Genomic DNA, 72,089 nt, shown 5'->3' with positions numbered 1-72,089 from the left:
TAAATTGTGGTTAGAAATTAAAAGTTTATTGTTTATAAGTTATTATTAGGATTTCTTTATGGATACAATTGACTACAGCAAGCTGTTGCTAGAATATTCTATTAATTTTAATTGCCATTAAAATGTGTAGAGGAGTACCAAATCTCAAAGAAAATGGCATTCATTAATTAGAAATTAGAAAATTAATAAAATAAAATTATAAAATATAAATTTTATCTACTCTTTTAAGGGTAACATCCTCAGGCAACAACTTATGTTCATAGAAAATTTTTATTTTTTTTATCTTTAGTATCAGCCACAGAAAGTGGTACAGTATTTTTTACACTCTGTATGTACTTTTTAAATTTGTAATATACACTCAGATGCAAAAAGCGCAACGGATAATTTTTTCGTTAAGTTTAAATTGCTATATTTTTTTACTTTTAGCCCTATTTTCATGATTTTTTTTAGCAAACTTTATATAAATATATGAACTTTAATTCGTAAACTCAGTTTTTTATGAACTTTAGTATTTGGCATATTATACAGGTTTAATTATTGATGGTTTGTTTTTTACCCTAACTCTAAAACACACTGTACCATAATTTTGTTAGTAACTTTTCGTAAAACAATATTTTTCGATCAGAACCATGTCTTCTGAGTATTTTCTTTTTTGACTCATGTCAACACATGCCTTGATTAATTTTTAAGAGCGAAATGAACTTGTTACCACGAATTTGCAATTTATTCAACTATCACTATTTGGTGATTATTGTCGTAATATCATATCGACATTGACTAGAACTCTATGTTAAAATTGAAAAAGCAAATACAGGCTTGGTTTTAATAAATATTAGCAACACTAATAGAACTAACTACTATATAAAAAAATAACTCTAATAACTAAATGTACACACAAACAAAAAATGTGTAAAAATACTCTAATAAAATACATTGTATTGTGTCCTCCAGCTGCTATACCTGTCTCTAGACGTCGCGCGTCGCGTCGATTGAGATCGTTAATGAGGCTTCAAATATATTGTGTTATTCCAATTTTTCTTCAAGGACCAAGCGAATAATCATAATTTCGGCCATCTTTAATAAGACCAATGACTTTTGCATAATCTTCGACATTAAAAACCATATTCAATCGTACACAACAATAATAACCAAAGCCACCTCGCCATTATGAAGAATAATATCAAAAAGTAACGATAATTGAAAAAATTGCAAAATATTTGTGGCAAGTTCATTTTGCTCTAAAAAAATAACCAAGGCATGTGTTGGCATGAGTCAAAAAACAAAATATTCAGGAGACATGGTTCTGACCGAAAAATAATTCAGAAAATTATTGCACAAGGTATTTTAAAGATAGGGTAAAAAACAACTCTGATTGATTAACCCTGTATAATAAGATGGATCGTAAATCTCAAAATTTTAAAATTTTTAAAACATCGACTTGGAATACCTACGAAAAGTTGCCTTTTGGTAATGTTGATAAAAAAGTGTTACTACAACTTTTTAATAAAATCACATCTTCCAAACCAAAACCAGCCCTTAAAACCAAACCAGCCCTTAAAAACTGAAAAAAAAATTTTTTGAAAGATCGATTTGGAATATCTACCAAAAGTTACCTTTAGTAATGATGATAAAAAAGTTTATTTAAATATTTTTGATTAAATCACTTCTTCTGCCCTCTACCGGCTGTTAAAAATTGAAAAAAAGTTTGATAACAGCGCATGCAAATGCGAATTTTTTGACCAATGTTCTTGCGAACGAAAAATGAACAGGTTTTTTTGATAGATCAGAGGTGGCTTAGAAAATTGGTTATTATAGGAAAATTGATATAATGGAAACCCCAAAGCTGATAAACAAGGCCAGCAGAAGAGAAAAAGATATGCACCGCAAAGAACTACAATAATCCATCCAACATGAAAGCAACATAAATTTATCAAGTAAGCGAAAGTCATCGACAGATATAGAAATTGATCATGAATTGCCTTCCACTTCCTATGACAGTATCAAGAGAAAAATCCAGTGTACAAAAATTTTTGTCAAACTTCCTACCCTCGCTAAAGTTTGTCACCGCTATGGACCCTCAGATAGATCTGCAGAAGCAGTGGCAACGGCAGTGCTACACGACCTTGGAATTGTCACCAAAGACGATTTTTGGGTTACACAGTTCCCAGTTCTGTATCGGCTCTAAGCATTTGTCAAAGTATTGTGAACTTCTTCGAAAGTAATGAATATAACCTAGAAGAACTAGTAGCAGTAGGATGTGATGGAACCGTGGAGAATACAGGAAAAAAGATGGGACAATTTCTCAATTAGAATTAAAATTAGGACGCTCTTTAAAAAGATTGGTCTGCCACAAATCCCACAAATTAATTTTGACGCAGATGACTGTGTTGATTTAATTGATTGACTAAAAAAAGAAATAACTTGTCCCCCATTGTTCCTTTGGAAGTAGATGATTTGAAAAATATGATTTTTAGCTCTTCTGAAACAATCATCGCCATCGCTGCATTTCCCTGTCACACTCAATCAGTAGAGAGATGCATAAAACTTGTAACCGGCGCATCTTTATCAGTTGCAGGCATACAAAAGAGAGACAGTTTTATATATAAAGAGAAAAATAGATTCGCGCAAACTTATGCCACGATTTGAGTCAAAAAAGACTACAATCAATAAGTGAGCAAAAATAAATGGATGAGGGAGGGTGGGATGGAACTCGCCGAGCAATTACCTCCCCCTGGTGAGTTCTGGGTTGTTTAACAATACTGAATACATAAAATATTGTTAAACAAGCGAAAAACTGCTCTAAGTGCTCTGCTCGACACATTTTTAACTCTTTGTGTAAAAGTGTGTAAATATTTGGGTATTTATAGAAAAATTGTTTGACCTTGGTACATAGGGTACACTGAGTAGGGGGGTTAAAATGTCATATTTCAATAAGATTATATTATTTCTAACTACAAAAGTAACTTATTACCTGAAATTTTGGCTAAAAATCAAAATTTTATATTTTTGTATTTTTTACTTTTTTTGAAGCCCGGTAGAGGGCAAAAGATGAAAAAAAATTGAAAAACTTTAAATAGATATTAGTTTTATAATACCAATTGGCAACTTTTGCGCAGTATTCCAAAAAGATTTTCAAAACTTCGATTTTTCGATCCACCCTACTGTATAATAAGTCAAATATTATTAAAGTTTATAACTGAGTTTACGAATGAAAGTTGATATATTTATATATACTTTGCTAAAAAATTAAGGAAATAGAGCTAACAATAAAAAAAAATAACATTTTAAACTAGACCAAAAAAATTCCGTTGAGTTTTTTGCATCTGTGTAAAAATCTGTGTTTATGCTGAGTTTAAAAAAATCTGTCATACTTCGATATTTTGTCATCCACCCAAAATACGACATTAACCATAACACTGCAAGCAAGAACCGTTTGGTTTTAACTGATCAATAATTTTTTTATCTACCATTCAATTTATCAATGAAGCAATTTGGACAGGGTCATACTACCGATCAAAAATCACTTTCATTTTCAATTAAAATCTGAAAAAAAATATTTTAAAATAAATAGTGCGAGCCTGATTTAAATAATAATTTATTGATTTTATACTGCCAACTGAATATTTTAAGTTAAATTATAAAAGATCCACATGAATGGTAATTCAATTTCGTAGAGTCCCTCTTTATTTCCTTTTAAAGAAAATATTTTTGAGGTGTATTTTCCTTCAATGAATATATATAAAAAGCCTCCCTCTCCTAATTTCTTTAGATCTAAATAAATTGCATTAAATAATTGCGTTTCTCGTTTTTTCTTTCATTTGTATCTCATTTCTTCATTTTTTTTTCTGAAAGTAGACTTGTTAAAGGATAAACATGACAGCCTCTTTATTTAGCCACTTTGATCTACCTTTCTTGCTTTAGACTTAAGGTTCCGGCGCACATATATACCGTATATTTTAAGAGGATCCCTGAAAATCAAAGATCTTAAAGTCTTTGAAATACCCTTTTAACCCTGTTTGAATTTATTTTTCATATTTCTAATTCGGTTAATGCACGTAGCTGATGTAAAAAGATTGGATTCTATATTTATTTTCGGTTAAATCCGGAGATGTTAGGAAACATCTGGATTTAATATTTTACTCAAATATTTTTGGGAAGTGTATTTATAAATATGTTACGGTTTACATTTATTATAACATAATATTGACTACCGATTTGCTTAATACCTAGCCCTTAATATACAGGGTGGTCCGAATTGTATTCGGTAAACTTCGGCAGCATATTCTGCAGAGAAAAATAAGTAAAACAGTTCTTATAAATGTATGTCCTAGAATGGCTTTGTTTCCGGAGATACAGGGTCTAGAAATTTGATTTTTATTTCGATTTTTTCCAAACAATTTCTGAGCTAACGCCAATATTTGGATGAAAAATTTGATTTCGATATCAATATGACTTCTACTTGTAGGGGGAGCCACTTACATCTTTTTAACTGATTTGAACAGTAATAACTTTTTGTACCTGTATAAATTAAAAATTACTCTACTAAAAAAAATTACTCTACTAAGTGAAAAAATATACACCTTCGTATTTTTGAAGTGAAACTTCTTTACGCGCTAAGGGAGTAAAAATTCAAGGCCGCTACATGACACGGCCTTGACACACGAGCTAGCCAGAAAAAGAAGTGGTAATTCAATGAGGAAGTTGAGATGGGTCTTTGGAGCGTCGTAATTCACATAGCTATGAAAGCTGAAACTCGGAATGTAGATGCGGCTCGAAGTGCTCTCTCTTTTTATGATATTTTGAGGACGTTTCGTGCACTCCGAAACTTCATCATCAATGCATTAAATAATAAAATCGTCTGATTTAAATGAAACTTTGTACGTTGTGTAAACTGGTTACGAAAGCAGCCTGTGGCTCCGTGGGTGAAGCGGTCGCTTCGGGAGCGAGGACAAAGGTAGAACATTTTTAATTTTTTACAGCTGTTTTTATTTTTTTTGCAGCTGTCGGCAATAGCAATAAAAATACGCCGTAAGCGTATTTTGATTGCCTTGGGTATTTTTTTTGTTTAGATTGCACGCGAAACGGGTACGTCTTGCGTTCTGGTATTTTTAATAATTTTTTTAGAAAAGCTGATTTTTTTTTAATTTATTTATCAATATCTCCGAAGCTATCCTAACATATCTACTAATATCTTAGGATTGCTAGATAGCTAGAAATGCAATAATATACAGGGTCTTCCGTTTAAAAAAATATCCTGCCGATCCACTCACACTTTTTTGAGCCACTCTGTAGAAGTTAATACAATTTCCAGAAATACATCCTATTACATACTTTAGGTTTGCATTTTTACAAAATTCACAAGTTTTTTTTTATTCTAGGAGCTACAGATAGCCGACGAATTTTTGCCGGATCATGTACAGGGTGGGTCAAATTCGACGCTTTTAAATGGAAACACCCTTTTCTATAGGAGATAGACGAAAACTAATATCAGTGTCGGGAGCTCAATTTTCATCAAAAAACATGATGGTGAAAACCGCACATCAATATCTGTTACCGTTTCGGAGTTACGGGGTGTTTTTCAAAAATGTGCATTTTTAACAAATCGCTGTAACTTTTTTGCTATCGAAAATTTTGTATTTCTATAAAAACATTTCCGAAGCACCTTTTTACCTAGAATTTAATGGTTTAAGTATAATTTTTTTAAAATTAATAATTTAAGAGTTATCAACAGAAAAATTGATTTTTTATTTGGGACACCCTCTATATTTTTAATTAACTGAAAAGAATTTAAAATTACCCTTCCAAAAATATAGCACACTTGATATTTTGTTATAATCCCCTTCGAAATACAGAATTTTTAACAGTTCGCCACTTTTAACTAGTAGGCTTTGGACCCTGTATTGATGATATGCGTTTAATGGAACTCGAAAACATATTTTTCCAGCAAGACGACGCACCGCCTCTGATCGCTGAAGATATCAGCAAATTTTTGCATCCAATTTCTAGAATAATTGAATAGCCAATCAAGATTCCAGCCGTTGGCCGTCGAGGCCGCCTGACTTAGTGCCCATGGATCTAATCCTATCGATATATTTGCGGAAAAATAAAGGTTCCTTATTCTTCCGTATAATCTAGACAAGAATTAGAAATACTTAACAGTTATGAGAGGGTATTTTTCACCCCCACTGAGTTAATGAATTCCGCGAGAAATGTTCAAAAACTGCCCCGTCTGTCCATAACAGAAGACGGTCGATATGTCGAACACCTATAGCAAAATCTCATGTCTTGGTTTGCTAATTATTTTTCTTGTTATTAGATATAGGTTAAATCTGTTAATGTTGATTAAATATATTTTAAATAGTTATAAAATTCTGCATCTCTCATAGCAAATATTATTTTCGTTTTAATTGATGCTCATAGCTAGATTTTTTTGCATTACAGCCGGTGCCGTTCAAAGCCTACTCATTTAAAGCGGGCGAATCTTTATATACTCTATATCTCGAAGAGGAATCGAGCAAAATATCCAGTGTGTTTTATTTTTGGAAAGGTAATTTTAAATTATTTTCAATAAATTAAAAATACACAGGGTGTCCCATATAAAAAATCTAATTACCTGTTGATAATTCGTAAATTATTAATTTTAAAAAAATTATATTTAAACCATTAAATTCTACGTAAAAAGGTGCTTTGGAAATGTTTTCATAAAAATACAGAATTTTCCATAACAAAAAAGTTACAGCGATTTGTTAAAAGTGCATATTTTTGAAAAACATCCGTAACTCCGAAACGGTAACAGATATCGATATGCGGTTTCCACCATCATGTTTTTGACAAAAATTGAGCTCTAGACACCGATATTAGTTTTCGCCTATCTCCTATAGAAAAGGGTGTTTCCATTTAAAAGCGTCGAATTTGACCCACCCTGTACACAGTCTTTATATTAATAACAACACATTCTTCCGATTAAACACTTCATATTGAACTCTCATTACTATACTTTTAATTTGGGCGGAGTATGCCATCGAAAACTAAACCAATAACCTGTAATAAAATGTAAATTATAATTTAAAGGTTTTTTTCTAATAAAATAACATTTTAGAAACAAAAAAAACATTAATAGCATAATCTGATAGGCATTTACTTGTTATATGAGTGCTTTTTTAGGTACCTAGTGCACTTTGTATTTCTCGAGTTATCGAGGTGTTGAGTTTTCTTCTCTTCTCGACTAAAGACAAATTCCTTGAGAATTCTCGAGCAGAAACCCTATTATATGATAGCCTCTAAAAGAAAAATAAAAGAGGCTTTTTTGATACAATCTAATAAAAATAAATGTATTGCCGCGTAGGTGTTAGTAACGTATGGCAATCGCTTCTTTGATTTTAAAGAACATAACATACGTAAAAATTAAAAACAAATTAAAAATAATCATACAGAAAGTTTGAGGCTTTTTGGTTTTACCTAGTAATTGTTAATTTTGAAGTTTAACTTGATATTTCGATATAATGTCATTTTAACAGAACGCCAACGGTTTTTGTAGACTATTAGCCCAAAAAATATACCTAGCTAGAAAAAGAATGGACTCTGCCATACTGAAAAATGGTCCTACAGAAGTGGCGCCAGCTATTGAGTAGGGCTTGTTTTAAATGGATCGAAGCGCGGGCTTTTTAAATGAGCGTAATTATTGAATTTTGCTCTAAAATAATTAAATTTGATTATTAAATCTTATTTTTTACACAAATTCAACAATACTAATAACAAGTATCGTTGTGATGTGTAAAAAATAAGATTTAACAGTATAATTTATACAATTATTAAATAAAATTAAAGCCAAACATGTGTAAATATTATTTATTATTTAAAGTTTTTATTTATAAGTCAAATATTTAAACATCGTTTATTATAATAAAACAAGACCAACGTAATACGCCCAAAGTTTTGTAAATGGAGTAAATATAAATAGGTACTTAAATGATAGCAAAAATAAAAGACTTACATTATATTTTTAGGGCCACAAACAAAAGGAATTGTCTAATAAAAACACATATAACAAATTATAGTTTGAAAAACGTTTTGATATCATTTTTGATAATATTATGATTAGAGCTATGACAACGACAATATTTTTTGAGAATTTGACAATAGTATGACAATGGCCGTTGGAAACTATGGAAACTACAAAAAAAATCTGATTGAACGTCATCTGGCAATAACTAGTAGCAACTTCTTAACCTAAAAATTAATCGCACTACCACCTAGCGCCCGAGGCTGGAACTACTTTATTTGAAATTTCCGTGGAAACAGTGGAACCGCTTTTGCTAGTTCACTTTCCGGCCCCTGTATTAAAAAAAACTACACAAAACAACTTCTCGAATTGTTGCATTTAAATATTTTAAATAGTTTTTTTCTTTATTCTTAGTATTTTTTTGCTTTGGACGACGGAAAGAGATAAACGTTCCGAAACGTTAAGCATTTTTTTGTTTGTTAGGCAAATTTGTTAATCTGTAAACCTAACTGCTGACAAGTAGTTTCCATTTTCTTGCAGTGGCGAAATACCCATATACGATTTTTTTAAAGAAATGATGTTTTTTTAAATGTGAATTAGAAAAATCAGTATAATCATTATTTGATACTAATATTTATAAAAAAATTTTAATTTTTTTCGTAAATGAAAAAACAGATTTTTATTTGAGTTGTGTAAATTTTAAAATTGAAAAAAAAATTAAAATAATATTATCAAATCAATTTGATTATAATTAGCTCCAAGCGATGTTGAAAAAAATATTGATACAAAACGAAATATCAAATTCGTTCAGATAAAATATACGAAACAGAATCCATGCTTGTAGGATAATGGAAAATGTCTAAAGTAAATAAAAAATCTCGTTTTCTTCTAATATTTTAAACATAATAAATAAGAAAAATTTTAAAGAATACCAATAAACAACATTATTCGAAAAAAAAACAAAAAAAACTCGGTCTTTGTGCGCCCGAATGCCTGTTCAATAAAGAAAGAGGAATAATAAACATAAAAGGAATATTACAAAAAAACAAAATGCTGTTGATTTAACTCGGCAGTGTTTCATTTTTATCTGGATCGAATCAACGAACAGTTTATTCGCTCGAAGCGCATTCGTTTAACGTCACTCCATTTGTTTCGATTATACATTATGTTTTTTTCTCTCATATTGTATAAATTTTTAATTTAGAACGAGGAAATAAATCTTCTGTAGGAGCAAGCTTGTTTCATTATACTCATTTAAAGAGCTGTCAGTTTTAAAAGTATTATCCATTTTATTTAGAGAAAATTCTGTCAAGCTAGAGACTGAAAACATGTAAAAAAAGAAACTAAATTACTTTATGTTGTATTCTTGCTTTTCTTAAACTCCTAGAAAACTTAAAAGTTTTGTAAATTTTGATGCCGTATTAACTTTATTCATCTTCCTGGGAGATAGAGGTCGAGCTGTCTTTCAATCTTTTAGGTCGATTTCCTGTCGGTTGTCGGCTGCTTGTTTTCTGTTTTTAGTCATATATGCCAGCCTGTTCAGGTTCATCGTCTCTACAAGTTCTTGCCAATATTCCCTCTTTCTTTCACATCTAACTATATCTCCCACCTTGCACGTTGATCTTGTCTCGCTATTTCTCACCTTGTCGCTAAATATTATGTCATTTCAGCGGTGGTCCTTAGAGATTTTTTCAATCTGTGCTGATCTTAAATTGCACTTTCTTTTATTTTTACCAACTTGAGTCTCGATACTATACGTTACCACTGATCGGACACAGGTTTTGTATATTTTTAATTTTCTTCTAATGTGCGCATATTTGTTTTGCAGAAGAGAGTTATCCTTATACAGGGTTGTTCACCACATACGACACGGAGTATTGTAGCTAAACGATTAGATTTTTACAAATTGTAAGTTTTGGGTTCGTTGAAGGACTATTAGAGTTACAATTTAAAAATAATTTTACAAGATACAGATGTCCCAAATAAGTAAAAAATATTATAGTTGTATTTTTTTAATTGAACACCCTGTATATTATTCCACTTTTAGATTCTACGATTCAAATAAGGGTAAATTTGATTAAGGTTTATCACACTTAAACCTTACCGTTTTTGAAATATTTTCAATTTTGTAAAATTGCACTAAAAAATTTAAGGTTTCATTTCTTTAAGGGTATTAAAGGTTTTAATACTAAATATTTACCGAAAATTATTTATTGATCAGATATTGTGTTGCAATAATAAAAATTATACTACCTTATACAGAGTGTTCAAAAATTTATATTAAATAATTACTAGCTTTAAACGGCAATAACTTGTTTAATTTAAACGGAACACCCTGTATATTTTACGTGAATCAGATGCATAATTTAATTTTTTATCAAATTGTATTGTAGCATTTTTTACCTATATCTTCAAGTTTTCGTAGAAAATGCATTTTATTATAATTTAGACTTCATTTATCACTATACCCATGGAATATTGACATTTTAGATTTTTTAAAGCAACATATGTACAAAATGTACAGGTGGTAAAAATAATAATACTGCAAGCCCATTTATTTACAAAAAGAAAACTATTTAAATCTTTCTAAAAGAATATACCAATTATTACTAATTATTAATATACCACCATTATTTCCGCCCAAAAATTAGTTAATTACATACTTAATTGTTTTAATTAATGAATAAATAAATGTGGATTTGACTCAGAAATCAATACAATAATAAGTTATAAAAATGAAAATCTTCTGTTGTTATAAATAAGCATTCGTCAAAATATGAAATAAAATTTATTAGGTGTTACTTTTTACCACAGTTTTTTAGTATTTGGTGCAATTATTATTAATCAACGTAAACAGTCAATATATGTAGTTTGAGTACTGGGATCATATTTAGTTTTTTTTTATCTTTTAATGAAATAAGCGAACTATATCGACAATATTAGTATCTGTGCTTTTTGAAAATTTGTTACATCTTTAAAAGTAATCTAAAATGTCAATATTCCATGGGTATAGTGATAAATAAGGTCTAAATTATTAGAAAATGCATTTTTTACGAAAACTTGAAGAGATATGTAAAAATGGTATAATACAATTTGATAAACAATTAAATTGTGCGTCTGATTCTCCTAAAATATATAGGGGGTTCCATTTAAATTAAACAATTTATTGCCGTTTAAAGCTAGTAATTATTTAATATAAATTTTTAGACACTCTGTATAAGGTAGTATTTTGTTTATTATTGCAACACAATATCTGATCAATAAATAAACTTCAGTAAATATTTAGTATTAAAAATTTCGATAACCTTGGAGAAATGAAGTCTTAAAATTTTTACTGCAATTTTATAAAATTGAAAATATTTCAAAAACGGTAAGGTTTAAGCATGATAAACCTTAATCAAATTTAACTTTATTTCAATCGTAGAATCTAAAAATAAAATAATATACAGGGTGTTCCATTTAAAAAAATACAACTATAATATTTTTTACTTATTTAGGACACTGTATCTTGTAAAGGTATTTTTAAATTGTAGCTCTAATAGTCCTTCAACGAACCCAAAACTTACAATTTGTAAAAATCTAACCATTTAGCTACAATACTCCGTGTCGTATGTGGTGAACAACCCTGTATATTAAGTAATCTGATGCTAAAATAATGTGAATATTTTAAAATTTTACAAGCATTTTACATTTTTAATAAATATAAATAGAGGTGATGACACTTCTCCTATACTTTTCTTCCTACTGCTTTGGTTTCTGACAATTTTTTGCTACGATCAGTTTATAATGTCACGTTAGTGTCATTGTCTCCTTCTCATAATTGTACAATAATAAAAAAAAACAAGATTCGATGTGCTAATTCGACGTTTAATGACTGTATTTACATTAAGTAGTTATTTAAATTTGTAGTTTAGTTATAAGTAGTTATTAAAAATTGTGAATTTCTAAGAATGCAACAAATATTTATTGGTTTAAGTGCGTGTACACATTTAATGTTTAAGGTTTAAAGAATATTACGTTCTTGGTACACAAAATCACGACTTGGAAAGTAAATATTATATATTTATACAATTCAACATGACAGAAGCATTTTCTTATTAAGCATGATGTTTTACTTCAAAATTTTACACTAGAGCTGTAATGGAGCCATACTTTGTAAATTAAAACAAATTTATGTAACGTTCAATGTGTAAAAATATGTAATGTTGTAATATAGAGTGGTGAATATAATTTCAATTCGGTTATAATTGTCGATGTAAATAATAATTAAAGGTGTATCACATCATATGAAGTTATGAAAATTAATAACAATCATTTTGAAATTGTATGATGAATAAGTGAACGCAAAAAATATTTTTTTATATTTTTAATTATTTTATCCAATAGCCACTACTTATACAGACATTACTCACATGTATACATGTATATAAAATGAATAATAACACACGCGTGAGTTTTTGAAGTTATAACAAACTGGTGTGTTATGAATTCCCTATCATATACGCCACGAGACTTTTCTGGCAGTATTTGTGCTGTAGCCGCCTCTGCCTGGTTAATAATTTCTTGCGGAAGATCTTCGTGAATCTTTTTCTTTAAAATCTGACTTGCTGGTTGATAATTCACTATTTTATCGTTAAAAAATCGCGATTTGTCTAAATGACGTCTTAATGTCAGTGCTATTTATTATTTGCAAAAAACAAAACGTACATCTCTGTATATTGCATAGTAACATAAACGCACCCTGATAATTTATTAATTCGCAACAATGAAAATAGAACTGGTAGATCCATTTAAATCAATTATTCTTTAGAGATTGGACATGAAATAGTTGTGCTGTTGGATAAAATTTTGTATGACACTCGCATGTTATAACATATAAGTGAGTTATTACAGTCACTTTCTTACAGCTATATTTCGTATAATTTTAAACATAGCGTGTATAAAATATTGTTTCTGTTTTCGTATAATTTTTGTATTTTTTTTTATTAAGAATGAATATATTGAAATGGGACTGAGGAATTTTAACTAGTATAACACCTAATCACATACGATAATTCGTTCTCTAAAACTGAATTACTGGTGGCGGCGGCGGCCGGTACTTTTGTTCTGCGTTAAAATTTAGAAAATCTCTTAATACATTTTTGGTGATATATTTATTAGTTTATTACAATTTAAAATGTTTCCTTTTTATATAAATCTGTATTTTATTAAAAAATAGATAGATAGATAGATAGATAGATAATAGTTTATTCATTCCAGTAAAAGAAATTACAAATAATGTTCATATGAACGTGGAACCCGTCTAAACAAAGAAAAACAAAATATAATATGCTATTGACTATGGGCAGAAAAAACTAACATAATTTCCTTAAATCTAGATATATCTTAGAAATATACAAATACATTTTTTTTAATATTTAAATTAAAATCCACTTCCGACGGCTAGAGCCGCCTTTGAGCTATCTAAGAAAAAATCCTGCACTGAGTAAAACGCTTTATTTACTAAATACCCCCTTAAAGCGGACTTTAGTTTGTTTCTTGGCAAGTTTCTAATAGCCATGGGAAAAGAATTGTAAATTTTTACAGCATTAAATTTTACATTTTGTTGAATAAAGGTATAATTACATTTTTCTGATTTTAGATTTTTGTACAATCTTGTATCATGATTATGATCTCTATTGCATTGTAAAAATAAATCTTTGTTATCACTTACAAATAACACTGATTCCATGACATAAATACTAATAACAGTTAGGATATTTTTTGAGATAAATACACCTTTGCAGCTATCTTTCGAATGCATTCCATACATAGTTCGTATCAGCCTTTTTTGTAGTATCAATATCCTACTAATATCAGAAGAATTTCCCCAAAAGATAATTCCATATTTCAAGCGTGAATGTATATATGCATAATATGCACTCAATGCTGCTGTCTCGTTTATTTGGTCACGTATAACTTTCATTGCATAACAATATCTAGCAATATTTTTTGCTAAAAAATCTATGTGACATTTCCAGTCTAGTTTTTTGTCGATGTGTAAGCCCAGAAGCACTACCTCGTCTTTAGAAGTTAGATTGTGCCCTTTATATGGTATAGATATTTTATCGTTCGACCGGTTTGCAAACAGAAGAGTCTGTGTTTTTTGAATATTTAAAGTTAGATCATATGCATTGAAATATTCTGTTAGCGTATTAATATTATCGATCACTCTTTTCAATAATATTTCTTTGTCAGATTCGCTAAAAATCAGAGCAGTATCATCCGCGTACATGACCATATACTCAGATGAAATAGTGGGAAGTTCATTCGTGTATAGTATATACAATAATGGTCCTAAAACCGATCCTTGTGGAACACCCTTTTTTATTGAAATTTCATTTGAGTACAACACTTTTCCATCCTTATCCACATCAAATACGCATTGTATTCGGTTTTCCAAATATGATTCTACCAGTTGACGAGCAATACCTCGTATACCAAAATTTTCTAACTTATTACATAGTTTTTTATGATTAACGGAATCAAATGCTTTGGATAAGTCTAATAGTAAAGCCATGGTGACCTTATTGTTATTCAGTGAGGTTAATACTTTCGAAAGGGATTGATAAATAGCACGAATGGTAGATTTGTTTTTTCTAAAGCCATTTTGCAGATCGGATAATAGACTGTTATTTTCAATAAAAGTTATAAATCTCTCATATATGATTTTCTCAATGACCTTATTGATGTTAGAAAGGATAGAAATAGGTCTGTAATTTTTTTCATCTGATTTACTCCCTTTTTTATGAACTGCCCTAATTTGAGCAATTTTTAGTTGTTCAGGATAAGTCCCTGTTAGAAACATTAAATTTATTATGTGCACTATTGGCTTAGAAATGATATTTGCATTTTCTTTTAATATACTTGTAGGTATTTGATCTATTCCGACAGATTTCTTATTTTTTAAATGAGCGATAATTTTTTCAACTTCCAATTCGGTAGTCGGTTGCAAAAATATTGAGTTCTGGCATACTTGAGTATTATTTAAGTTAGACTCTGGAGATGTGTTAACATCAATGTCTAGATTAGCGAAATATTCATTAAGTTGATTAAGTATTAAAATAGGACTATCATATTTTTGCGCAAAATTGTCAATTACAGAATGTTCTTTCTTATTCCCTGAAATTTTATTTACAAGCGTCCAGACAGCTTTACTTTTATCGTCTGATTGTATTATTAAATCATTATTATATTTCTTTTTAGCTTCTAGAATGACTTTTTTTAAGATGCTACTATAATTTTTATAAACAGAGCTGTCAATAATACCATTTTTCATTTTATAATATAAATTTCTTTTTGTTTTGCTGGATATCTTTATGCCTGTACTTATCCAGTTTTTAGATTTATTATTAATATTTATTTTTTTATATGGAAAAATCACATTTATAAAGTGGTTTAATGTATAAGCAAAATTGTTATAAGATGTATTAACATCATTAATACTTGTTACATTGTCCCAATCAACTAGTTCGAGATTTTGCTTGAAATATTTTAGTTTATGTTTTGAGAAAATTCTTCTAGTAACAAAATTTGACATATTTTTTATATCCTTATTAACAGTGAAATAGATAAATTGAGCATAGTGATCTGATAAATTTGTATGCAATACTCCTGTGTTGTAATCCGTATAATTAATAAAAATATTATCTATTAATGTTGATGATTCTTTTATTACTCTTGTAGGATCAAAAATAGTTTGATGAAGATCGTAACCCAATAGTAAATCCACAAAAGTATCAGTCTGGTTATTTTTATTAAACAAATTTAAGTTAAAATCACCCATCAACAATAGTCGATACGTTTTATACTTGTTTTTCACATAATCTAGAATATCATTTAATGAGTCAATAAATACCTGGAATGATGATATTCCAGTCCTATATACACAAATAACTACTAACTTTAGATGAACTGCCCCGGCACAAGCACATTCAATGTTTCCTTCTACGCTTTTTTGTACCTCTCTGGTTTCCTCTTCTAGATAAAGATTTTTCTCTGCTAGGATGATTGCACCACCGTGTATCATATCTTTTCTTGCGTATGTCGAGCATACACTGTAATTTTCCAAGTTAACAAATGTGCTTTCGCCCGGCTTTAGCCAGTGCTCTGTAAGGCATATTATTTGTGGTTTATGTTTCATGCTGTTTATATAAATCTCTAATTCTAGTATTTTGTTTCTCAGACATTGTATGTTTTGATGAAAAATATATACGGCTGAAGGTGGATGAGTAACTGTTAAAATTGATCTTGGTTTTGGTTCGATTCTTTCCTCACACGATGTAGGAAAAAACGAAAAAAATCTACTTTTATGTCCTTTGGCCAAAAGTTTGGCTGTTTCAGCTCATTTTCAAGCTCTTTTCTTACACCAACTTTAAATGCTGTTTGATAACTACTACTTATCTGTAGTTGTGTAACTTCGGTATCAGCTTCTGGATGGCGACTATCGACATACATTTTTATGTATTAATACAAAATATCATGTTAAGGGGTATGTAATATTTCAAGTGACCTATTTTGTGAAAAAGCCCTATATGTTTCTAAGCAATACCAGAAAAAAATGCTGAAAAAAGCTGACATTTTCGAGTATATAAAATTGGTGTAATGCCAGTTCTCTGCACCCCATTTCGAATCCCGTTACAAGCTTTTATTTCCCAAGGGCTTCTTTAAAAACTCTAAGTAAGTGTAAACCTTTTTTTCTCAACATTGCCCAAATACAGGCAGATAGAATTAAGCGGATTAGGAATACCGAAGAGAGTGTTTCTTTTTTATTAAATTTTTGATCTCGGTTTATTTTTTTATGTCACGGAAAATATATCGGCGAAAATTGAGAACGACACTTAAAAAAGGGAGAGAATCAAAACACGAGCCTACGCCCTTTAAGAGCTTTTTCAGACAAAATAAACTGTATCAGAATATAAACCGGCAATAGGGATAATGTTATATCGGCTTACTGTGTTACAAAATACCAAAAAAGTTTTTTTTTTTGATATCCTTTTTTAACTTTAAAATATTAATCAATACAGGAATAATTAATAATTTTAAGTTTTTAGAGCAGTTTCTTAGATTTCTGTATGTCTATCTATCTGTCCATCTGTCCGTCCGTCTATCCGTCCGTCCGTTTCGTGAACTAGGTCTTTAGTTCACATTAGTTCCCGACTAACATTGACATCCCTGTTGCTTGCTCATTTGTTTCGTTATAAGTCAGAACTATTCATGGTATGATCTGTATAATTTTTATAATGTACGTAATATTACGAGACGTGTAACTGCGTTTATATTGAAAACATATAGGTAATGTTTTTGCAGATAAGAATAAAAAATTAAAATGAAACTAAAAGCAGAGTTTAGAAAACTATATCATAAATCAATTGGAGCAAATAATAAAATGCTTAATACTGACACATGTAGGTGAAGCTAAATGATAAATAGAATGTAAAGAATGTTTTCTCTTAATTAAAATTGCATTTTTCGTCACTTTAAGTCCTTTAGTTTTCTCTAAAAAGTCAGAATATATATTTCTTTATATCAGATATTTCTTAATTTCAGGGATCTAAAGTGAAACATTCGTTAGTTCCTTTCGCTCCGCGACCGATAACATACGGTTACATCCAATCATCGAGCTACAATCGCATATTATTACATCTCGGTCACCGTCTCGGTCCTCGGAATAGGCCCCGAAGAACTAGTCTTTTAAAAAACCGGGATCTAGTTCCTTTCGTTCCGGAATGCGAATAGTTCACTGGAACTAGTTCGTTCACGAACTACACACCTCTACTTATTAAGTAGTAAAGGATCTCACTTTTTAGGATAGATTTTTTTCAAATTCTATCGAAAATTTACTTTCGGGAAATATAGTCCTTAACCTGGTTTAGATTCTTTATATATACCATATTGAGAAAATGAACTAATATTTTGTTTTCTTTACAGGTATGATAGTGTGATTGTTTGATGGTTACAGCTTATTGAAGGATAGTGGTATGTAATAATTGTATTTTTTTTTAATTTTTTTTGGATAAGAGTGTGCACGAATGCACTAGTGTCAAGTAATATTTTGTACACTTTCTTATCAAAATAAAACACTAAATCACCACAATACGCCAAAACACTTTTACTTTTACAGTAGACTTTTCAGAATTTGAAAGCATCAGAATTAATAAATGTAAAGATAGTATGAACAGAGACAACGGTCCAATTCCTTCAAGTTCTTTGTTCCTACTACTCTAGTGGCGGAAATCTAACTGTTAGCTCGGTGGGCTCTGACTCGGTTGGCTAGATCTGGCCACTCGGTACCCACTGAACGAGTATATAAACGCTCAAATTGTACTTTTTAGGCTAAGAACATAGTGGAGCGACGAGGATAGCGGCGAGCAAGCAGCGCGATACCACGTCGATCAAGCCTCGAGGTGTTAAAACATAGTAGAGCGGCGAGGAATAGCGAAATACTTGTGCAAATTTATTATTTTCATTTGCTTATTGATAATTTAAAATGTTAACAGTGGTTAAAATTCTAGGCAGTAGTGGCGGAAACACTTGGTTGATACGACAGAACCAACAAACCAGAAGATGTTGTGTACATGAAATTTTCAAAAACCGGAGAGAGTGTGGCAAGTTTATAACCTTTAAAAAAATTTGTTGCCACTTCATCTCGTAACTTATCTAAAACGTACCGGTTATGGTGATTACTATCTTGATTAAAATCTGTCTTACAAATACTAAATCTATTAATTTTTGGGAATCCATCATTTTCTACAGAGCGACGAAAACAAAATTATTTGAATCGATCTCGCCGCTCGAGCAGATCGCTTTACTATGTTCGCACGTATTTGCCTTCACAGGTATGGTTTGGTTTGCTCGCCGCTAACCTCGTCGCTCCACTATGTTTTTAGCCTTAGATTAGCTTTAATCATCTGCCGATGATACTAACATGGTTAGCGAAACGCGCGTCCAGTGTAAAAGTAAAAGTGTTTTGGTGTATTGTGGTGATTCAGTGTTTTATTTTGCTGTGTAACACCAAAGGTTCCAACTGTAATATACTTTCTTAGTATTAGTACACAACAGTCTGTCTAAACTAGGTTTGTATTTTTTCTATTTCCATTGTTGTAAAACTAACAGGCATATCACATTCTTTGCGTGTAATCTTTACTTACATCAGCAACACATTTCTTTATACTTGATTGAATTTAAAATAATACTTTTATATTTCTAACTACAGTTGTTATCAGTTGATTTTTGTTGTATACATATACTATCTTTATGTTTAACAAACATGAAATTAGACAAATTACAAATATGGTTAATTGACCAACATTTTCTTTGGAAAAGCATTATTCAAGATAGAAGCAACGCAAGACATACTTAGTTAGAAAATGTTCCCGAAAGGGCATTGAATCCCTAAGAGGTTTTTAAACGGTTCATTAAAACTTGGTAAATTATTAATTAAAATAACAGAAGAAACTTCGAAATTAGTGCTGTTAATTTAAAGTAGGGGCATCGGAAATTTTCAGGCTGCATTGTTATGTGATTCGACTTAACAAAGTTTTCTTATTCAGTTACAACTTAATTTAGATTTTTTTTTAAATAATCGATTTTAAAATTTTCTTTAAACATGTTATTTACGAAAATCTGATATTTTTATAAAAGAACACCTGTTCTTTTTTATTCCTTTTAACATAATTGTGTTTAACCACACTTTTCAATATGTAGGTCAGTTCTCAAATGATATACACGCTCTACCGTATTAGAATGCACACTACAAGGATCTTGTAAACTAGAACAGATACAAAAATTTGGAGGGAATTTGCCATTTTTTCTTTGCCTTGTCTGTTTAAAAATTTTATGGAAATATAAATTTCATATTTACATTGTTACTGTTCCTGCTTTTTTCAAGTTTGGATGTTACTTGATTTTCAACACTTAAAGAGTTTGTTATCTTTTAACTTCTTATTTTATTTTATGTGAAAACTGTGGTGTGAGGTTCTCGCTCCCTCTCTTGTTCTTTGGTGGAGATGCGCCAAGCTGTTTCTTGGTTCCTTTACTCTTCCCTTTTTTGAGGAGCTTTTGATTCCTCTGGAGGAAGTCCTTCGTGGAGCAGTCAGAGGTATCTTTCCGTACTTATGCTCCGCTAAGACCTACTCGCAGCGGATCGTCTCGCCCGCCTCGTTGACCCAGGCCGGGTAGACGAAACGGTAGCTTGTGTCGCTTGTTGGGTCCACAGGTAGGCTCAGAGCCCAGTCACTCGTATGGAGCATTAAATTAGAAATTAACGATTCACCCCACTATAGATGGTACTAATTGACGCCGTGTATGTATGGTTGCAGAACAGTTCGTCGTGTATGTATGATTGCTTCAACCGTTACGATTGGCTCGGTCTTTAAATTCATTTTATGCATGAATTTTGCGATTGATTTCCCTCTTCCGTCCACACAGTACTTCAAATACTCCTTTATTTATGCTTCAAACTATATTTAAGCTGGCTTTATTTTGTTTTTAATACAAAATGTATTTCTCGTGCTTTTTATTGTCGGAATACAATAAAAGACATAGAATTTTAGAATAAGTGGGAGGGGGGTTAATCTCTGCGACCTTAGAGATCTATTGTGTCCCCCTTTCTTGAGTTATGACTCATCATACAGTCCCAGGACTTCCTACGGAGACCCGTGTCCCTCACAGTCGAGGAGCTACGACCCAGGCCGGGTAGACGAAACGGTAGCTTGTGTCGCCTGTTGGGTTTAGAGGTAGGAGGTAGGCTCCCGACCCTTGGAGGAGGTGGTAGCTTGTATGCCACTTGCGGAGGATGGTCTCACGCAAGTGGAGAGCCACCTCTCCTGTAGTTTTCTTTGGGTTTGGCCCCTTGGAACTTTCATTGTTACTGTTCCCAGTGTCGCTAGGGGGTTTTCCCACAGCTTCACCGGTGATGTTTTTATTACTATTATTACCAGATCTCATAGTGTTCCTATGAGTCGCTAGGGACAGTCAGTCCACTTCTACAGAGCCCCGCATGTAGAAGTAAGGGGTAAAATACAATGGGGTGCCCCCCGGTGCCCCAAGGTTGAGGCTGTCCGTAGCCCCGCCCGGTATCGTTTTATGTCTTGCTGCAATTCCCTGGCCACGACACTACAGTCAGGGACAAGACGATGAGTGAGATGCTTCTTAGACCAAGCCAAGTGCTAGGGGGGATTCCCCCCAGCACCTTACCAGGAGCTTCCACACCAACGACAAGGTCTTGCATCTCCTAGGGGAAGCGGTTTGAGGCATGCCGCGGACAAGACTTTTTTATTTAATAAATAAATTATTTTGACTCTGAAGCCCTGAGCCGCACTCAGCCCACTATAGATGGCAGCAAAAATTTTGTTTGCTTTTTTATTACATTGACTGATCGTTCTGTAGTTATTCTGTGAGTAGGCTCACGACCGTTGCGAGAAAAGGTGGTAGCTTGTATGTTCCACTTGTGGAGACTGGTCTCGCGCAAATGTCAGCCGCCCCTCTTGTAGTTCTCTTTGGGGAACTTCTATTGATAATGTTCCCATGTTGCTAGGGGGTTTCTTCATAGCTTCACCGGTGGTGTTTTTATAGTTGATCTTATTGTGTTTCCAAGAGTTGCTAGGGTTAGTCGGCCTACTTCTACAAAGCCCTGCATGTAGAAGTAAGAGAATACAATGGTTCCTCGAAGGTTGAAACCAGTAGGGATTCTAATTGGCATATTATTAGGTACATTAATGCATCATTTTACCATAATTTAACTATCGTCATATGTAGAGATACCAATCGTGGGGTAATTTGAGTTACCTTGTATATTCATAATTAAACTAATTATGAGTAGGTAGATAAATTAATTTGTTTATGATATAATATTTATGAAAAATTAAAAAAAAATCTTATTTTTTAAAAAAAATTACGTTACTCTGACTCCTTTTCTTAAATATAAAGTAACCGTCTAACTGCTATACTCTTAACATTATCTGTTACCATAAATCTAATCCGCCGTACGTGATTTCTTTCTACCTTGCGTATATCCGGGTTTTATTTTCTAGCTTTGTTAAGCGGATAATAAAATCCCGGACAAATTCAATTAAGATTTATTTGCTGTATTAAATTAAGTTTATTTTTACGGCTTTAGCGAAACTTTTTACTGCATCAACAACTAATCTAGCGCTTGATATAAAAGCGGCTGTCATTGACTGGTTATTGCAGGGATTTATTTTTAATGAAGTTTGCTTTTACTAGTTCACCGTGATGTTTTTATGGCCTCTGCGAGTTAGCCGGTCTTAGCTTTCCTTCTACCATTATCGTACAGCATGTAATTGAAAATTTTATATTGTTGTTTTATAGGTATAAAGCATAATATGGTTCTGTTTCCGAGAATAATAATATATCTTTACTTTCCAGTTTTAAATCTAATATTTTTTTTTGTTATTTTATACGGTTATATGAAATAATCGGAAAATTTTATTGTGGCTCATTTTTATTTTACCTGTGAACTTTATTCCAAGCTCAACTATAAAGGTGTGCTTGGAATTTTGTTCTATGTTGTAGAATGTAGAATGTTTGGGAGGGGGGTTAATCACCGCGATCTTCCAGATCTATTGTGTTTTTAACGAGTTATAACTTATCATACAGTCTTAGGCCTTTGACAAAAGCCATCACCTGAGACGGCTTCACAGAATCGTTGTGATCTCGGCGCACTCAGTGATGAGGTGTTCTGGTGTTTCCCAATTTTGACAATAGAATCTGCATTTGCCGTTGTTTCTTAGCTTCAATCAACTGAGGCGTTCGTTGAGGAGACAGTGTTCTGTTAAGAACTCCGTAGTAGTCTGAAGATTGTTTTTACTAAAATCAAAGGAAATCTTTAATTTTTTTAGGTTGTAAGTTCTGAGAAATTTCTTCGAAGTCTCATACCGTTGGAGGATTCCAATTCCAGTTTACGGAGGGAGTCTTTCAGGTTAACGGTATCCATTTTTAATGATTTCTTTTTTGACCCAATTATCCTGCTGTTAATGCTAACATGGTTAGCGAAATGCGCATCCAGATTTCAAATTAAAGTGTTTTGAAGTTAGTGTTTAAAAACTTGCCAATATCAGATTTATAATATACTTAATAAGATTTTTTACATGGATTATTCCTATTTAAATATAATCTGTCAAATATGAAGAGCACACGTGAAAAACGATGTAAGTCCATTTTTTACTAATTTGATTTTAATGCATAAGATTTTCCGTCTTAAAAAAGCTACACATTTTGGTACCTAAACAAACGGGAATATTTATAGCGGTCACATAGAAACAGGCTTTTAAAAGTGGGGGAAACGATAAAAGTCCATGCGTAATTTGAATCAGAAACGGTTTCCTGAACATTGATCGTTTTGGACACTCGTCACAGTGGTTCCCAGATAGGTCACTTAGAAATATTAATTTCAAAATGTTTGTATGAAACTGTTGCTAATATTTTTCTTATATTCCCCTGTAAACGATACATAATAAATAACAAAATCAAATAAGCCTAGAGTAGCGCTTTTTTATTAGAAATGTCACATTTTTGCTACTGATATCAAGCTGACATAAACAGTTTTCAGATAACGCCAATTAATTACTTATTTTATAAAAATTGATAAAACTGTTGCCTTTTCTGTAATGGACGTTCGAAAAGAAGGTAAAAAGAACTGTTTTTTCTTTTTTTGCACTTAATTAAACCTAAGTAATATTAGTTTATGGCAATTTATTTGAAGGCAACAAAAATAGTATTTTTACATTTTTGCTTGTCACTCTTTAAGACTTTTAACTACTTTCCCATTCAAATCCTCTTAAACGGCATGATAATACTTGTTGCTTAAAGTATATTGCATATAAAGTAATTGCGACTGGCTGCCGCGAATTGCCGCCGGATCTTATACCGGGTGATTAAAGATTGGCTTTTTGCCTTAAAATAAAAGTAACATATTTTTTCCTGCAAAATAAAAAACACTAAATCACCACAATACACCAAAACACTTTTATTTTACACTGGACGCGCGTTTCGCTAACCATGTTAGCATCATCAGCAGATGATTATAAACTGTTAAATGTTGTTATTGTTAAACTATTATCATCTACTGATGATGCTAACATGGTTAGCGAAACGCGCGTCCAGTGTAAAATAAAAGTGTTTGGTGTATTGTGGTGATTTAGTGTTTTTATTTTGCTGTGTAACACCAAAGGTTCCAACACTGAACTGTAATATTTTTTCCTCTTCGTGTCGACTTATTTCGTGGACACATTGTATATCAATTGATAATAAAATTGTATTTATAAAATGAAACAAATGTCTCTTTTATTTTTTCAACATTTAAAATAAATTTGACCTCTTCAATATGAAAAAACATGTAAATATGTGCAAACATAATCTGTATACCTTTCCGAATAGTTAGAACCAAAGACATTATAAAGATAGACCGAACATCTCATTCATAAATACTCGTTGGTAGTGTATCAAACATTCCAATGTGTCAAACAAAGACAGAAGAGACAGAGAAGTCTAAAATTTCCGACCCCGGCAACCGAGCCGGCAACTAGGCGCATTTGGATTGTTCTAATGGCCAGTGGTGTATCGTTTTTTGGAACGAATTTAATTAGTAAAGTAAAAGTAAAGTATCTAGTAAAATTTTTACTCCATATTAATATATTACATTTTTTCGTTAGATGAGTTTTGTTATAAGGTCTAATATAATAATATAATTAATATCCCACATATACTTATGTTAAAGCGTTAATAGGTAATTTTGTATTATTAATAACTTCCTATACCTAAAATCAATATTTATTTTAGTGAGAAAATTGTGTTTTTTTGAAAATATAAGACAAGATTTGACTTTCGGTCTTCTTCTCGTTTTATGATGGCTCTGATACGAGGCAATTACGTTTTAGTCCCTCAATAGAGGGCATTTATCATTAAAAGTATCAAATCTGTGTGCTACAGTATGGGATTTCTGTCGCATAATAATGAATATTACGTTTATTTACAAATCCATTACTTAGGTAGCTTAATCAGACAATCAAATTTTAGTTAAACGTCCCAATCTTCATGAACTGCATTAAGCATATGTATGCGGTTTGAATCACCCTGTATGTTGACAAAAATATTTTGAAAATATACGTTACAATGGCCCCGATCTTATGTAAAGATTGAAATAAAAATCACAAACCAAAAACGTAATAGGTAAAAAGCTTTTTTGGAGGCCTGGGTTACTCTGTATATAGGTATGTATAAAACTAGTAGCCTAAGAATTATTTACAGTTCGTCCCATTCTAAAAAAAGGTAAACACACCGTACAAATAACTCTAGGAAGAGGTATTTGTATTGTACGGTGGTAAAAACTTGTCTAAACAAGACCGAAGGGGCAGATATAACATATAATAAAGCAATAAAATGTAAAAAAGGACGGATAAACACCTTTGTTTATTTGTTGAGCAAAATCCTTTAGAATATCGTATATAATGACCAAAATATGACGCAAAAAATGTCACTTTCTGGCATATAATAAAGTTTCAAATATATGCAACGTTTATATTCAAATTTGTTATGATCTACAACAGTTAGGTAGTAACTGAGACGAAATATAATTCAATTACCGGCTACTACGTTCTTGTTTTAATAGATGAAAATTCAACAAATATAATTAGAAATTATTTTAATTGTGAGAGGCTCCCTTGTGGGACGCCTATGTACGATTACGGCGGAAACAATACCTACCTGTGAAAAGACAAATTCGGGTAATTTGAGCTTATTTTTCCACACATTTGACACTGTCCTACCATATTGAAAATTCGTAGATTCAAAAGTATGTTAAACAAAATCAAAAACTACTGAAAAGTTCACTTCGGACTTGATTCCGACTTCAAACACACCGTAAGCTAAACGTAGTACGCTATAACGGACCAAGGGCCGTCGCGAGGGGTGGTGGGACGGACGGCTCATTTCATTCTGGAAGACTAGCAGCGACGTTGCTAATAGTTCTAGACGTTTCAGCACATTAAACAGTAAACACGTCCTTTAATAGTAACGCATATATCCTCTGGTTAATAACATATTATTACGCATGCTTCTTTAAAAATCAACTATTAATTTTATTAAGAAATTGAGATTTATTGATATCCGGTGAAAGTTTTAAAGCCACCTTTTGTGCAAATCAAACTAAGTAGATAGGCGCAAATTTGAGATGTGGCAATGTCGCCTCCTCTATCTCAGTTGGTTTTTACAGTACGTAGTCAACCTCCGATTGTTTGATCGGGTTAAAATGCACAATGTGATATTTGTTCTTACTAAATCTATGGTTAGAACTTAAAATACAAATCACACGAACTGAGCCCAATTTTTTTAATACATATTACATTAGTTTCTTATATACATTTATTTAGCATTTGTTATCAATTTCTATTAAAAAAGGTGCAGTCAAGCTATATCTAGATATCTCACAGTTATGACCGCGCAGCTAATTAAGGGGAACCACTGTGACTCATTGTTTTTCCCGTGTGTTCTTCATATGGGGGAATCTTCGACGAGTAGAAGGAATATTACAGTTGAGGGTTGGAACCCTTGGTGTTACAACAACAAAGTTAAACACTATTTACTACAATCCAAAAAATATTTTATGTTTTGTATTCACCACGACAATATTAGTATCTGTACTCTGTAAATAATTTAAAATGTTCCATGGATTTCCATCCAGGAAATTTCATGGATATATTGATAAATGAGGTGTAAGTTATAGGAACATGCATTTTCTACGAAAACTTGAAGAGATAGGAGAAAAATGGTATAATACAATTTGACAGACAATTAAATTTTGTATCTGATTCTTGTAAAATATACAGTGTGTTCTATTTAAATTAAAGAAGTTATTGACGTTTAAAACTAGTAATTATTTAAAATAAATTTATAGACACTTTATATAAGGTAATATACTTTTTATTATTGAAACACAAAATTTAGTAACTTCAGTACGATATTCCATGTCGTGTATGTGGTTAATAACCCTGTATATAATAACAGCTTTAAATTTAATATCGTAGGTCTGTTAGGAGGCATTAATCAGACAGGTTTGGCCAAACAAATAAAATAAATATTACCTTTGAGAATAATCTGCTCTCAGAATTACGGAAACAGCCGTATCGAATTGAGAACGACTAGGAAGGCGTGCTTTCACCTCAAACCGACTCGGCGATCATCGGATTCGGAACGAACGCTCCACTTTTGCGGTCGCGGCACGTACGAATCGCATTTTCTCTCGCCGCTTGATCTCCCTCTCTCTGCCTTTTTATTACTCCGCGAGCAAACAGCGGCTAAATTCAAATTCGCCCGGAAGATTATGGATAGCGGGAATCAATTAACGTTGGACAAAAGTATAAAGTTCTTTTTATTCGACGAGAAGGTGTAGTAAAGGAGACACATTGGCGATTAGATTTTGATATCGAGAGATTTAGAAACTTGATGCACTAATTTTTTTACTTGGGAAAAAAAGAAAAGTTGCCCGACGCACTATTGCCGGACCTTATTTCGGGTTCTGCAATAGTGCGTTCGGCAATGGTGCTCCAAAGCAGTAGCCTTTATGTAAAAATTCACATTTTTATAAAACCTTATCACCGTTTTTTATGAACCTCTATCCTACATTACCGTGAACCATTCTGTCAAAATTTATTGAAATTTGTTTTAATGTTATTTTTTTAGGAAGATAATTTTAATTTCACAATTTGTTCAAATATGAGATGCATTTTATAAATACGAATTTTGTTTCTATTATTATGGAAATTGGCACCATCATTAAAGAAAGATATGTTATATCTGTTCATATTTTAAAAACGTCGAATTGTAGACACATAGCCCTAAAAAATAATTTTAACTTAAAATAAAATGTTGCTCGGTGGCATGAAAAAGAAATGTTAAAAATATTTTTTTTTCTGTCTTAGAAGCGATTAATATAAAACTCAAAGACGAAATCAATGTTCACACTAATTACAAATTCGTGTTGTAAAAGCTAGCAATCAAATTTTAGTGGTAATCAGGGTGGGCCAAATTGGACACTTTTAAAGGGAAACACCTGTTTCTAAAAGAAATTGATGGAAACTAATAGGATCGATGTTTGGAGCTCAATTTTTATCAAGAACATGATGATAAAACCGCACGTCGATTTCTGTTACTGTTTCGGAGTTACGGGGTGTTTTTCAAAAACGTGTATTTTTAACAAGTTGTTGTAACTTTATTGCTATGGAAAATTTTATAGTTTTATGAAAACATTTCCAAGGCATCTTTTTACGTAGAATTTAATGGTTTAAGTATATTTTTTTATATTAATAATTTAAGAGTTATCAACAGAAAATTTTAATTTTTATATGGGACATCCTATATATTTTTAATTCATTGAAAAGAACATTGAAAAGATTACCTTTCCAAAAATACAGCATACTTGCTATTATGCTCGATTCCTCTTTGAGATATAAAGGTCTTAAAAATTCGCCCAATTTGAATAAGTAGGTTTTCAACTACGCTGGCCATAATGCGGAAAAATACTTACCGTTAGCTGTCAGCAGCAATTGAAACGAAAATAATTTATTTGCAATGGAAAATGGAGTAACATGTTAGTAGTAGTAGTAACAGTTAACAACACCAATATATTTAAACTATATTAGATAGTTTATTAGTTAGATGTTATTAGTAACAATAACAATAAATCCATATATTTTTTTTTCTTTTCTTGGGTACGAGTTTTTATAATAAATTGAGAGATGGAAACTTTTTTTATGCGACGTTTCGCTCCAACATAATGCACTTTTTCAGGCACTTTATTCTAAAAACTATACAATATCGCAATTATTACTCTTTTTTTTCTTCTTACTATAACAATAATAAAAAAATAATAAAATTTGTCATACAGAATATAAAATTTGTTATATAGTATAAAAATAAAAAACATTAAAAATTAATAATATTAAAAGATACACAACACATTTAAAAAAAATATACTCAGTTATATTAAAAAATGCTTATAATATATTAAAATATTAAAGTAACAATTCTCATGTAAATACCATGAAGTCGCCTTGCTAGCACTAGTCTGTATAAATGAGTGTAAGTGAGAGATAAGAATTAAGGTTTTTGTTGTTTTTTTCTATCTATATGGTCGTTCTTATTTTTTTAATATATGAAGTGTTTGCTCGCTAATCTAAATTTTTCAAAAATAGTTGGAGTTTTATAGTAACACAATTTCAGCATTGTGAGACGGTATTTCGTCTTGCTAGAAAACTATGTTTTTGAGTGCGATTAGGGTCAGATCATCAATAAGGGAATGGGGATCCCTTATTGATGGTCAGAAACTTAAATTAATTAATTTTTGCCTAATTGTAGGCTAGCCTACTAGTTAGAAGTGGCGAACTTTTAAAAATTCTGTATTTCGAAGAGGACTTGAACAAAATATAAAGTGTTCTATATTTTTGAAAAGGTAATTTTAAGTTTTCTTTTCAGTGAATTATTTAAAAATGTTTTTTTTTTCACAATAAGGGGCCGTCCTCTGCCGGATTCCTCTGCCCGACCTGTGAGGCCTATTGTGTTTGTCCCCTTTCTATATCTGCACCCATTCTCCTATTCCTGTGCCCTGCACTAACTTATGCAGGTCCTTGATAGGATGGGAGCATAGTTCCTCCGCTTCTAGCCTAGCTATCCCAAATAAAAAGTGTCGCTTGCGATCCAGAGCCTCGCAGTGACATATTATGTGCTCCGCTGTTTCAGGATCTTTATCGCAGAGTCTGCAGCAAAGACTTCCTTGATACATATTGAGCTTGTTCAGGTAACACTTGACAGCCATATGTCCTGTCAAGAGGCCTGTTGTAATCCGCAATTTATTCCTGCTAAGCATTAGCACTTCTTTTGCGGTTTTAGAGCTAGGTCCTTGGATAAAAGCCTTGCTGTGCCTGTGCCCCTGTCTGTTTCTCCAGTGGACATTCTGCTTTTCCCTGATCCAGAGTTTTAGTGCACTACGGGCCATACATTTGGGTATTCCCAGTACTGGCTCTGGACCAAGATAAGATGCCGATGATCCTTGCCTAGCTAGCTCATCGGCTTTTTCGTTGCCTTGGATGCCGTTGTGACCCGGCACCCAGAATAATTCAATTCTGTTCCTTCGTGCCAGAGCTCCAGGCATTCCCAGACGAGTCTCGACGATACCTTTGGGCTCATAAGCGCCCCAAGTGCCGCCTGACTGTCTGAGCATATATTGATGAGCTTATCTGAATAAGCTCTTCTATTGTTTTCTCTTGCACATTGTAGAATGGCGAAGATTTCTGTCTGGAATACGGTTGAGTGTTTACCCAAGGAAAAGGATAAACTTACCCTTGGTCTTTCCCCAAATACTCCAGCTCCTGTTCCTTCAGCGGTCTTTGGCCCGTCTTTATATCAGGTTAGTCCATCCTGACGGAATGTTATATCTGTCCACATTCCTCGATCCATTTTGTTCACCTCGAATGGTTTGTGGTAGTGATACAGGGGGTCATTTGGTCCGATCTCATTTGGAGTAGAGGTCCCCCGATAGGATTTCCCATCTTTGAGTGTCCTGTTTCTGTCCTATTTCCCAGAGACAAGACACTTTGTTGTCGATAGAGTCCCATTCTTGCCTCCGCCTGGATCACTATGTGAAGAGGCGGAAGGTCCAGAGCGCCTCCATTGATGCAGTGGGCGTTGATTTCATCGCCCCTGTTATGCTCAGACAAGCAAGTCTTTGCACCTTGCTGAGGCTGAGCATTGTTGTTTGTTGCATTACCTTAGGTCACCATACCAAGGATGCATATGTTACTGAAGGCCTCACTACTCCAGTGTACAGCCAGTGCACCATCTGTGGTCTAAAGCCCCAGATTTTTCCATGAAGGCGTCTGACTACCGCTAGTGTAGTCACCGCCCTCCTTGTGACATTTTCCAAATGTCGGTTCCAGGTCAGTTTGGTATCAAGCGTGATTCCTAGATACTTGACCTCCCCCGAGAGAGGAATCTCATCACCACAGAGTCTTAGAGGGCCTAGTCCCTCAAGTATTCTGCGCTTGGTAAAGGGGATTATTACGGTCTTTATAGGACTAATATTTAGTCCCTCCCGTGTCACCCATGATTCCACAATCTCCAAGGCCCTTTGCATTCGCTCCCTTACTGTTGTGTTAAACTTACCTCTGACTAACACGACCAAATCGTCTGCATATCCCAGAGTGTTGAAACCAGCCCTGTTGAGACTATTAAGCAGTCCGTCCATAACGAGATTCCATAGCAGAGGGGAGAGAACTCCCCCCCTGCGGGCATCCTCCCGCCATCCGAACTGCAACAGTCTCATTTAGTAGGGTGGTATATGCCGCTCGACTTTTGAGCATGCACTCTATCCACCTGCAGCATTTAAAAATGTTGTGCTTACACCACTAAGTTATATTTAAAAAGGTGCTTTGGAAATGTTTTTATAAGAATATAAATTTTTCCATAGCTAAAAAGTTACAGCGATTTGTTAAAAATTCTCATTTTTGAAAAACACCCTGTAACTCCGAAACGATAACATATCGATGTGCGATTTTTACCATCATGTTTTTGATAAAAATTATTGAGCTACAGACATCGATATTAATTTTCGTACAGAAAGGAGTGTTACCCGAGGTGTTTTTTTTTGTGTTATGTGATGTTTTAAAAGTGTCCAATTTGGCCTACCTTGTACATCTAGTCAAAATAAACTCTTTATGGCGATACAGAACTATTTGTGTGTCCATTAAAATATCAAAAACTGTGCTTCTGATATGGGTCATGTTTTGCAATATATTAAAAACAACCTTAGAAAAACATATTTTCCTAAGAATGACTTTAAATACTAAGAGATTGGTTGTATTGTTGCATATCTGAAAATAAAATACGCCCTAATAAACAATTAGCTTAGTGTACCGTGAAAAGCATCCATTTATGGACACGTCCCGTCTCATGATTAATCTGAAAGATGGATGCATCCCGGGATTTAAACCGTGTTTTCTGGCGCTTTTAAGCCACCTAAGCCACCTAATAACGCTGAAAGCTTCCAGAATTGTAGTTTGTTGTTGTTAAGACCAATCCATGCAAAATAATGTGGCTTCTTACGGCTCACGGAAATCCCTATATAATTGGAACGGGGCCGGATTGTTCACGTTCTGTTTCGCGATATTAAAATAATTGTTGCGGAGTAAGTAAAATATTTAGAAGCGGTGGAGATTTAGCAGCGCAGATTGCATTTGCCTAGAATACAACAGGATTAAAATTTCTGTTGCACCGAGCTCATTTAGAGAGAGGGTACTCATGAAAGAAAATAAATATTAACAACTCTATACTATGTGTTGAAATGAAGTAAAAAAAGTGAGATAAAAAAATGAGACTCGCGCCTCTTTTTTTACGTAAGTATTCGCGTAGGGTATTTTAATACCCCAATCCATTTTTGATGAGAAACATGAAAAAAAAGAATAATTTGTATTTCATATGAGTAATTATGTGAAACACACCAATTTATTTAAATTTCAACAATTGTATACATTGAAAATCTTGTAAATGGTATCTAAATATTAATTGCTTGAATTTTCAGTTTTAGAAACTGCTTTTGCCTTATTTGCTAAGCCATTATTGATGGATTTTACATACCCATTCAGTGCACTTGGATCATAAAAGCATGGGATGATTTCTGGGACAAAAATAATATATTCCTGTGACAGTTTTTTGGACCTTCTTTGCACATATGATGTTTCAAGATAAACGATGACTCTTTAGTAAATGTTAAAGACAAGTTTTTCGAAGATCTGAATAACGAAATAACAAAAGTGGGAAAAACTAGAAAAATCATTATACTAGGAGACTTGAACTGCAGAGTTGGTAAAAGTACAGATAGCCAAGTTGTAGGACCCTATGGAGAAGATACAAAAAATGACAACGGAGAGAAATCGACTAATAACCTTATGCGAACAGAATGACTTAAAAATAATGAATGGATTCTACAAACATCGAGATATACACAAATACACATGGATACAAAATACAAGGGGATTAAGATCTATATATATAGACCCCCAAAAGGCTTATGACAGCATACCATTAAATAAATTGTGGGAAACGTTGATTGATAAGAACTTATACAAGAACACTACAGCTAGAATAAAAATACGAAACTCATTGTCAGAAAGCATAAAAATTACAAAAGGCCTCAAGCAGGGATGTTGCCTATCTCCTATACTATTCAAAATATACCTGCAACAAGCACTAAAAAAATGGATGCTTAAGTGTAGAGGAATGGGAATCCCCCTACTAAATGAGGACACCCTATACACCCTATTTTTTGCGGACGACCAGATAGTCTTAGCCCAAGATCACGACGACCTTGAATATATGGCAAGGAAGCTGATAGAGGAGTATAAGAAATGGGGGTTGGAGGTAAATATCACCAGAACTGAATGTATGACTGTAGGGGGGCTACAAGAGAACATAGTCTTAGGATGGAAGCGTGATAAAAAACTGTGACAAATATAAATATCTCGGATTAAAAATAACTAACGATGGAAAACTCGACGAGGGTATAAATGATCGAAGAATGCAAGGCAGAAGGGTAATATCTATGTTGAATTGTGTACTGTGGGATCAAGGAATCTCTAAAGCTAATAAGAAGAACATATATAATACGGTAGTGAAAAGCATAATAACTTACGGAAGCGAAGTATGGCAGTTGAAAAGCAGAACAGGGAAAATGCTATTAGCGACCGAAATGGATTACTGGAGGAGATTTGCTGGAAAATCGAAAAGAGAACAAATAACCAACAGAGTAAGGGAGATTATGGGAGCAGAACACACAATTGTGAACGACATAAGAACAAAACAATTCATATGGTTTGGTCATGTGCAACGAATGCCCGATCACAGAATACCAAAACAAATTTTACTGTGGATACCTCGAGGCAGAAATAAAAGAGGAAGGCCGCGACGAAGCTGGAGGGAGGGTATAAAGAACTAGAAAATAGAGAAATACCTGATGATCACTGGCTAAATAGACAAGAGTGGAGGTTAGGTGTCGGAAAACGTCGTAGAACGTTCTGAACCGACTTATATATAGAGTTTCAAGATCATGTACTTTAGTAGATCCTGTTGGTTCCTCGACATCCAATACAAACAAATTCCTGGATCTAAGTGAATTTTGTATTTTAGAGGATGTTCGTATGTTATATTGTTGTCCTATTCTTCTTATTTTTTCCGAAATGCCTCGTATGTATTAGTGATGGGATAATTCGAGCGAAAATTCGCTCGAGTACTCGTTTATTGAAATAACCGACATCGCTCGATTATGAACGAGCGAGTACCAAGCGACGAACGAATTATGAAGTGACGAGTACCAAGCGACGAACGCAAGCGATCCTAGAATGAAATAAATTGAAATCCTATTTTAATGTGACCTACTCGATAAAAAGCCGAGCGAATTTTCTACATACATTGCAGGTAGCAAATTTATACGACGCCGTATATACCGGGTGCGCCTCAAAAGTGGCTCACCCCTATTACTTTTTTATTTTTTTAGATAAAAAAAGAGATTTGGTATGTTAGTATATGACATAAATTAGGATTGATTGATGTATTCAATTGTTTTCTTGCTGTCACTTCCTGTTTCACCGGAAATGACTACAATTTCTGATTTTTATTAAATGATAGAAAATGACATTCTAAATAGAATGACGTATCATATGTCAACTTTTGACATATTCGCTTAAAAAAAATTGTATTTTAAATTTCAATCTAGAGTGCCATGGCTGTGTTAAAAATATTAATTTTTAATCAAGGAGCATTGGAAAAATAGATTTGATAGTCTAATATGTTTTTAGTGTCTTGCCCTGGCCGGTTAAAAGATGCCCAAATCGTATTTTTGATCATATCTCAATTTTTTTCAAATGGAACGAGGGTGGATCATTAGCATATTTCGAAAAAGATTTTTTTTACGAATAATTTTATACCACACACTTAGTACTTCGAGTCAAATTGTCGTTATGAACCGCATGTTACAATTTCAAATAAGCCATATGCGAGAATGTCAAAAGGTGACATGTGATATGTCATTCTATTCAGAGTGTCATTTTCTACCGAATAAAGTAAAAAAAAATACCGAGAGTGCGATTGTCAATCAATCCTAATTTATGTCATATACTAACATACCAAATCTCGTTGTTTTATCTGAAAAAATAAAAAAGTTATAGGGGTGATCCACTTTTGAGACGCACCCGGTATATTTATCCGTTGCGTATCTGAGAGACAAAATTTTACGACCTACATAGACAATGCTTCGAAATAAACTCAATCAGGCGATCAAGCGAATCGCTCGCCGCTTACTACTTGCCGTTCATTACCGAAAGAATATGTGCCCTCCGCACGCAGCTTACTGCTTGGCGTTAACGAGTACTTACAACATGCGACGGACAAAAAAACCGTATTTTTAAATACGAGCGATATTTCGCTCGAGTGATCACTCGGTTATTGCAATCGCTTGATACTCGAGTACTCGATTATTGAAATTAATCGGTTTTTCCCATCACTAGTATGTATGGAATTGTCCTATATATTGTGTATTGTTATCATTGTGTGAACTCTGTCTATGATTAGGGGTTTGTATTTCGTATGGTGGATGGTTGTTTTTTATTAATGTATTTTTATGTGGTTTACTACAACCAAACAAATGACTACAACTTTTGATTTTTAAATGGCACTCTCGGTTTATTTTTACTTAATTCGATAAAAAATGACACTCTAAATAGAATGACATACCATATGTCAACTTTTAACATTTTTGCTTAAAAAAATAATCGTATTTTAAATTTCAATCTAGAATTCAGAAGGCTGTGTTAAAAACAAAATTTTTTAATCAAGGATCATTGGAACAATAGGTTTCATCGTCTAATGTTTTTCGTGTCTTGTCCTGACCGGTTAAAAGATGCCCAAATCGTATTCTTAATCATATCTGATTTTTTTCAAATGAAACAAGTGTTGCTCATTAGCATATTTGGAAAAAGCATTTTCTTACGAATAATTTGGTACCACACACTTGGTATTTGGAGTCAAATTTTCGTTACGAACCGCATGTTACAATTTCAAAGCAAAGTGTTTCGAGTGTTTCAAGTGTCAAAAGTTGACACATGACATGTTATTCTATTCAGAGAGTCATTTTCTATCGAATAAACTAGAAATATACTGAGGGTGCCGTTTAAAAATCAAAAGTTGTAGTCATTTCCGGTGAAACAGGAAGTGACTCAAAAAAAATTAAAAGAAATTAAAAAATAATCATACAGAAAGTTTGAAGCTTTTTGGTTTTACTTTATTAGGTAACTATTTATCAGGTAGTAATTTTAAATATTGAAGTTTAACATGATCTAATGTGATTTTAACAGAACGTCAACGGTTTTTATAGACGTATCTCTTAAAAAAAACTAAAGTATTCTCGAATAGTTGCATTTAGATATTTTAAATAGTGTTTTCTTTGTTCTTTATGTTTTTTTGTTTCCGACGATGGGAAGAGATTAAACGTTAAGAATTTTTTTGTCTGTTAAGCAAATTTATTTATTAGTAAATCACTGCTGACAATTATTAAAATATACCTATACAAGATATTCGACTCCATTCATTTTTGAGTACTTAACCCAAATCATTAAAAAAATAATATTAACAATGCAATAAAAAATGACCTATCCATGCAAACCTGTAATAGAAAAGCTTACTCTGATACAGTTTTACATACGAAAACACTCCGTATCTGACGATCCTAATCCATAGGAACGAACCACTCGAGACAAGTGGCAATAAGGCAAGCAAATTAGTTTGCCCAAGGAATTAAATCCACAATTGCGCCAGGTCCCGCTCGGCGCGGCGGCGCGGCAAAGTAATACACGACAATCGAGTTCGTTGAGTTTCTGGTCTGTTGACACAGTTTCAATTGATTTCGAGCTGAAATTGCCATCCGCCCTTCTGCATACGTTTGCACATGTATGTGTTTACAGTTGCATTGAAACACTTATATATCGAAAATGCGGTGGGTTTTGCCCTTTCGAGCAAACACTCGTAGTCCTGAATAGAACTACTTTTAATTGGAATGCTCGACGTATTGGCGCAAAAGTGGTAATCAGTCCTGAAGTGTTCTAATTACATGTACTTATCTTTTCGAGTATTTGTTAGTGGTTGTATGCAAAATGTAATAAAATATCACTTAACATTGGAGCTTGTTTTTTTATTTAGGAACATTTTGTATACGGGGTGATTCACGGTCGAGTGTTACGAGTTAGGTTTTAATGACGAAGTAATCCAAACTAATGTTGTGAAATATCTGGGTGTATTCATCGATCGGTACTTAAAATGGACTTCCGATATAGATTATCTGGTTAAAAGAATCAGAAAGCTTATATACAAATTTTATCAATTGCGCAATGTACTAGCTCAAAAACTACTTCTTATCGTTTATAGCAGCTTAGCCGAATCAATTGTTAGTTACGGTATATCTGTTTGAGGTTCGGCGTATGAAACCACACTAAAAGAGTTACAAGTTTGTCAAAATTTTATCATACGCGTCATATTCAAGATTAAAAGTAGAGTTAGTGTAAGAGATATCTATACAACAAATTGTATTTTGAATGTAACAGGTCTATATATTAAATCTATATTAATATTAATACATTCGAAGAACAATCTGTATCATGCGCACCACTCACACAATACCAGAAGTCAAGCTACACAAATGCCTCTTATAGATCGTGTTAGTAAATCAGTCTGCCAAAAATGTATATCTTAAAATGGAATAAGATTATATAACAGTTTACCTCCGTCATACAAGAGAGAGATATTCTAGTCGTATTTTCAAAAAGAACATTAAATCTTATATAGTTGTCAGTTATATGATAATGCACTCCATGTTGGTCTAGGACAAACCATTATTACCAACCTTTAGAATTTTAGCTTGTATAATTTTATTACATATTTATAATGTTTTATTTTTTTTCTCTTTCTTTCTGTGTCTACTTAACTTTTGATAAGAAAGTAACTCTCAAAACAAGGCACAACACAAGACATAGTCTTAGGTGCCTTTAGTAAAGAAACGGTTGTTAATTTTATTGTACTAATTTAAAAGTTAATAAAGTTTATTATTTACTATTATTATTATTAACATCCAATGACACCAAAACATAATTATCTGATAGAAAAGAAAATGTATCTGTTACGTTAAAATTTGTTTTTTTTTCTCCTAAACTAATTCTTAGTATGTCTGACAAAATGTTTGATATTATGTAGTGGCATTAATGAATTTGTAAAAGATTTTTTTTTCAAGATTTCTTTATCATTTTGTTCTCAGTACTGTATTTGACGTTGATAGTGTAATGTGTCTTCTTTTATTTAAATGTTATTTTATAATAGGGTTACTCTAGTTTTGTAAGTACAGAAATAATATTTTTGGTACTATTTTAAAAATGTGTTGTATTATTGTAGAATAATTCTCCTGATGAAGATATAAATTATATGAAAATATTGAGTTATATATTTATAGTAAAACACTAAGGGATCGAAAAACCCGATATTCTACATTTAAAACATAAAACATAACACAGATCATCTCGCAAATCATTCAAATATTTATATACTTTAGAATCACGTTTCATTCCATATTAATGAAGGGAAATTTTTAGAATTAAATATCTTGTATTCGAATACTTTTGGGAATCGAATGTATTCCTAATCGTTTTGAATTTGAATATTTTGAGGAATCGAATAGAAATTTTAAAATCGAATTTTTTGAAAAATATTCCGGTGATAACCCATATGCACGTCCCTGGTGAATATGTCGACACTTTTTAGCTTTAAAATATGTCGCATTTATAGCAACTTTTACCCTCAAAGTTTTATTTGAAACGCTAAAGGTACTTAGCAGAAAATTATAATAAATCGAAAAAAAATTAAGACTTTAACACCCTGTAGCTACGAAACAAAGCAGAATAGGACCTATGTTGATATGAAAAATCAATCTTATTTTTACGTGAACAACCTCCCCACCAGAAATGGCACATGTTTTTTGAAACACCCTGTATAACATTTTATTTTACATAATGAATTTGATTTTATAGTAAATTGTAAATACTACTTTATTTTCAATCTCTTGTCTTAATAGCCACATATCTCAAACGTTCATAAATAATATTTCTGTTTACTCGCTCTAAAGTGGCTTGTATAAATTGCGAGGGTTAGCCGAGTGGTTTACAGCTGAACGTAATGTATGTGCTCCGAATGCTGTTAGCTAAAAATAATTTTTCAAACAGTTAACCTTAGTTCTCCATGAATTTTCATTACATAAATTCGCAAAACATAAATCCTAAAGATGCATATACCTTCGAGACAAGTTTCTTCAAACATAAATCTCCACTTTTCTTGAGTCTCTGAGTGTTATTTTTACACTTTCGCCTGTAGTTAAAATTCTACTTTTGCTTATGTATATTTAAAGAAAAAAGAAATAGTACTATAAAATACATCTTAAATGTTTTAGTTAACTTTTTACTAGTAAGAAACCACGGAGAAATCATGGGCTTTATTTTAAATTTGAAAAGAAAAAGAAAGTTTCAGGAAGTAAAAATGTTTCACTGGGGGTAAAAATGATATATTTTGTGGTGAGACTGTACGTTTGACTACAGGCGTTGACACTACAGGCGAGACAGAAAAGTCATACTCCGAATAGAACATGCATTTTTTTCAAACGTCACAAATAATTTTTTAAACAATTTAAAACGTTGCAAATAATATAAAAAATATTTAAAAATAATACCTTGTAAGTAATTACGTATCGAGAAACTATGGTTACACTTGTTGAATTTGATACTTTATGTCAGTTTAATATTTTCGTACTTTTGTGCTTAGGCGTAAAAGTGCTTTACTTTTATGCCTAGGCGTTAAAACGACTTTTTTACATTGTCAATCGCATTGCAAAAATTAATACTGTGTGACATTTTGAGAAAAAAAACTTGCAAAGCAGAACATGCAGTTGTATGTTATAGAAGGAGTTTCACACCATCCTTTTATTAAAAGTTTAATAAGACATAATTTAATCGTACATCTGAATATTTTATTTTACAGATATTTTGAACTGTACAGGGTGTCCCAAACTCGAGCTTTATCATTGAGATCTCGGAAACTACAGCGTCTAGCGTGTTTTGTATTCTCTTGTTTATTGTTTTTATAAATATCTTGTATGTTACTGGTAGTAGGCTTATTGGTTTATAGTTTCTGATGGTTTCTTTGCTGCCTTTTTTTATGAATTAGAATTATGGTGGCGTTATTCCAGTCTTGTGGTATATGTTTTCTACTTAGACAGCTGAGCTGGTGTATACAGGGTGATTCCTGTAAGTCGGTCATGCTTTCGAGGAATGATAGGGGACGTCGAAATATTAATTTTGATATAGCACACTATGGGTCGGAAATGCCTCTTTCGCAAGATACAGGGTGCTAAAGTTTTTGAAAAGTTATATATAAGATATTCTTTAATAGTTTTTTAACAGTTGAAGGTATCGTTATAAAATTTTATTATAGGAATCTACCTAACAGAGACACTTTAAATGTAAAAAGAAGAGGTTTTAGTATGAATCAGTGCCATAGATGTGGTACACATCGGGTAATTTAAAAAAAATAGTGCGCCACTGATAAAAATAAAAATTTCGGAGTTTTTTTATTTACTCGGTTTATTTTCAAGAAAAAATGTCTCTTGCAGCTTTCTTCTATCTAACACTATTTTGTCACAATTTAAAAATAAATATTTTTTTAATGAGAACCTGAAATATGCGAATTATTATAACTACCTTAAAACTACGAATTTTTGTTATTAACAATAAAAAAAATTCTAGTTTAAATTTATAATTTTTTAAAAATTTGGGAGCTAACGATGCACATGTGTTTCTGCCCTCTAGTTATAATAATTCGCTGTATTTAAGATTCTCATTAAAAATTTATTTATTTTTAAATTATGACAAAATGGTGTTAGATAGGAGAAAGTTGCAATAGACATTTTTTCTTGGAAATAAACCGAGTAAATAAAAAAACTCCGATATTTTTATTTGAAAAATTACCCGATGCGTATCACATCTACGCCACTGGTTGAAACTAAAACATCTTCTTTTCACATTTAAAGTATCTCTGTTAGGTAGATTCCTATAATGAAATTTTATAACGATACCTTCAACTGTTAAAAAACTATTAAAGAATATCTTTAATTTTTCAAAAACTTTAACACACTGTATCTTGCGTAAGAGGCATTTCCGACCCATAGTGTGCTATATCAAAATTAATATTTCGACGTCCCTTATCATTCCTCGAAAGCATGACCGTCTTACAGGAATCACCCTGTATATTTGCTAGGATTTTCCAAGTTCTCCTACTAGCGTACTTAAATATTTCAGCTGTTATTCCGTCGTCCCCTGATGCTTTTCCATTTTTCATATCTTGAAGCGCCTTCGTCTTTTTTAAATACAGCCTTAAATATATTTATAATGTTCTAATTAACTTTTCATTAATATTTGATTAACTAGACGTGACTTAAAAACTGTTTTGTCAAATAAAATTAATTTTAATTAATGAAACCTGTTTTGACGCACTGTAACTGTTAATTTCACGGCAAATTATCCATCGAAAAGTTTTATTTAATAACTCGATGTCGTGCCTAAACATTTTAATATATTAAATTAAGTTTTCTTTGGCGGAAAACGGCCGACTTTTTCCTAAAATTAATGTTTCAAACTAAGGAAATTAGGAAAGTGATCGAGTAAGAAATTAATTAGTATAAAAGTCAGTCGCCAAAATTGCTTCGGAAACTTTTTGATCCTTCATAATCTTGGCGGCACTTCCCAGCGCGACGCAAATTAAGATTTCCAAAGATTTATAAACATATTTCATGGGAATTAAGTTGGGAAATGCGAGTCGCCTTGTAAAGAACAAAAACAACAAACCGAGGGGATTCTTTGCCAATGTAATTTAATCGCGATCGGAGAAGGAGGGTTGAATTTATTTGGAAAACAATTTATACAGTACACTGGTTCGCAAACTTTTTATGTCGATGATCACTTTTCAGTGAAGACGTTTTAAGAAGAGGATTCGTTAAACAAGGTTTTTTTTTATTAAACAGGTTTCAAGATTTATATAACTAATTAAAAAAATATACAGGGTGGTCCGAACTATATTCCAGAAACTTCGGCAGCATGATAGGTATTGATAATTTCGATTCCAAATATCTCGAAAACCATTACTCGTAGCGTTTTTTACCAATATACCTTTTTTATTTTAAAAAAACCGTAAATGTACTTTTTAAACCAGCTAAAAACGTAAGTGGCGCGTAATAGGAGTCATATTGACATCAAAATCCCAAATTTCTCATGTCAAAAAACTCCCAGACACCAATTTTCATCCAAATATTGACGTTACTTCATAAATTATTTGAAAAAAAAAAATAGAAATAATAATGAAACTTCTACACCCTGTATCTCTAAAACTAAGCATTTTCGGACATACATTTATATGAACTTTTTTACTTATTTTTATCTACAGAATATGTTGCCGAAGTTTCCGGAATACAGTTCGGACCACCGATAATTACAATCACTAATGCAGTACAGGCAAAATCCCAAGATCTGTCAGTGCGGTAAATACATAGCCCTTTATTATACACCGTAAACAAAATGGGGCACGGAACACACTTGCTTTTAAACAACAATCGTGCAACAACAAGGCTTTATACCATAGCATATAAACAGTTAAATTTAAAAATTATTTGATAAATTTCCCTGGTATTACCTAATAAAATTTAGGCTGCATGTGTGTCACACAGTGGGGCCGATTGCCATTTTTGCGGCCAGAACCTTATAAAACAGATGTTGCTTTTTCAAAAAGTTTTGATGACCATAGAATACAGAAAAGACCTAAATATTATATTATGCACAGAAAAAATTTTTGGATGCAGATCTGTAACCAGTGAAGGGCTATAATGTCGAAGGTTTAGTTCTACTGTGTATAGTAATTGCAATTTGTAGGGCCCGAATAATAAGTAAAATTTCTTGGTTAATTTTTAAATACAATTAATTTTTTGCATTTTTTTATAAAAGTACAATACTATTTGACTATTTCTAGCTATATTTTGAAAAAAAAACTTTTTCACTGATGCACACTAAATTAATTATTAAATTAGTATAATATAAAAAATAAAATATGCTATTTAACCTTGAGTTTTTTTGAGTGCCCAAAGTTGCCCAATTTATTAGCTGATGTTTTTTGAAAGATTGGACATTACCCTTCATGTATTTGTTACCATCTTGCGCAACTTTGCGCAACTTTAAAAAAATATTTTTAAATGTAAGTATGTCCCTGGTATACTTTGAGTAATAGATACTATAGGTCTTTATGATTTATTTAGATTAAGTTCGTGTGATTTTAATAAAATCTGATACTCATGAATCGCCTGTAATCAAGCACATAGTTAGGGGGTCCAAGGGTCCTAGACCCTTCAGTCCCACCCCACCTCAAATCTACAAATTTTGTGGGTTTTAACTGAATTAATGCTTAGATCGAGGCTTAGATAATATACAACTCCCCACTCCTTTTTTATCTTTTTAATGGAACAACATGGAGATTTGAAGTAAGGCAATATGTTTAAAAATATTACGTTTTAGTCTAAATATGACAGTTTAAAATTTCAAGATGGCGGCTTAACTTATTAAAATATCCGCACGTAAATTCAAACTATGATATGTACTAAAATAATGAACCGATTTTAAAAATTTAAGCATTTAAACAAGTTATTTTTAACTAACCTAACTGAACACATTACATTACGCTAAATTTCAAATCTTTTAGTTGCTCCAATCCAAAAATAGAAGGAGAAAAAAAAATCCGGCACCCAAAACCACCCTTCCCCAGAAATGGTTATTAAAATTTTTGGAACCCCCTCATTATCCGAAATTAATTTTTAGATGCTTGACTGTAATAGGTACTCGAAAAATCTAGCCCATACTTTCTTGATTACTTCTTCAAAACTAGAATCCAAAAACAATATTTATTTTTTTATCAAAGTTGTTGGTTACATACGGATAAAAAAATATATCAAACAGACCGATAAACAGACAGACAGACACACAGACATGCCACAAGACAACAATATTCGAAATGGCCTGCAAGGCAAAAGTGTAAGTTTTGTCATCCGGGTATTTTTTCTCACATTATATTGATGAGCTAATATGCTGGGTATGTACGTGAAGTATAATTTAATTAACTAAAATTTTGAAGATTGGCTACCTAGAAATTCAATTAAGCAAAAACTGTTAAATTCTATATATTTTTGGTTGATCCATATATCTTTGAAGGTTTTGGCCAACGATTCTTCAATCGGCCCCACCGTGTGTCATAGGTAAAGTATATAGTTTTAGCAATTAAATAATAAAAACACAGAACATTTCCGATAAACTACAATTCAACACATTTAATCAACTATAAATCACAAATAATACGTCAGGAAACTTTAATAAACACAGACAGCATTGAAACGAGCGTGCTGAAGTGTCTCATCACCTGCGCGACCGACAGCGGTCCGTGCTTATCTTCCCAACAAACAAATAAATCAATTTTGTTTATATAATCATATTTCTAACAATAGCGCTTTTAGATACCCATAGGGTTTTTAGATTACAGAGAAGGGCCGTAAGGCTGCTGGCCGGTCTTGGGTACAGAGAAGATTGTCGAAGCGCTTTCCGGGTTCTGGGAATACGGACATTGTCATCTCTTTATATTTATCGCAACCTACTAGATTTAAGGAATAAAATAGTCTCATGCACAACTCACAGCAAAGTTTATAACTATAATACACGAAACAAAAATAACATTGTAACAGAATACTGGCGTCTAAGAAGGTGTTAGGATGGTCCGGGGTATTGGTCTATCAAATTCTATTTTTTAACGTTGGGTCAAAAGTCAACCATTACGGAGATATCGCGGTACAAAGATGGCGGAAAAATAATGTTTTTATTTTTTATCTTGAAAACGAAAAGAGATAGACTAATAAAATTTTATGGAAGCATTACTGTTATGAAAACACACTTTCTGGTAATTTTTTTACTTTTTTAAAATGAGTGGAAGGGGTTGAAATAAACTACCCTTATCATTCTTGTTAACGAAATTTAAAGAAAAATCTTATCAAACACATGCAAAAAAAAATTTGGATAGTTTAGTTTGTTTAGACACTTTTTTATCTCTTGTGTTTTTTTAGTAAAACTCACCGATTTGAAATTAAAAAATAAAGTGTAAAGCATTACATGTCAGGACAAAAAACATTTTTAGATAAAGAATCTAATAGGCTGCTGTCAAACAGTTTTATTTCGTAATAATATCGTTACATTTTTTTCTGAACGATAACATCTTAAAAATTATTTACCAAGACAATTTTTAATTCTGTATTTTAATTCATGAAAGTACAAAATAATAAAAAAAGTAAATATTAAAAAATAAAAATGTTTTTTGTCCTGACATGGGGTAATGCTTTACATTTTATTTTTTAATTTCAAATCGGTGAGTTTTATCAAAAAAACACAAGAGATAAAAAAAACAAACTAAACTACCCAAATTAATTTTTTTGCGTGCGTTTGATAAGATTTTTCTTTAAATTTCGTTAACAAGTATAATAGGGGTAGTTTATTTCAACCCCTTCCACTCATTTTTAAAAAGTGAGAAAATTACCAGAAAGTGTGTTTTCATAACAGTAATGCTTCCATAAAATTTCATTAGTCTATCTCTTTTCGTTTTCAAGATAAAAAATTAAAACATTATTTTTCTGCCATCTTTGTACCGCGATATCTCCCTAATGGTTGACTTTTGACCCAACGTTTATGAAGCAAACTACCCTTTATTTTGAACAAGGAATCACCCCCTCAAGTTTTTCGCATTTGTTTTGAAACACCCTGTATATGTATAACATATTTACCTCATTTTACTTTTTTACTTTTTACTTTGTATCTTGCAAGGCTTGATAACATTGACGATTGTAAACCTTAATGGTAATTCACATGCATAAAGAATTTTGAATTTTTGAATTTTGAATATCCTATGAAAAACTTCTTCCACTCCAAAAAGTTGTGAAATCTCTTGTAAAACCAAGTCAATTTATTTTATTTAGTTTCTAAGGAAGCACCTATTCAACAATTTTGTTATAAATTATTAGTATCATTACTAGACATCTTTATTTCTGTAATAATTATAACGACTTAGAGTACGAGAGCTAGCAACGTCGGAAAAACAAGTATTTTAAGACGTCTGGCTCTTTGATATATCTTTTACTATGCTCTCTAGAACAGCATGCGGCCCGTCTGGCTGCCGGTAAACGTTACGTTCCCTACTGCGCATTGAAAGAAGATCCTATATTTTTATTAGTTCTTTAAATTCTAGTATTGAATATAAATCGAACATGTCTCCATAGCGCAGTGAGTTTCCGACCACGAACCGATGATTCAGAGTTCGAATCCGGGTCAGGACAAAGACTTTTTTATTTTATGTATATTTATATTCTGATAGTAAAGTATTAAATATTTGTTTTTTTGAATCGCCAGAATTATTTAATATATTACTATCGGAATATAAACGAAAATAAAATGAAAAAAGTCTTTGCCCTGACCCGGATTCGAACTCTGAATTATCGGTTCGTGGTCGGAAACTCTACGCACTGCGCTATGGAGACATGTTCGATTTATATTCAATACTAGAATGTATAGGACTAAATTAATAAAAAATATAGGTATTCTTCCGATGCCCAGTAGTGAACGCAACGGGTATAGGCAGCCAGACAGGCCGCATGCTGTTCCAGAGAGTATAGTAAAAGATATATCAAAGAGCCGGACGTCTTAAAATACTTTCTCGAAAACGTTGCTAGCTCTTAGACTATTAGTAATTGCACGGTGTGATATACAGGGTGAGTCTTAAATAAGTGCAAATATTTTTAGGGGTAGTACATTTCGAATCAAAAAAGAGATTGTAATTTTTTTTCGCGAATTTTTTTTTTAGAAATGTTTTTTGTTTTTAGTTAAAAACATTATTTCTTGATAATATGGGAATAGAGGGAGTAGTTTAGATTTATAAGAAACAAAATCCAGAAAAGATCCGGTGGTTCTCAAAATTTAATTAAAAATATTTTTTTTTTATAAGAAACTAATTAAATAAAATAACTCGGGGTTATTTTGAATTTATTTGAAAAACGGTATAGAGAAGATATTTCTTTTTATCGAGATCTATTAGCTCTGTAAATATTTGCACTTATTTAAGACTCGTCCTGTATATTCTAGGGGAGACCTGCCGGTTATGGGAACATTTTTTTTTCACCCATAACTTTTTTTTCAAGTCAACATGATTATACAGTGGTAAGCACAGTAATAGAAAACTAAAGACCTTAGCTAACTTTTTCTTGAAGTAACTATATCGATTGGGACGAAAGGAATGAAGGAGGAATTTTGCAGCCACTTCTGTGAAGTGCTGATTTTTGACTATAGTTGACATTTGACTGGTTTTGCATTGTTACCTGTTCAGTTTAAATATAAAAATAGATGCAGTTTTTCTTCTTCTTCTTTTTAAAGTGCCTTCTCCATTCAGTGAAGATCGGCAACAACCATGGCAAATTCCTCTCTATTTTTCGCTCTTCTCAGCAAAGTATGTGAGTCCAGGCCTGTCCAATCTCTGATGTTCTTCAGCCAGGAGCATTGCCGTCGTCCGGGTCCGCGCTTTCCCTCAATTTTACCCTCGATGATGAGCTGAAGGAATTCATACTTGCTATATCTCATGATATGGCCCAAATAGGCTGCTTTTCTCTTTTTTATTATGTCGAGGAGTTCTCGGTCCTTGTTCGTTTGGTTTAGAACTCGTTCATTCGAGACACGGTCAGTCAATGGTATTCTCAGCATTTTGCGATATACCCACATCTCAAATGCTTCCAACTTATTCATTGCGCTTACTTTGAGTGTCCACGACTCAACCCCGTAGAGAAGTGTGGAAAGTACGTAGCACTTGACGAAGTTGTCTTTTATATGGATGTTGAGACGTTTATCGCACAGTAGGTTCCGCAATTTTAGGAAGTTTGCGGAACCTACTGTGCGATTTTTCTTAACTTACTTAAAATCGGCTTCTTCAAAATTGTTCCAACTTGGCATATGAATTGAGCATACGCAGACCTTTAAAAAAACTATTTACGATTTAGCTGTAAAATTAATAGGGGAGTCAATATTTGGACACTTTCAAATTCCCATGGGATTTCCTATTTCCAACGACGATGCACCACCCGGTATATTGTTATTTATCGCCTACATTTAGTTGATACCAAAATATTGCAGGCGCTATTATAATTGTGTCTGTTATTTGTGTATACCATTTTTTAATTCACTTTTAATTTTAAAATCCAATTTAATAGACCATAAATCTTTTTGAAAGTGTAATTTCAAAGCTGAAAAATAGTTCACAAACATATTATAGACCTTAAATATTTGAACCGGTAAAGGCTAAATAATCTGGAAATAAAAACGAAATTTTTAAATTTAGATTTCTAATGGGCGTGTTGCATGTTTCTGGTTTATTAATAACAATATTGACTATAGAATTTAAAGCAGGTGTTCGAGACGCTGAAATACTTTCTTAAATCCATAGCTTTCTTATTTATCATTTATATTAAATTTATGAATTCAGTCAGTATAGATCTAGAAAAAAAATCAACAATTTTTTCTTGGTATTGAATATAATATACATATATTTACTGTAAATGTATTATAATTGATTCTAATGACTTCCAGTTTGAAAAGTCCTTAAAATTTGTTGTTTTTTTTTCTAAATAGAAAATGACGTCTATACAGGGTTGTTCACCACATACGACACGGAGTATTGTAGCTAAACGATGAGATTTTTACAAATTGTAAGTTTTGGGTTCGATGAAGGACTATTAGAGGTACAATTTAAAAATAATTTTACAAGATACAGAGTGTCCCAAATAAGTAAAAAATATCAAAGTTGTATTTTTTCAAATGGAACACCCTGTATATTATTACATTTTTAGTTTCTACGATTAAAATAAAGGTAAATTTGATTAAGGTTTATTATACTTAAACCTTACCGTTTTTGAAATATTTTCAATTTTGTGAAATTGCAGTAAAAATTTTAAGGCTTCATTTCTCCAAGTTTTTAATACTAAATATTTACTGAAGTTTATTTACTGATCAGTTATTGTGTTGCAATAATAAAAATAATATTACCTTATACAGAGTGTCTAAAAATTTATTTTAAATAATTATTAGCTTCAAACGGTAATAACTTGTTTAATTTAAATGGAACACCCTGAATATTTTACGAGAATCAGATGCACAATTTAATTGTCTATCAAATTATATTATACCATTTTTTACCTATCTCTTTAAGTTTCCGTAGAAAATGCATTTTCTTGTATTTTAGAACTTATTTATCAATATACCCATGGACTATTGACATTTTAGATTATTTTTAAAGATGTACCAAATTTTTAAAGAGTACAGATACTAATATTGTCGATATAATTCGTTTATTTCATTAAAAATAAAAAAAAAAACTGTTTAAATATTTGTTAAAGAGGATCAATTAATATGATTCCAGTATTCAAACTACATTAACTGACTGTTTGCGTTGATTAATAACAATTGCTCCAAATACTAAAAAACTGAATTTTGTATGGGCATTAGACAGTGTAATAAAAAGTAACACATTAAAAATGATATTTCATTTTTTAATAAATGTTTATTTATAATAACAGAGACTTTAATTTGATAACTTATTATTATATTGATTTCTGACTCAAATCCACATTTATTTATAATAATTTATTAACGAACACAATTAGAGTATGTAATTAATTAGTATATGGGCGGAAATAATGGTGTTATATTTAATTAATGGTATACTCTTTTATAAAGATTTTAATAGTTTTCTTTTTGCATACAAATGGCTAGTAATATTATCGTTTTGCTAAAAACGATAATATTACTAGTCTGTACATTTTGTACATTTGTTGCTTTAAAAACAATCTAAAATGTCAATATTCCATGGATATAAATGAGGTCTAAATTATAAGAAAATGCATTTTCTACGAAAACTTGAAGGGATAGGTAAAAAATGGTATAATACAATTTGATAGACAATTTAATTGTGCATCTGATTCTCCTAAAATATACAGGGCATTCTATTTAAATTAAAGAAGTTATTGCCGTTTGAAGCTAATAATTATTTAAAGTAAATTTTTAGACACTCTCTATAAAGTAGTATTATTTTTATTATTGCAACACAATAACTGATCAATAAATAAACTTCATTAAATATTTAGTATTAAAAACATTGATACCCTTGGAGAAATAAAGCTTTAAAATTTTTACTGCAATTTCACAAAATTGAAAATATTTCAAAAACGTAATGTTTAAGTATAATAAACCTTAATCAAATTTACCTTTATTTTAATCGTAGAAACTAAAAATGTAATAATATACAGGGTGTTCCATTTAAAAAAATACAACTTTGATATTTTTTATTTATTTGGGACACTCTGTATCTTGTAAAAAGATTTTTGAATTGTAGCTCTAATAGTCCTTCAACGAACCCCAAACTTACAATTTGTAATAATCTCATCGTTTAGCTACAATACTCCGTGTCGTATGTGGTGAACAACCCTGTATATCGGGAATAGCAATCAAAACAAAAAAATGTCAAGTTTGGCTTCAGTGTCTATGGAGTCACCTATTCAACAGCTCTTTTACAAATAATTGTTATCTAAAGACATCTTTATTTCTATAAAAATGGTCTTTCACTATATTTTGGAATTCACATAATTGAATAAAGCAATTAATTCTAGAATTTTCTGCTATCTCACTTTCGAAAAACTTGAAGTCGTTCTTAAGAAAATAAATAAAAACAAAAAAGCCCAGAATAAAAATCCGCACTTTATTTTTAATACGTTACACTTGGCTTGTTGAAAAGCGGCAACACCGCCGGGCTACCATGCTAACCTGCGTAAAGTTATCAGATGACGCCTTTTCGCCTTTGAATCCAGGTTCTGGTACGACCATGATGGAACAAACAAAAACGGAGTAAACAAAAAATTTAACCTCAAATTTATTATTCAACATGCACGTCAAATCAAATCGCAATGTTGCCAGTTGTTGGCTGGCGCACGAGTACGGTTCTGCAATGTGATTGGGCGTATTTTTCATACGTCATCAATTGGCACTTGAAAATTATTCCAAATTAAAGCAATTTTGAGGGCCTATAAAAAAATTATTCAATGTCATGGAACTATTTTTTTTTTGGATATATAAACTGAAAATAGTCTTCTATTTCAGATTTCGTCCTTGAATTGGGTATTTTATTTTTTGTGAAAGAGCCTATTGCATTGAAGGGTCCAGGGGAAGAACTTGATAAGCGCCAGTTTCTTAATTTTACGATTTTTTTAATATAAAATTTTTATAATTTTTATTTAAAAAGCATAATATCTTGATAATATGGTAACATAGGTACTAGATTAAATTTAAAAGAGAGAAAACCTAGAAAAGATACAGTGGTTCTCAAATTTTAAGCAAAAAATATATATTTTTTTAATTTTTAAAATTGTATTACTCGGTTATTTTGGACTTATTTGAAAAACGGTAAAGAGAAAATATGTTTCTTTTATCGAGATATACCAGCCCTGAAAATATTTGCACTTATTTAAAACACCCTGTATAATTATAATAACATTTATTGGCAACGTAAAACCAACAAGTTATTGAGTCTACCCTAGATTATATTTATACACGTTTTAAATATAATAATAATAGCTCCCGAATATAACGTGTAACGCCTTGGGAGTAGCAAGGTACAGCGTGCCATGCTAGAGCCGTTCGGTATACAAGGAAGGTAATGTGGCTAGCACTACGTTTCAACCGCCTATTATTACCTCAGGATTGTAAATCCCAAGTACTCATTTAAGGTTGAGTCGACCTAGGTACCCAAACTATTTTTATTTTAATAAAAATAGTCAGCTGATGAAATTCCGGGTTTAGGATTCGAACCCACTACCTTGAGATTGGTAGACGAGAGCCTGTACCTCTACGCCACCGGGCACCCGTTTTAAATAATAATAAGTAATATGTTTTAAATAATAATAGAATAAAATTAGCACGGCTATGATGAACGGGAATACCCAGCGCTTTCAGATGGAGCGGAGCGTCCGCGCGGACAGTCCGCCACACAGTGCTTCGTCCCATGGACAAAAACCGAAAAAAAAGTTAAAATTTACTAATATCTGAATATGTAATTTTATACTTATAGCAATGTTCAACCATCCTGTATATTATTTTTCATAAACAGCGTTTTTTTGTTAGCAAATATTTTCACTAAAAATTAATTTTGCGATCATTATCTTATATCAATGAAAAGAATAACATTCATAGTAGTTCTGTATATGGAGTTAAACGTAAACGAGTTAGTACGTACTTAATTGAAAGCCACTATGGATATTGTTAAACAAGGTATGTACTTTAAATTTATTTCTAAACAAGTTCGTGATTGTTTAGTTTTTTTTATTTTTAAGATGATTCTTAAATGGGTATAAAATTTCACGTTTTCAAACTTCAAAAGGCATTTAAAAAAACATATCAAAACATATTGTATTTATTGAATATTTTTGTTGTCATATTCATACACTTTTAATTTTTGTATAGTTCACCTGCGTCTGCTTGCGACGAACTTTATTTTATAATACTTTTCAGATGGAGTAAAATTGATAAGCAATGCCGATCTGGTTAATACTTGGCTTGATCATAAGGACAAGAACTGAAAATTGTTTGTATTTCAAAAAATGTGTTCTTTATTAGATATTGATGAACATTCCAGTCAAATGAGACCATTTGTGCCTGAAAAAGCCCACTATTTTGGAGCGAAACGTCGCATAAAAAGGTTTCCATCTTTCAATTTTATAATAAATTGAATCACAACCTCATACCCAAGAAAACGAAAAAATAATATATTGATATGGTCTATTAAAGAGGTAACTATTAACATCCGAACCCCTCATACCAACAAAAAGAACAGTAACAACGCGAAAAAGTAACATATTAGAAACTGATATACAGAAATATCATATATGTGAGGATATTTCATCTACCTGTGATTTGGATACTATAAATTTGGAAGATTCTGTCAGCAGTGATTCTTCTGAATCAGAGTAGTTACGATCTATGCATTTTGTTGTCCTAAAGTAAATTTATAGTATCTTCAGTTTTTTTAAAATTAAATATAGCATTAATGTTTCTTTTCCATTAAAGAAAAACATTTTTATCTTATATTGGCTTATATTGTAGGAATCATGTTCTAATGTTATTCCAATTCTTTTTTATCACAGGGATTTATTTAATACTTACACCGTTTTCATACTATAAATTATTATTTCTTTAGGTGGAACACAGCTCCCACATTTTTATTATTTATAAGATTTTTTTTCATAAACGTGTGACTAAGAACATCATCATTTAGTACAATGAGAGTACTCATCATTTGTGTCAAATAAACCTAGTTTGAATAAATTGCCTACAATAAAAGAGAAGTTTTGCATTTTTGTCCTCTAGAGCCATATGTTCGAAGCACTGTGCGTCAGTTCCATGAGTTTAAATAAACAATTTCACATGGGTCGCGTGTGCTCCGTCCGGATGAGCTATCTTGAAAAAACATCCGCGCGGAGCTTCCGCGCGAACGGTCCGCTCCATCTGAAAGCGCTATTACATCAACCATATTAATCCCCCACCACGTTCAAAATAAGTTTGTTGATGTTTTCCTCCTTTAATCTTTATATTCAAAGTGTAAATTAAGTGTGTAACTAAGTTACAACTGAGAAATTTAAAGTAACCCTGATATTTTTGTCAATTGTAGCTCTATAGGAAATTTCAATAGCCTCTTTACTTCTTGCCCAACTTCCGGGATGCATTTTATTTACGAAATTTCCCGGACAAAAGTTTAGATTTCTAACTTTTGCCCGAAAGCGATTTATAATCAAGTCAGGACCAATTCAGAGCGGGCCCACTCGCTACAAAAGCTTAATCTGTGGCAGGCACTGTTCACCACGCTTGACAAATGATCGGCTGACATAATGTATTCAATATTCATTTGTCACCAGTCAAATGTTGCTGAAGCCGGCGTGCTCTAAAAAGATTCGAATTTGTATTGAAGGAACGACAGGCCGTTAAGAGAAATGACAGTTTTTCCATGGTCGACTCTCGTCAAAATAGAAAATATTGTTTTTCTCCGCTAGGTCGTGGCGCAGATTGTCGACAAAAAATAATATTTTGGAATAAGAAATAGTTTACCGGTTGTTGTTGACTTAAAGTTGATTTAATTAGACTAATAGAATTGTTTTTTAGTTAAGTTAGTAAGTACCTCATATTAGTTAACAATTTCTATTAAAATAAAAATTTACATTTTTTGGTTTGCTGTATTATTTTATACCGAATATTATTGAAGAAATTTTTGATAGACCTGTAGTAGATAAAACCAGAATATTATGATATTTACTTAAATGCAAATTAAGCGTTGTTCATTTATTTTACCATCCAGTTTTATCATTTTTTTATCCTATTATGTTTCATAACTAAAAAATAGTTTGTAGAAACTAATCAAACCGGAGAATTTACGGTATTTAAATGAATCCTTTATAAGCTTTCCTCTAATATAAAATAGGAGAATTTTATTCATTATGGTTCAACATTTTTGTGGAAATTTCTATGTTTAAGTCGGTGTTGAATAATGTTTTCTATGTTTAAGTACGGTACTCGCATAAAAATATTCAGGAAGATGTATATCAACAAATATAAGTGGAGCGGGATAGGGGATTAATATGGGTGCTTAAAATTCTAGTATAAGATATTCTAGTATATATTCTAGTAAAACGATAGGTACCTATCGTTTTATTTTTTTTTTGAAAGTATGAATATATAATGTAGGCTTGACTATACCGAGTGATTCCTGTAAGTCGGTCATGCTTTCGTGGAATGGATGCCGTCGAAATATTAATTTTGATATAGCACACTATGGGTCGGAAATGCCTCTTATGCAAGATACAGGGTATTCACCTGTATTACCGCTAGATGGCGTAGAGCGTCTAGCACTCTCGCCATAGTAGTACGTTTTGTACTCAAATGCTATTCTCTGCTTTTCGTTGGTCAGATCGAGGGTTACAGCAAAGTCGGCCTGACGATGGAGAAAAATCTCCTAAACCGGTCGTCGAATGGCTGCTCCCTTCGGTCTGATGAACTTAATGCAGAGAATAAGCATATATGTAGGGTTTTTTGGCCCCTGTTTCCGCTACTCGTATTTTGTTTATTATATATACCCTATACCTAAGCCTTCTTAGCTCCATCTACGGTAACGTGGATGAAGCAAGCATATTAATATTTTAATCTTATTTATTATTATCTATTTTTAATAATTCTAGAAAAAAAACACATTCATTATTTTTACGCATACAATATTTTTACAGTTTTTTTCAGCTACATTTACTGAACAAATAAATCTTAACATCGCCATATTAGGAAGTAGTTTAAAAAACAGTATTTTATGTATTCAAAATGGTGTGCGATTGTCGATGTATTTTGTAAATCAGTAATTCAGTGGAACTTCATGAGAACAATTTGTTAGGAATGGAGACGTTTGCTTTAGCAGTTGGTTATAATAACATGCAGTCAAGCAGTGCATTGAAGTAAATTATTGTTTGTGTGTTTCAGTTAAGTGTAGTATTGCAATTAAAAATGAAAAAAAAAGAGTTTGGTTTCCGTTTTTACCTCGATCTCCTATCAATATCTTTGTTTTGATATGGGTAAATTCTTTTATTTTCTTATTGTGTGATAACACAACTTTAGTAACGTATCAATGCAAATCCCTCCGGATATTGTGGAGTTTTGCGATTTGTTTCTGCATACATTTCTTTTGACCATCTGGCAACACAGGCGGTCGAAGAAGCTGAAAAGCCCTTAATAGCCGGTTATTGCCAGCGGTTCTCAAAATGTTGCCATTATTTTTTAAAGTTAAATATCTCGGTTATTTTCAGTTTATTTTAAAAATGGCATAGAGAAAATACGTTTCTTTTGGCCTGATCTACCATCCCTTAAAATACTTGCATTTATTTTTGGGACACTCTGTATAATGAATTTCATAAGCAATTGTGAGAATCTAAACTAGTGAATTTTTTCCCTTATTTATCTCGATTTTTATCGAAGTCAATCAACGCTGTCAATCACTAACTAGTTTACAATTTTTTTTTAATTTGCAATAATGTCATAATTAATTGTCAGTTAAGTTCTGACACAATTTTCTTCTAGATTTACTACTTCTAACCAAAATTAATTATAGAATAAATAATAAAAAATAAAATATAGCTCAAAAAAGCAGAACAAATCCGTATAGTTTTGAAATGTCAAACATAACTGTCAAAAATGGGAGATCATGATGTCTATTCCCTGTCTATTGCTAGAATACGTAGCATTTTATATATAGGATAGCATTTTATTTTTTTCTTAATCTTTTTATTCGATAATAATTTATCTTATTAAATTTTTAAACAAATGAACACATAAAATAAAAATATCTGGAGTGGTAAGCATTGTGTTTATTCTGCTAGGTGAATATCTATGCTACGTTTATATTAGGAAAACTGATATTAAAATAGGTTTATCCTAATTTATAATACCGTTCTTGTGGTTTCGTAAAACCTAAATAAATTGTTTGTTATTTATTGCAAGTAAATGAATTATACTTTTTGATATATAGGTAAATCTTTTGGAAATTATAACTAAAGAGAAATTTTATATAGACCCCAACCTATTGATGAGCACTTAAGCACTTAACGGTGTTTTTTATGCTAAAAAATCTTTTCACCGTCTTCATTAATAAAAATTAGGGACTTTCGTAAACTTTGCAGCTACAAGCGGCAGAATCGATTTTATTACAAAAGTTTTATCCTAAATTGCGATTTTTTGTCATGAAGACTTAAAAAGTTTCTTAAACGTTACAGGCTTTTAAAGTTCCATTAAAAATTAGCTTTTGTTATGACAGATACCAATTTCATAACTATAAAGAAATTAAATTGAACGTATTGATGCAGGAAACTGCGTATCATATTTTGATAAATTATGAAATGAAATGAATTTAAACATATTGGTCTTTAATATATCTGCAAATTATATAAATATCCAAATAGTTATTAACTGTTAATAGAAATCAATTTTATGTACAGGGTGGGTCAAATTCGACGTTTTTAAATGGAAACACCCTTTTCTATAGGAGATAGACGAAAACTAATATGGGTGTCTGGAGCTCAATTTTCATCAAAAACATGATGGTGAAAACTGCACATCAATATCTGTTACCGTTTCGGAGTTACGGGGTGTTCCTCAAAAATGTGCATTTTTAACAAATCGCTGTAACTTTTTTGCTATGGAAAATTTTGTATTTCTATGAAAACATTTCCAAAGCACCTTTTTACGTAGAATTTAATGGTTTAAGTATAATTTTTTTTAAATTAATAATTTAAGAGTTATTAACAGAAAAAGTGATTTTTTATTTGAGACACCCTCTATATTTTTAATTAACTGAAAATAATTTAAAATTACCTTTCAAAAAATATAGCACACTTGATATTTTGTTATAATCCCCTTCGAAATACAGAATTTATAAAAGTTTGCCACTTTTAACTAGTAGGCCTTGGACACCTTATTGATGATATGCCCTTAATGAAACTCGAAAATATATTTTTCCAGCAAGAGGACGCACCGCCTCTGAAAGCTGAAGTTATGAGAACATTTTTGCAGTCAATTTCAAGAATAATTGAATAGCTAACCAAGATCCCAGCCGTTGGCCGTCGAGGCCGCCTGACTTAGTGCCCATGGATCAAATCCTATGGATATATTTGCGGAAGAATAAAGGTTCCTTATTCTTCCGTATAATCTAGACAAGAATTAGAAATACTTAGCAGTTACGAGAGGGTATCTTTCACCCCCACTAAGTTAATAAATTCCGCGAGAAATGTTCAAAAACTGCCCCGTCTGTCCATAACAGAAGACGGTTGATATGTCGAACACCTGTAGCAAAATCTCGTGTCTTGTTTTCCTATTTATTTTTATTGTAATTAGATATAGTTTAAATGTGTTGATGTTGGTTGAATATATCTTAAGTTGTTATAAAATTCTGCATCTCTCATAGAAAATATTATTTTCGTTTTAATTGATGCTCACAGCTAGAATTTTTTTGCATTACAGTCAGTGCCGTTCAAAGCCTACTTATTTAAAACGGGCGAATTTTTATATACTCTATATCTCGAAGAGGAATCGAGCAAAATATCAAGTGTGTTATATTTTTGGAAAGGTAATTTTAAATTCTTTTCAATAAATTAAAAATATACAGGGTGTTCCATATAAAAAATCAAATTTTCTGTTAATTCTTAAATTATTAATTTTAAAAGAATTATACTTAAACCGTTAAATTCTACGTAAAAAGGTGCTTTGGAAGTGTTTTCATAAAAATACAAAATTTTACATAGCAAAAAAGTTACAGCGATTTGTTAAAAATGCATATATTTGAAAAACACCCCGTAACTCCGAAACGGTAACAGATATTGATGTGCGGTTTTCACCATCATGTTTTTGATGAAAATTGAGCTCCAGACACCGATATTAGTTTTCGTCTATCTCTTATAGAAAAGGGTGTTTCCATTTAAAAGCGTCGAATTTGACCCACGCTGTACCTATTAAACATGAATGTGAAGAAACAAAATACCAAATTAAAATAGTCTATGTTTGTGTGTGGATTTCAAAATGAAAACAACCATCAACAATGTCGACCTACGCCATCACTTTTTTGTCTTAAGATCTTTGTCTTTAGGTTTTCTCACACAAAAAATGTCTGGCAAAAGCAAATTCATCGTTTAATTTAATAATGTACGTTCATATTTTTAACGCCAAATATAACTTTATTTTAAATAAAATTAAAAGTTTTACTTTTAATTTTATAATTAACATAATTTGAAACGCAGTTGTAAACATTGTATTTCTTGGAATAAATAACTGGAAACCTGGAAATTGCGTGGTATATTTGAATATTACATATGTATACCTAAGCCAACAAAGAAATATGAAACTGATGATATTGACTACGAAAAAGAAGAGCGTTGCCGCGTTCAAATAAATTACTCGGGTGCCTTTGAGGCATACAGGTATATATGAAAGATTTAAAAATATTCCGCGAGTTATATTTCGTACATCTCTTCCAATTTACTATCTTGCCTGGCTCCTAAGGTTGCATTTTAAGAAACGAAAACACCGTCATGAATAAATTCTAGTTTCTTTCTTTGAAAATTCACTCACGATTTCCGAGGTGTGCAATTTTACGGCTTAATGCTATTTTTTATGGGTTTTATTAAAGAAAACTTCTTGATGAAATTTCTTGTTTTGCATAATAAGACGATTTTTATTTCATTATTAAAGCGCTTCAGAAACACCAAGTTTGTCTTTAAAATAAGGTTATTTACGAAATTTATTCAAGAACTGAGTTTAAGATATTAATAATTCTAAGTCTGAAATATACCCGTCGCGCTTTTTAGCGAAGACGGTGAGATTATGACATTAATCTAGATAATATTTATATAAAGAAGAATAAGTTTGTTGTTTAATAAAAGGTACAATCCCATCAAAAACATAGAATGTAAAAAATGCCAAGTCCCGCAAAGCTATTCTTAAACACTATGCCGAAAACAGACTAAAGCAGGTCAAGGTCATGTTGCCTCGCCTAACCTTGTCTCGTCTCGCCTTATCTTCGGTTGTCTCGATTTGTTTTCGCTTGTCTTGGCCTGTTTTCAGTTCTTAAAAAAACTTTGAAACTACTCGTTAATATGAAGGGCGTGAAGGGATTTCTTTGGCAACTTTCTCTTGTATCCTGTTGTTTTGTTCAATTTCTTTATGTCTCGAGCTACTTCCACGACGTCTAAACACACAAACCTAGACCTTTCTAAAATATCTGTTGTTACGGTGATATTTCTTTAATTACATCTCGTTTTATGTTGATATATTTTCCACAAGATTAAATTTTGAAAACGCGTTTATAATATGAAATAGTAGATAAAAACAACACTTTTCACTTAATCTGCCGGAATATAATTACAATATTTTAATTATAATTTTATTATAATGAATTACTATATAAAATTGTATATGTTATGATTGTTTATATCCTTAATTGATTAATATAACAGTAGAATTGCTTGATGAGCAATACTGGTAATATCATCAATATATCGAGTTGATTATTATTAATTGATATGGTCCTCGGATATTTTTAAAAGTCAATGTTTTCTAATAGTTTTTAAGAGAACTAAAACTGTAAACGATACTTTTGTTAGTACACAGCATGGTTTAATATAAATCCATTTAAAAAAATAATTAGAAATTTTTTTAAATATTTTAATACTGTGGATTATAAGCCGATAAAAGGCGGACCGCCAGAACAGTTAGTCACTGTTGTCCTACAGTTTTACGATTTTATGTTTCGGAAATATACAGGTTGTTTACCACATACGACACGGAGTATTGTAGCTAAACGATTAGATTTTTACAAATTGTAAATTTTGGGTTCGTTGAAGGACTATTAGAGCTACAATTTAAAAATATTTTTACAAGATACAGAGTGTCCCAAATAAGTAAAAAATATTATAGTTGTATTTTTTTAAATGGAACACCCTGTATATTATTCTATTTTTGGATTCTACGATTGAAATAAATGTAAATTTGATTAAGGTTTATCACACTTTAACGTTACCGTTTTTGAAATATTTTCAATTTTATGAAATTGCAGTAAAAATTTTAAGGCTTCATTTCTCCAAGGGTATCAAAGTTTTTAATACTAAATATTTACTGAAGATTATTTATTGATCAGATATTGTGTTGCAATAATAAAAATTTTACAACCTTATACAGAGTGTCCAAAAATTTATATTAAAAAATTACTAGCTTTAAACGGCAATAACTTGTTTAATTTAAATGGAACACCCTATATATTTTATGTGAATCAGATGTACAATGTAATTATCTATCAAATTGTATTATACCATTTTTTACCCATCTCTTCAAGTTTTTGTAGAAAATGCCTTTTCTTATAATTTGGACCTAATTTATCACTATACCCATGGAATATTGACATTTTAGATTATTTTTAAAGATGTAACAAATTTTCAAAGAGTACAGATACTAATATTGGCGATATAGTTCGCTTATTTCATTAAAAAAAAATGATTTAATTTTTTTGTTAAAGAGGACCAATTAATATGATCCCAGTATACAAACTACATTAATTGACTGTTTGCGTTGATTAATAATAATTGCTCCAAATACTAAAAAACTGAATTTTGTATGTGTATTAGACAGTGTGGTAAAAAGTAACACCTTATAAATTTTATTTTATTTTTTGATGAATGCTTATTTATAAAAATAGAGACGTTCATTTTCATAGCTTATTATTATTTTTATTTCTGTGCCAAATCCACATTTATTTAGAATACTTTACTAACTAAAACAATTTAAAAGTATGTAATTAACTAATTTTTGGTCGGAAATAATTGTGGTATATTATTTAATTGGTGTACTCTTTTACTAAGATTTAATAGTTTTTTTATTTACCAATGGGCTTGCAATATTTACCATATTTACCACCTATATATTTTGTACATATATGTTGCTTTAAAAAAATCTGAAATGTCAATATTCCATGGGTATAGTGATAAATGAGGTCTAATTTATAAGAAAATGCATTTTGTACGAAAAATTGAAGAGATAGGTAAAAAATGGTATAATAAAATTTGATAGACAATTAAATTGTGCATATGATTCACGTAAAATATGCAGTGTTCCATTTAAATTAAACAAGTTATTGCCGTTTAAAGCTAGTAAATATTTAATACGAATTTTTGGACACTCTGAATAAGGTAGTAAAAATTTTATTATTTTAACACAATATCTGATCAATAAATAATCTTCAGTAAATATTTAATATTAAAAATTTTGATACCCTTGGAGAAATGAAGCCTTAAAATTTTTACTGCAATTTCATAAAATTGAAAATATTTCAAAAACGGTAAGTTTTAAGTGTGATAAACCGTAATCAAATTTACCTTTATTTTAATCGTAGAATCCAAAAATAAAATAATATACAGGGTGTTCTATATAAAAAATACAACTATAATATTTTTTACTTATTTGAGACACTCTGTATCTTGTAAAAATATTTTTAAATTGTAGCTCTAATGGTCCTTCAACGAACCCAAAACTCACAATTTGTAAAAATCTAATCGTTTAGATACAATACTCCGTGTCGTATGTGGTGAACAACCCTGTATTTCTATACTACATTGTAATTAATAATATTAGACAATAATTAAAACTAAATATTATTGTGTAACCTTAGAGGAATAGCCAATTTAATCTACCATCGGTAACTGTTTACTAAATGCAATGTTTTTGATTTTTCATATCAGTTTAATATAGTGGTATTATATTATACCCCATAAGAAACTAATTATATTTATTTATTCATACTCCATGTTTACTTATTTTTCGGAAGCCACCACAAAGTTTGACCTTTATTACTTCGAGAAGTAGTACGAAGAATATAGACGCGTGTTATAATAATTTTGTCAAAACTGGTCAAAACATTTTTGAAAAATTTCCAAAGACAATTCAAATAACAATAAGAAACAAACAACCAATCACGGCTTGTCTCAGTTGATTTCGATCTGTTTCGGAGTTTGCAGCCGAGACATGCTAAAATTCCCCGCAACATAAGAAAAGTATTGAGTTTACTAACTTTTTCTTTACTTACTTTCGAGAATCGCTTCGCGAAAAGTTTCACAAAATATTTCCAAAAATATTTTGCGAAACATTTCGGGCATAGTGTAGAGGGTATCCACACTAAAAAAAGTTGTGCGATCTCATGTAAAACTAAGTCAGTTTTTTTCATTTAGTTTCTATTGAAGCACCTAACCAACAATTTTGTTATAAATTGTTGGTATCAATATTAGACATCTTTATTTGTATAATAATTATAATGATTTGGCAAGGGCACTGTATGATATTCTACTAACTGAAATAGTTTGTAAATTATTGTTACGTGCACTATTTAAATTTACTTATTTATTGAAATGGCTATTCTTTTATAATTATGATACAGTACAACTCTCATGTCATTATAATTATGTTCGATAGATTTCAATGTCATTTCTTACTATTTTTCGTTGAATTGAATGTATATTCTATAATGTTTATTGGTATATTTTTTAATAATAGTTAAAATTTCTTATTCCTATAACTATAAGCTAAAAGCGTGAGTCTCAGGAGTAGCCAAATAAAAAAAATAATTTCTTTATAGATGTTTCATTCTTCTAATAATAAATAATTTTATAGTTCTTATCAAAATACACTCAGATGCAAAAAATCGTAACGGAGAAATTTGTGGTCAAATTTAGTGTTATATTTTTGTTATTTTTAACCCTATTTTTATGATTTTTTTAGCAAGCTGTATGTAATTATATCAGCTTTAATTCGTAAACTCAGCTTTTTATAAACTTTAGTATTTGGCATATTATACAGGGTTAATCGAGGGATTGTTTCTTTAACCCCACCTTTAAAACACCCTGTGCAGTAATTTTGTCTGTAAATTCTCCTAAAATATAATTTTACGGTCCGAACCATGACTACTGAGCATTTTGTTTTATGATTTATGTCAATACATGCTTTGGTTGATTTTTAAGAGCGAAATGATAACGATCAATTTTTTCAGTTATCAATACTTTTTGATGTATTTTTTTTAATATGACGAGATGGTTTTGGTAACTATTGTCGTAACGTCATATTACATTGCACTGGATACCCTATACTAAATTTGAAAAAAAAACGTAGACTAACGATATTAAAACAGAACTAACGATATTAAATAAAACATCTGTAATGCTCAAGTATACAAACATATATACTTGGTATATTTAAATTAATAATTTAAGAATTATCAACAGAAAATTTGATTTTTTATACGGAACACCCTGTATATCTTTAATTTATTGAAAAGAATTTAAAATTACCTTTCCAAAAATATAACACACTTGAAATTTTGCTCGATTCCTCTTCGAGATATAGAGTATATAAAATTCGCCTGCTTTAAATAAGTAGGCTTTGAACTGCATCGGCTGTAATGCAAAAAAAAAATCTAGCTGTGAGCATCAGTTAAAACGAAAATAATATTTGCTATAAGAGATGCAGAATCTTATAACAATTTAAACTATATTTAACCAACATCAACACATTTAAACTATATCTAATAACAATAAAAATAAATAGCAAACCAAGACATGAGATTTTGCCACAGATGTTCGACATATCGACCGTCTTCTGTTATGGAGAGATGGGGCAGTTTTTGAACATTTCTCGCGGAATTCATTAACTCAGTGGGGGTGAAAGATACCCTCTGATAACTGCTGTATTTCTAATTCTTATCTAGATTATACGGAAGAATAAGGAACCTTTAATCATCCGCAAATATATCCATAGGATTAGATCCATGGGCACTAAGTCAGGCGTCCTCGACGGCTGGGATCTTGTTTATCTATGCAATTATTCTTGAAATTGGCTGAAAAAATTTGCTGATAACTTCAGCGTTCTGAGGCGGTGCGTCGTCTTGCTGGAAAAATATGTTTTCTAGTTCTATTAAGGGCATATCATCAATAAGGGGTCCAAAGCCTACTAGTTCAATAAGTTTTTTCAAAAATTTAACAAACAACCCAAAATACATATCAGTGGAATTCCACACATATACAATTGGTAAAACTACCCTAATGTTAACAATTAAATAAAATATATGTATATGTTACTCACATTTAAATCTGGACTTTCTTAGTCATATCCATTAATACACGGATGGTATAGAGGTGAGTGGTATATATTCCTTTTTTCCTTTTAAAACACATAACACACTTACATAAAAAAAAACATATAACACAATTATGTATAGAAAAATATCACGAAAATCTTTTTCTTTCACAGACAAGCAGTGCAGATGTACCTACGTGGACCGTATACAGAGAGCAACTATTCTAGTTGATAAAATACTAATATATTTGTTAAATTTGATTTAAACCATTATTGAAGTTATTAATTTTGAAAGAATATTAAATTTGGATTGCCACGTCTGTTTTACGCTTTAACGTTTTATTTTTTTTCTATTATTGTAGTCAATTTTGATTGTGTTTGTAAATTTTAAGTATTTTGACAATACCACTATTTTACAAACACAATCTAATTATAAGAAAAGATTATTTGCAGAGATGATAGAAATCCAAAAAAACAAAAATTGCGTTAATAAAAGAACAGACGTAGAAAACCTGAGTACAGCATATTTTAATATTCTTTCAAAAATTAAATAATATAACTTCAAAATAATGGTTTAAATCCAAATAATATTTTTATATGTTTCTTTTTTCAACTGTTCTTTATCTCCAGGTAAAAATTATATTAGTATTTTATCAACTAGAATTAGTTGCTCTCTGTATACGGTCAACGTAGGTACATCTGCACTGCTTGTCTGTGAAAGGAAAAGATTTTCGTGATATTTCTCTATACATAATTGTGTTATATGTTTTTTTTTATGTAAGTGTGTTATGTGTTTTAAAAGGAAAAAAGGGATATATACCACTCCCCTCTATACCATCCGTGTATTAATGGATATGACTAAGAAAGTCCAGATTTAAATGTGAGTAACATATACATATATTTTATTTAATTGTTAACATTAGGGTAGTTTTACCAATTGTATATGTGTGGAATTCCACTGATATGTATTTTGGTTGTTTGTTAAATTTTGAAAAAACTTTTATTTGATTGTAATTTTTTGCTCTCTTAACTTTGTAGTGTCCTGAAGATGCAAATAAATTTTGCGAAACGTCGACAAATTTAAAACAAAGGACTTCTGTTGATTTCTTTCGATCCTAATCCAATTTATAAAAAAAAAAGAACACATTATATATCCATAGGATTAGATCCATGGGCACTAAGTCAGGCGTCCTCGACGGCTGGGATCTTGTTTATCTATGCAATTATTCTTGAAATTGGCTGAAAAAATTTGCTGATAACTTCAGCGTTCTGAGGCGGTGCGTCGTCTTGCTGGAAAAATATGTTTTCTAGTTCTATTAAGGGCATATCATCAATAAGGGGTCCAAAGCCTACTAGTTAAAAGTGGCGAACTTTTAAAAATTCTGTATTTCGAAGAGGATTATAACAAAATATCAAGTGTGCTATATTTTTGGAAAGGTAATTTTAAATTCTTTTCAGTTAATTAAAAATATAGAGGGTGTCCCAAATAAAAAATCAATTTTTCTGTTGATAACTCTAAACTAAAATATATTTAAACCATGAAATTCTACGTAAAAAGGTGCTTTGGAAATGTTTTCATAGAAATACAAAATTTTAAAATACCAAACCAAACCAACATCCTATTGTTATTGTTTGGTATGTTGCCAAGTATACAAACTGTAAAAAATACCATAATATATTGTATTGCTGCCCTTGGTTGCTATAACTTTCTGTATACGTCCATTTATACTGTCACTGAGGCTGCATATATCATATTGCGTTATGTTTTCCCATTCTCCTTTAAGGACCTTTAAGCTGCTACTGCTTCGCCACCTCTAACTGTCCTGCCAAGCAATTGCCAAACGTCGAACATGATGGGCAGTTCATAGTAGTATATAATTCACAATAATCACCAAAGGCGCCTTGTCACATTGAAAAATAACTTGAAGAAGAAATGATAACTGGAAAATTGTTGGTGGCTACTTGATTTCGCTCTTAAAAATTATACAAGGCATGTATTGACATGATCCAAAAAATAAGATTATCAGGAGATACGATTATCACCGTAAAACTATCTTTTAGGAAAATTTATACACGAAATTATTACACAGGGTGTTTTAAAGTTAAGGTAAAAAATCAACTCCTCGATTACACCTGTATAATATGCCAAATACTAAAGTTTATAAAAAAACTGAGTTTACGAATTAAAGTTGATATAATTATATACAGCTTGCTAAAATAATCATGGAAATAGGGCTAAAAATAACAAAAATATAGCACATTAAATTTAGCCAAAAATTACTCGGTTGCGTTTTTTTGCATCTGAGTATAGATTAGCTCGAATCTCGTTATTTTAGTATAAAATTAATAAAATATCGATTCACTGAATCGATTCAGTAGTACAAATCGCATTTTTTATTTCAAAATATCTACTTTGTCGTTAATTGAGAGATTGCCATTCCCTAACGTGATCTGTCAATTGCAAAAGATGCCGGAGTTCAAAATCTAATTTATTTTAAAATACATTTTCTGATATTTTAATAATGTTCCAACTTGTGTTTAATAGTAATTCAGCAAATCAAAGATCCTTAAAATCAGTCCCGCCGTTCTTGACTAATAGCTGGTGTAACTGACCCTACGTTGTTTTAATTACATTTCCAAGCCAACTGGACGCGGTTTTTTTGATCATACGATATAAATAATCCAGTTTCCGATTTTCCTGTGATTATATAGAACTATCCAATTTTTTGTACAAAAGCTTTGAAGATAAACTGTATTTTTTTTTAATTATTTTTTAATAGTTGGCTAAATAAATATTTTGTTGTTCGATATTGACCAAACATGAAATTGAAAAATACCGCACGTTTACAAAGCAAATTTTTAGTTGTTATTTAAAGCAAAATACGCTCATATTGCATACATATCGAAAACCGCAATCCAGATTCTGTATTCGTCCAGATAGGAAATTATGTAAATAGGCAGTTGGTAAATTTTCCGAAAAATAATACTGCCCTATATCGTTTGAAAATTTTAAAAATAATGAGGCATTTTTCCATTTCCGCCCCGCCATATTTTGCATATAAATTGTCCGTTTTAATGGGCCAATATTAAGCCGTTTGCGCGCTTATTTATTTATGGTGTGAATACAAATTGACTATAATAATTATTCGGCAGCGATTTACAGGCTTTATGTGGGCAGCGTAGCGGGAAAACGCCGCGCGAGCGATTCTTGACACCTTTAATTTAATTTTTGATTGTTTGTGACGTTGGTTCTTTTTAATCCGCTTCTATATCTCATAATTTAATTTTTTATTTTTAGATATATATTTTTTGATTGAATATTTCTGTGTTTCAGAATCACTCACAGTTTATATCATGAAAAGTTATAATATGTGTTAAAATTTTCAGCAGATTATAGTTGTACCAGGAACCGAGGCGGCGCACAGAGGGGATTTTTTCCAAATTCGTGGCCAAAATGATTTTTGTAGGATAAACTTACTATTTCTTTTCAAAACTAGTATTTACATTAAAAGTGAGTCATATTTACTAAGAAAATGTTTATTATACACTTTGATGCTATACAGGGTGATAAAAATTGCGTTCGAAACAGAGGTAATATTAATTATTAGAAGAAAATATTCAGTAGTTTTCATCTTTAAACATGTATTTTTTGGAAATTGTTCTTATGTTTTTCATTTTCATTACATATGAATTTTAAGGGTGTGATACAACCCCTAAAATATGTTTTATTTTAAAAAATAGTGAATTTTGCAGAAAAATGGTTGAATGCGTATTTCCTATCACTTTGCACCAAAATCAATGGTTTTTTTTTAAATAAAAAATATTTAAGGGGTTGATCATCCCTTAAAATTTGGGTTTCGAAAAATCCCTACTTATTGAACCTCTACACCTAACAATCTATACGTAAGCCAAAATTCAGCTTTTTACTCCCATTGGTTTCAGCTTGATGAGAAGGGGGTTATATTCACCCCCAATGGGACAATCGTTGTGGAAAAAAATATCTTCGTAAGTCAAAAACACAAATAAAAAATACGTGTTCAAGTATTTTGTCGCGAAACCAGAGGTTTCTTAAATAAAAAATATTTCAATATTGAAAGGGTGGTTACAACCCCTTTAAATTCAAGTTTTATAAAATTCTTTCTTATTACAAAGTAGGCGACTTTGTATAAGAAATCTTTGTGCAAAATTTCAAGTCTCTAGACCCAGAGGTTTAAGCTGTGCATTGATATGTACCTATAGCCGTCACTTACAATCACTTTTACAGACATTTTTTTAAGTGTCCATTAACTAAAGGACAATTAAATTTAAAGGTGCCATTTATTTGACGTGACGTACAGTTCATCAATCAGTGTTAAAATGGTACTTAAAAGACCCTTAACCTAACGGTCCCTTAAAAAAAATATTGATGCAAGTGGCTGTTAGTGTGAGACAGTTTATTCTATTATATAAGTAGATTTCACATTATGTTTAGAGCCAAAAATCTGTTATTTTGAACAGATTAGCAAAAACTAGCAGTCAGTTTTAACACAGTTAATAAGATTAAGCATTGATAAATAAGACAGTGAAAAGCATTGAGCTTAATACGCATTAATAGGGTACCAAATGCTTAACCGAATGAACGCTTATTTTTTTCTTTTTTTCATTTTGAACAATAGAAAACAAAACCAATAAAAGTTTATATATGCATTTTTAAAATACTACTAAGTAAAATATTATATTATTCTACATACATGAAGGTACACAATCCATGTTTCACTTTTCGCAAAAAAATTATTGGAAACACAATAAAACCAAACGTCATTAGTAACGAAAATTTAAGTAATGACAGCCAGCATAAGATTTTGTCTTGCCAAGGCTAATTTTGGATCAACGTAAGTAAAGAGTACGGTGAAAATTTATAATATTTTTTTTTAGCTTATAGATAGATAGGTTGCCTTTCATTTTAAATATTAATTATGAGAATATTGCTCATTTCAGAATTTTAAATTTTGGCCACGAATTTGGAAAAAATCCCCTCTGTGCGGCGTGGCGACACTAAAATTTTCATGTATTTTAAAGTAGTATATTTTGTTCTAGTAGATTGATTTGGTGATTTTTTAAGTTTTATATAACTAAATTATTATGACTTAAGCTTCATTCAGAAACTTGAAATTAGTGGTTTCAATTATACTTTATACTTAAGCTTCAATCAGAACCTCTAAATATGTGGAATGAATTAGTGGAGGAAATTAGTGGTTTCAATTGGTATAGAAGTTTGTTCCTGTAATTTCAATGTAAGCATTCAGAACGTCAAAATTAGTGGTAGTAGTTTTCAATTAGTTATATAATTATCCTTCAAAATTTGCGAGTAATGCCATTTTGGTATTTGATTATCATTCGTCAAGAGAACTACTGCAGAGCTGTAGCTAGGATATTCTGTTAATTTTCATTGTATTTTTTAGACATGGGAATGATCGTAAATTTTTATGTATAAAGTATAATTGCAACCACTAATTTATTCCATTAATTTTGGGGTTCTGAATAAAGATTTGAATGTTTACGACCATTTACAATATCTAAAGACACAATTAAAATTAATGGAATATCCTAGCAACATCTTTCAGTAGTCAGTTGTATCCATAGAGAAAGCTTAATAATTAGCTTATAAAACAATCGACTTTTTTTTCTAACTACCATTTTTCATGATGGATGATAATCAAAGACAAAAATGACATTTCTTACAAATTTTGAAGTATAACTTGTTTCAAAAATTTAAAGTTTTTTAACTTTTTCTACTAACTGAAAATTATTAACACTAATTTTGACGTTTTAAATTCTTAGATTGATATTAAGGGAACAAACTTTTACGCTAATTGAACTCACTAATTTATTCCACTAATTTCGAGGTTCCGAATAAAGCTTTAGCCTCTTTTTAAATTAGAAATTAAGTTCTCATTTGTCTATTTTTTATACCAGGAAAAACAAAATTTTGTTTTTTTTTTGGCGAAAGTTTGAAACACTCTGTGGAATAGTTTTATAATATGAGGATATTAAATACAACTTTATCATAAAGGTGCATCTTCTCTTATGGACAGTTTCTTGTATTTTATTATTTAATTGAACACATTGAAAATATGTTATTGTTAATGGCAGGCTAAGCCTTTGGCGGACCAAGCCTTTCACAGGCCAAATCCGCAGACTTGATCTGCTAGATTAGATTGGTATAACAAAACGAACGAAAGATAAAGTCGGCGGACTTTATATCCGGTCGAATTATATCCCAAATGAGAATATTTCATTGGGCAAAGATCTAGGGTAAGTCCGGTAGAGATGCCCCACTTTTCTTTTGGGGCTGATAATACATATTGGTAGTTAATTTTAAACGAAACTAATGATGCAATCCTAAATTATCTTTAATAATAATTCATAATAGGACTAAGATAGTAATATAATAAGTAAGTATATATAATAGTAAGAGAACAATAAAAAAATAGAAAATTGGCCATCTCTCCCTACGTAGTGGAGAAAAATACGTATACACATTGGTTAAATATCTAAGGTTATTTTTTATTTTTTTAACTAATATCCAAAAGTTGAGGATGGCCCTATGCTTGCTTTTTCTATGTTGTTGTTTACCTCCCTACGTCTCAAAGTCCTTGCAGGGATTCCAAAAGCATGCATTATGCTTTTATGACCATTTGGTCGGTATTAATGGCTTGCAAAGCAGCAGCCAATGATTTTTCAAACCACTGAGCGCTTTCGGGACATTTTATTTTATATTTAGTAGGCATAATTAAAAAAAGTTACTTTTTAGTAAATGAATTAGTAGGGCATCTTTATCAGCTTTCTATGTGGCATCTCTCCCAATACTATGGGAGAGATGCCCCACCGCAAGGTTTTAAAATGTAGCGACATATGATTAATTTTTTGAAGTTATGATACTTCACGAAGCATGTATTTTAATATAAAATGGCATGAAATACCAATAACTTACATAATATTACGTTATTCCCACGCGACCTCTGACAGTAAAAAAATATGTACTTATATAAAAACAGTTCTTTGTAAAAACTAGC

This window comes from Sitophilus oryzae, unplaced genomic scaffold, assembly GCF_002938485.1.
Source record: "Sitophilus oryzae breed Bouriz unplaced genomic scaffold, Soryzae_2.0 scaffold_1940_pilon_pilon, whole genome shotgun sequence".
Classification (NCBI taxonomy): Eukaryota; Metazoa; Arthropoda; class Insecta; order Coleoptera; family Curculionidae; genus Sitophilus; species Sitophilus oryzae.
This window is presented reverse-complemented; position numbering follows the sequence as displayed.